The sequence below is a fragment of the Pinus tabuliformis genome, chromosome 9, assembly GCF_031772625.1.
Source record: "Pinus tabuliformis cultivar Carrire ecotype Pingquan chromosome 9, CPIR1, whole genome shotgun sequence".
NCBI lineage: Eukaryota > Viridiplantae > Streptophyta > Pinopsida > Pinales > Pinaceae > Pinus > Pinus tabuliformis.
The window spans coordinates 1,573,117,899-1,573,189,987 of record NC_142307.1 but is presented as its reverse complement, the minus strand read 5'-3'; the positions used below and the strand labels follow the sequence as shown (position 1 = coordinate 1,573,189,987).

At 34.4% G+C, this 72,089-nt stretch overlaps 2 protein-coding genes across 2 annotated transcripts; both read left to right on the top strand.

The window, feature by feature from the left end:
• Positions 1-15,566: 15,566 nt before the first annotated feature.
• Positions 15,567-19,177, top strand: LOC149154673 (benzyl alcohol O-benzoyltransferase-like). Its single transcript, XM_089441317.1, has 2 exons — positions 15,567-16,228; positions 18,010-19,177. Exons 1-2 carry the CDS (start codon positions 15,674-15,676, stop codon positions 18,913-18,915), a joined length of 1,461 nt encoding a protein of 486 aa, XP_089297443.1. The 5' UTR covers positions 15,567-15,673; the 3' UTR covers positions 18,916-19,177.
• A 12,201-nt stretch (positions 19,178-31,378) lies between these two features.
• Positions 31,379-36,260, top strand: LOC149154672 (benzyl alcohol O-benzoyltransferase-like). The gene is made up of 2 exons (XM_089441051.1): positions 31,379-31,993; positions 34,837-36,260. The coding sequence occupies exons 1-2, from the start codon at positions 31,436-31,438 to the stop codon at positions 35,737-35,739; spliced, it is 1,461 nt and encodes a 486-aa protein (XP_089297177.1). The 5' UTR covers positions 31,379-31,435; the 3' UTR covers positions 35,740-36,260.
• Positions 36,261-72,089: the final 35,829 nt, after the last annotated feature.

Genomic DNA, 72,089 nt, shown 5'->3' with positions numbered 1-72,089 from the left:
CCCATACCACATATATCATGTATTTGAGATATCAGTTGTACTTCTCCACGCAGGTTTTCTGGCGGCAGTGTTTTCGGTTGGACATGTTCTCATAAAGCATTTCACCCCTCTCTCTCTCTCGGGCCTCATGCTTTAGGGGGCATCTGTTACACAACAATTTGTCACCGTCCCTGCTACCCCTCTCCCGCACATTGGAAGACTTATTCCGGGACCTGTGAGAAGTGACATAACCTGAAAACACTTGCATTGTATCCCCTTGAGTATGTACTTCATATGCCCTGAAGAAACCTTCTACAAAATACCCATAAAAATAGCCCTTTTTCCATTGGCGTGGTTTCACTGTGTATCACTCGCGCCAATGGGGGAAATCCTCCAAAGAGGGTGTGCCAGCTGGCGCTCTATCTTAGAGTCGCACTCGCGCTAGCCCAGTTGGGTAAATTTTTTAACAAACAAACTTACGAAGGTTCTTCCTAACCTATTCATGAACTAATTCCATCTTGAGTTAGTTCAGCTTGGCTTCGAATCTCCATAGAAGGGAAGTAGTTCTCCACCTCTCATGGAAGCTTCTTACTGATAAAGCCAATCCCATGAATCTTGTGGATAATCCTAACTCCTTCTCCTCTATCTATAAAAGCTTGTCCTTTTGCCTTTGACAAGCTAGTTCCAAATTCTAGTTTTGAAGTCCCAAAGTCTGAGAATTGCTAAGTTCATGCTGCAAGAAGCCTTCTTCATTCCCATAAGGCTAAATCTTAAGTGAGGAGATTCTTGTCCAAGTAACCAAAGAGAGAGAGGCTTGTCCTTATTCCCGACAGGCTTTGCGAGACATGTGCTGCTAATCACCCAGCCAAAGGAGGATTTGACGTCAGAACTATGGTTGTATTCTTCTTTGTTTATCAATAATAGATGACTATCATTATGGTTCCACTCTTATTGTCTTTTGTAATGATGATTGAGTTATATCCTTTCTAACTGATATATAGTTGCATCTATTGGATTTTATGTTTGTGTTTGTGTCATTCTTTGCATGTGCAGGTGTCTATTCACAGAAATCATGAGGATTGTGATCTGCCGGAGCAAAGGAACAGGAGCACCACCTCTTCTACAAGCACTAGCGTTGGAATCCAGGTAGGCCTTCATCACTGGTCTATTAATTTGCAATTAGGAACCTGTGTGTTAGCGTTGTTTGATTGTTGCTAGACCCCATTTGGGCTAGTAGGGATCGCCTCTGTCCGCAGAGGGGATTTACCTCCACAACACTATGCATGACAAAATTGAGAGTTATAAGTAAAGGCCTATGATCAGAGTCAGGCTCGTGCTCATTTAAGATGTCAAAATTTATTATTTTGTTGTATAAAGGGAGATCAAAAATAAAATAGTCTACCACACTACTACTAAGCCCATGGCTGTAGGTCATCTCACTAGAATTGGGCCACTTTTTTAGACCATTTCAAATTATGAGATCTTGAGCACTACAAAGCTTGACTAGGTTTGACCCAAATCTCCCCAAGGTCTTCAGAGCTCCTTTTGTACTGGCTAGCCATAGTAAGGTCTTCGTCTAACCAAAGAGGATTAGGGTTGGAATGATTTCTTAGAACAATAGCTTGGTTTCTTGAAGTTCGAGCATTAAAGTCACCCATTAAAAGGACATTACCTTCATTCTTTAGGTTAGAAATATCATTCACTAAACCATTGTAAGGAATATTTTTATCTACATTATTTTTCTTATAGAAGTTAGAATTGATGTGGGGGGGGGGAATAATAGATTTCTATCTAAGTATTTTTATCATTAATGTCAGTAATCTCTATCCAACTATATTGGTTGTAAGGGTCATTTTTATAAATCCTAGCATGGGGGTAGATGTTCTTCTTAATGTAACAAACTATACCCCCAATGCCTCTACAAGAGGATCTCTTGTTCCAGGTAGACCATAGTGCAAAGCCATCTATGTTAGGGACCTTAGATTCTTCGTGCTCCCAAGTTTCAACAAGCAATATAATATCCATATCATTCGTGAACCAACTTAGCTTGGGGCCTTTGTTCCATGGAAAGCCCCGACAATTCCAAGAAAGAATCTGGAGCATGTTGAATTGCTATTTATTACTATCTTTTTGGTTTCTATCTCGAATAATGGCTTTTCTATTTCTGATTATTGCCCATTTTCCTTCCTTCCTAGCTTCTTTTACCTTTTGAACCTCCTTTCTTAATTTTGCTTGATCTTCTAGAATGAGATCTTCATTTATAAATATTCCTGTTCCTTTTAGACTTGAGGTTTTACTAAGTATGTCATACTTATGGTCAGTAGAGCTCACCTTTATTCAGATCAACCTTCCTTTATTCTCAGTTAATTTCCCCAACCTTGTTGCTTCTGTGAGACACATTGTTTCAATTTGTAATCTATTATGTAATTATGTCTGGGCTATGGCTAAAGTATCCTTGTCTACCTCCTCTTGCAAACTGAAGATTATAAGGTTCAAGGCCCTTTTGTTATGCTCATGGTCTAATTCTATCAATTTTTTCATTTCATCTTTAATTGGTTTGATATCTAATTTACCTGCCACACTATTTAGGGTGAGGTGGCTATTAACTTTTTCTTCTAGTTCTTTAATCATGTCCTTCATTTTAAGACTCTCTAAAGTATCAGCATCTCCTTGTTGGGATGTTTGGTTCGTATCTTGGTTTTGTTTTTCCATAACCTGCAACCTAGTCTCTATTCCCTCCATTTTATTCTCCAATAGTTCTATTTTATTTCTATTTTTTCTTGGATCTTGTCTTCAAGAGATGTGAATTTATTTTCTAGCATGGCTTCTAACTCTGTTTGTAGCTTGACTTCTCTTTCTTCTCTACGTTTCTCTAAAGACTCTATATACTCATAAAGGCTCTATAGAGTAACTGTGCTAGGTCTACCTTTGGTAATATTTGGTAGCTATGGTGAATTATTCATACTTGAAAATATATGAGTAGATATGTATTAGAAAAATATAAGGAATGTGTGCACTTGATATCGACAAACTGGACTGTGGACCGCACGTGCCCCAAACGAACCATAGCCCGTAGACCAGATTGGATCTGGAAAGATGAATGGATGAGACCACAAATATTAGAAAAATGTTTGGAAAAATCGCACCGCATACCTGATTCGCAGACCCGTCACAAGAATTTTTTATAAAACCAGTTTTTGAACCACAAAGATGATTGAACCATAGACCCGAATCGATAATATGAAGCTCTTTCGAACCTTTGAGATTGAGCGAAGTCCTCTGAAGTTTTTCACCGCTAACATCGAAGGCAGTCATTCAAATATATAGTCACAGCATTACCTTACCTATGTGCCCTCGTTGATTCATTTCTGCAGGTTCGCATATATATAGATCTCTAATTGAGTGAGGTTGATTCCTGAATTCGTGCCAAAAGCGAAGTGCAGAAAAAGAAGAACCTATGTATTGTTGAAGCTCTAGGTTTTTGTTGGTTCTCTGCGGCCTAAACTCGCTTTTCCATAAGTCCCATAATCTATACAAAGGCTTTATATACAAGTGTGCGACTACTCCAATTCTCTACGGCCTTGTTGATTCATTTCTGCGGCATACTGTAAATCTAACACACATTAAATATTTCAAGAGGTTATTATTAAATATATAAAAAGCTAATTAATATATTATTAGAAAAGAAAAATATTTATATATATATATATATAAATGTGAAATATATATAATTATTATAAATTAAAATAATGATTCATAATCACAACTATTATGTTTCATAAATTAATATTTAAATTTAATTAATAAACATATAAAAAAAAAATATTTACAGTAAACTCTTTTTCTAAAAATAGGGAATTGATACCATACATATTACATTAAAAAGTTAAATTAGAAAAAAAAAAACATGTGATATATATATATATATATATATATATATATATATTATAAAAGCAAATCTCATTTTGGAATGATCCGTTCATATATTTTTAAATTAGACTATATAAGAAAATAAAAAGGTATTGATTATAGGACTGAATAATGAAAATAAAGAAATTTCATTAAACTTTTTCTGGTCATAGAATTTAATATTTCTAATATTAATCTTAAATTAAGGTTAGTATTTATTTTAAAAGTAATTATGTTTTTTGAACTTTCAATTAAATAAAAAAAAAATCAAACATATACTATACATATTATATTAAAAATTAAATTAATTAATTATATATATATATATATATAGATAATATTTTTTTTAGATAAAGAGATTAATACTATACATCTTACATTAAAAAAGTTAAATTAGACAAAAAAAAGTTAAATTAGAAAAAATAAGCATGTTACATATAGAGATATATTTATTTTATATTTGGATTCGTCAATTAGTAAAAGGAATCAAATATTTGAAAGTGCATTCAAAAAGAGATTTGCATTTGGTACATTTAGAGCTAATATGTATCTATGCAAGTTTTCTATAAATATCATATAGAAAAATAAATATTTGAAAATAATTTATTTTTTATAATTAAAACATTTTATTGGTGTCATAGTGAAGAAAAATATATATATCATATATAAAAAATCACCAAATAAACTTGGAATTTCTCAAGTATTAAGAGACATCAAATCTTTTTAAAATTTTTTATTTAAAATATTCTTAGAAAATTAGCCTTTCTCAACACTTTATAAATTTCTAAATAAATCTATATACAATTATAAAATAAACTCATATTTACCTCCCAACTACATAAAAAATAAAAAATAAAAATTATCACCTATCTATCTGCCAAATAAACAGAATTAATAATTATAAAATCATATTTTCAAATTTTATTAACTTAAATTTTACCACTACAAGTAAATGATAAAATGTTATGAAATTATACCCAAAAAACTTTTCCTTACATATCCGTAGAAACGGCATCTTTGCCACTCTGAGAGAAATGATAAAAAATCAGATCCCTCGTACCTATGTACCTACCAAGTGCTCACCTTCTGAGGTTGGTATATATATATATATATCTCAAAAGTCAAGTGATCATATCGCCACTGTCGGGCTTGTAATGGACTGTACTGGCAGATTAAGAAATGCCCATAAAGGTAACGGCAAGCTTATCATTGACTGCACCGGTGAAGGGGTTCTTCTTGTAGAGGCCGAAGCAGATATTTCCTCGGAAGACTTGGGAGATCTCTGGCCACCCATTCCTCGTGCTCTTGAGTTTATAAATAACGTTCCATACTATCACAGTCGCTCCAATTCTTCTGTTTCAGGTTGTTCATCCTGGTTACGTTTGGTTTATTCTTGATGTTCATGCCCTTTTTAGAGAATAAATGTTACGTTCGGTGTTTATTTTGAATACGTTCGTTTACTAGGATTCACAAAATAAAAATGTTTGTGTATTTATTATTATTATTATTAATTTTTTTATTTCAGAGAAATACAATAACTAATTTGATTTGATATTTAGTTATTTTTAAATTTTTACTATTTATTGTTAGTCATTTTTCTATGAACTATAGTTATACTGAACAAAAATTTAATAAAAAAAATAAAAAAAATCGACACAACGAAAAAAACTTACAATATAAAATTCAATACAATATAAAATCTTTTTGTGACTATAATTTTTTAATGATATCATCTACATTATAAATGCTTGTCTACAATTTATAGCATATGCATCAATATATTCAACACCAAAATAATGATATCATCTGCAATATAAACACTTGTCTACACATTATAACATATGCATCAATATATTCAACACCAAAATAAATGCAAATAATTAATTTCCAGCATTTATATTTGTAGACATCTGTGATATCATCTTTGATTTCATATAACATATTTGGCTATGTCTAGCCAACATACTTGTCGTTAGCTTTTAGATTAAGGAGTCAGATGTGGTCACTATAATTATATCCATCTCATCAATAACAAGAAATACATGGTCTTTAGCATAATCACACATGTTTCCAAGTAAAACATGCTATGCAGATATTTGATTCATAGCATAATTCACATTGGTGTCCATGCACCAGCAACATGTATATATTTAATTAAGCATACATGTCAAAACATAATCATTTCAAATAATATTCTCATGTGTAACTCTTCATAGTTATAGATAAGTTCAAAATAATAGTCTTATCTATCTACATAAATAAATTAAGGATATACAAAATTAAGTTTTAAGTGCTTCAAAAAAATCAAAACAGACTATGATACTTCTGGCATATGGTGTCTGTGTCTTCCTAGGTAGCAGAGCTACTACTATACTTGTCCCATTTGACCTTAAATTGGTCCACCAGGTGGTTCCTGAGCTATTGAACCCTACGCTCCAATATATGTAATGGTTCCACTGTCTACATCATTGCATCTAAATGTGCTTCCATTGGGATCATACAATATGTTGTTGGGTATGGATTGGTTGTACATTCATAGCAAAAAAGTAGATTGCTATGATAAAGCTAGTTAGTGCTTGGATGATGAAGGAGAGAAGATAATCTTGCAGGGTAAGAAGAAGCATATATCAGTGAGAATGGTTACAACTATGCAAGAAAAGTCCAATAGAAGGAAAGTATGTGTATTATGTGCAGTTCATATTTCTAGTGACAAAGGGAAGGATGTTGAAGATGATGAAGTCTTGAAGAGGTATCCAGTTTTGCAGCAGTTTCAAGATATATTTGCAACAGAGATCTCAGAGTTACTTCCTCATAGGGAAGTCAAATTTTATATTGAGTTAATGTTGGGAGCAACACCAACATTGAAGGCGCCTTATAGGATGAGAACTCCAAAGTTGGTAGAATTGAAGTTGTAGCTTAAGGAAATGCTAAAGAAGGGATACATTAGGCCAAGTGTGTCACCTTGGGGTGCACCAATATTATTTGTGAATGAAAAGGATGTTACTCTTAGGTTGTGCATTGATTATAGGCAGTTGAACAAGGTGATGATCAACAATAGGTACCCATTGCCTCGGATTGATGACTTGTTTGATTGACTGAAGGGAGCAACAATGCTCTTGAATATTGGTTTGAGGATAGGGTATCGTCAGGTACACATCAAACAAGAGGATCAAATCTACAAGACTTCTTTCTAAACCAAGTATGGGCATTATGAGTTTGTTGTGGTTCCTTTTGGTTTGACTAATTCTCTAGCTACTTTCATGTGTTTGATGAATAGTGTGTTGCGTTCTTATATGGACAAGTTTGTGATAGTATTCATTGAGGATATGTTGATATATTCTTAGAATGAGGAAGAGAATGCAAAACAGTTAGCAACAGTGTTGATATTGCTAAGAGAGCATCAGTTGTATGCCAAGCTCAATAAATGCAGTTTCTTTCAGACAAAATTTCATTACTTGGAGCATGTGATTTTCAGAGAAGGTATAGTGGTGGACCTGGAAAAGATCAAAGTTATCATGGAGTGGGAAACTCCTAGGAATGTGGATGAGGTCACATCATTTATGGGATTAGTAGGTTATTACAAGAGGATCATCAAGAACTTCTCATAGATTTTCTATCCTATTACATCCTTGCGGAGAAAAGGAAATTAATTTAAATGGACAAAGGAATGTGCAACTACTTTTGAGAAGTTGAAGTATTTGGTTACAAATGCTCTGGTCTTGAAGATTGTAGATCTAGATAAATATTTTGTGGTGCGTATAGATGCTTGCAAGAGAGGACTTGGTGGAGCCCTAATGTAGGAAGGAAAAATGGTATGCTACGAGTCAAGGAAATAGAATGACCATGAGAAAAGCTACATGACTCATGACCTTGATTTGGCAACTATCATTCATGCATTGAAATTGTGGAGAAACTATCTACTTGTTAGGAGGATTTTTTTTTATGATAGATCATAGTGGGTTGAGATACTTTTTAACCATCCTAATCTGAATGTTAGACAAGCTGGGTGGTTGGCTACACTCTATGAGTTTGATTTTGAGATCAGGTACATTAAGGGTAAAGAGAATAGGGTTATAGATGCCCTTAGTAGGAGAGTGTGGGTAAATCACATTGAAACTGAGTTCATATGGGACAGACTTGCAGGAGCTGATCTTGCAGGAAGGAGAACAGGATGATAGGTACCAACCACTTAAGAAAAAGTTATAGCAGAAAGGTACAGGTGATCAAGATGTGGATTATCATCTCACAACCAATGGTTTGGTCAGATTTAGGGACAATATCTATGTGTCAGACAACAACAAGCTCAAGAAGCTAATCTTGAGGGAATTTCATGTCAAGTCATATTCAGGTCACCCAGGATATTAAAATACATTGACAATAGTAAATAAGTTCTATCACTAGATGAAATTGAAGAAACAAGTGGCTGAGTATGTTGCAAAATGTTTGGATTGTCAGTAGGTAAAAACATAGTGTAAGCATCCAGGTGGTTTATTGCAGCCAATTCTGATTCTAGAGTGGAAAATGAGAGGTCATTAACATGTACTTCATTACAAGTTTTTTGAGGACATCGAAACAACATGATTCTATCATGGTTGTGGTTGAGAATTTGACCAAGGTAGCTCATTTCTTTACAGTTAAGTCTATGAAATCAACTAGTGACATAACTCATATTTTCAGCAAGGAGATGTGGAGGTTGTATGGTATTCCTAAGAATATTGTGTTAGACAGAGATGCCAAGTTCACTTCCAGGTTTTGGAAAGAATTTTTTGCAAGTTTGTGGATAAAGTTGACTTTCATTACAACTTTTCATCCACAGACAGATGGACAAACAGACAGGGTCAACAAGATTCTTGAGGACATGTTGAGGATGTACGTCATGCATCAACAGAGGAACTGGGAAGAGTATCTTCCACTGGTAGAGTTTTCATATAATAATGGGTATCAGGAGTCCTTGATGATGAGCCCATTTAAGGAACTTTATGAGCAGAGCTGTAGTACTCCCAAAATTTGGAGTGATCCAGTGAATAGGGTATTGATTGGCTTGGATATGTTGGCAGAGATGGAACATGAAATGTAGGTTATCAAAAAGAATCTAAAGGAAACACATGATAGGAAGAAGAGTTACGCATATCAACATAGGGTATTGAACATGCGTGGGAATACTGCAAATCAATTCCAAACACCAAAACTCTAAAGATGAGAGTTGGTGATGGGATTTGCTTTCATATTGCTTGTATCCTCCTACACTATGGGCATATGTGTGTTTTGGGCTAGGGAGAATGTTTACTTGCACATCAAGCCCAAGAGGATCTCCTTGAGGATTAAATCATGTGCCAAGATGACACCTTTGTATTGTGGGCCTTTTGATATCATTGAGAGGATTGGACTACTGGCCTACAGATTTTCACTGCTGCTGATAGTGAAATTCCATGATGTTTTCCATGTTTCATTGCTTAAAAGACATGAGAAGGATGTTGATCATGTGATTGACTGGTTTCTATTATAGATGGAATGAGAAGGAGAATTTCAACCATAACATGACTAAATTTTGCAGCGAAATATGCTCTTTCTCTGGAATAGAGCAAAAGAGCAAGTTAAAGTGCAGTGGAAGCACTTTGGGCTCGATGTATCCTTCTTTATTCATTGGTTGAGTGGATGTACTATGATATATGTTTTGATGTTGTGTTTTTGTTATGTCTATATATATACATATATATGTAAATACCACATCAAGTTGTGTTATAAAAATCCAATAGGTGATATGGTGTCCATGGTATGATGGTCATGGTCTCAGTAGTATGATATGATGTAAATGTTGCATCAAGATGTGTTATAAAGCTCCATGTGAAGAATGTGTTTTTATGGTTTATAAGTGTCATTGAACACCTTGGACAGTGTTCCCCCAAGGGGAGGGGTTTGTAATAGCCCCTGGTTGATTTCCTATGTAAATAGAAAATAAGACCAAGGTAATGGGACACATATTCCAAGCTGAATGTCAGGAAAAACATGGTGATGGGTATCACTAGTGCTTAATAAATGGCTATGGAAATTGGCAAAGCCATTGGAAAAGGAAAATTTTCATTAATTTACATTTATTTATGAACATAAAGGAAAAATAGGAGAAAATGGAGATGAATGGTCACATATTTGCATGAGAGGGAAAATGAAGGAAAATGAAGAAAATAGATTCCTCAATGATAAAAAAGGCTTCCGAGGATCAGCTACTAGATTTGTGATAGCCTTTTGACAATTTTTGGGTTGATCTCTCTTCCATTCTCTCATACTCTTGCACACTTAGAGCATTCTTGGAGCAATCTAGTATTCACTTGGATTGGAGAAAGAAGGAAAAGGAAAGCAGGAAAGTGCGAAGGGAATAGTTGGATCAATAGCTATAGTCGGGTTTCTTTGCAGGTAATAGGTTGCATGTGTGTTTTCCTTGTTGATTTATGGATGCATGGTATATGCATGTGATTTTCTGGTTATGTGTTATTATAGGCATGGAGGATTGCCTCGAGTGATAGTGGTTTTAGTATTTCCTTGCCATTTCCTAGACAAACATGGTGCTGTGGGTTTTCCACTTGATTGTTTTCTGATTGGTGCTCATAATTTCCTATGGTTTTGGATTGGAATAAACACAGTAGAAGCCCTAGAACAACTTGAGTTAAGTTACTAGTCTTGGAGCCTGGGTTGGGACAAGGGATATGGAGCCCTTGGTGGGTTGAGTTACTAGTCCCTCGAGCTGGGTTGGACAAATTCTCTGGAGCCCTAGAAGGCTATGGGTTGAGTTACTAGTTCCTGGATCCTTGGACAACTTGGGTAGAGACCAATTTGGTTGGTTTTAGTGATGTCTAACCAAGGAGGTGGAATCACTATGGATGAGGGTTGAGGCAGCTTGGCCTCTAGAAGCACTGGTTTGATTTTGCTTTAGTTATCCAATGAGATCCCACATTCATGCTTGGAATATGGCGCAGGGGTGATTGGCTGAAATAGAGATTTGGTTCAACCCAATCTACGGTCAAGTGGTACGTGGAAGTCACTCACTTGGTTGGTATTTTCATATGTTAATATGAGACATTAACTTATTTATTTATTTATTTATGGGCATTTGTAGAGATTGTGTTGGAGATATTATGGCTAAGTTGCCATGGTTTCTATGTTGGTTATTTGTTGGTTATATGTTGGTTATGTGATGTATATTACTTATAGACCTTGACATGTTTTGATGAATGTATGAATGGTTGATGAATACATGGAATAACAAATGTTATTGTAGATATTATGACAGGTAATTAGACCTTTTTGGTGACTCTTGTATAATTTTTAAACTCCTATGATTAGATATGCATTCATGACCTGTAGCTTACATGTTTGCTGTATGTTTGACAAAATGACTATCATGGTTATGCCTGGTTAGGTCAGGTTCTTTTTCAAGTTTTTTACGTTTAGCATCGTCTTTATGTCATCTATCATTCTAAGAAGTCTTATGCAGTTTTGGGTAATGGTTTGGAGGCTACCCTGGATTGTGGCTCAGATCATGGTACCACACACTATGAACTAGGAAATTTGGGTCACAGTCGCACTTAGGAAGTGTTGTGAATGTGGTTGGAGGCCTTCAACCACACCTAGGCCTTGTCAAGCATGTGGTTGGGAGCCCAAGTTAGTGAAAAGGAGCCCCAACTTAGGGTTTTCTCATTTGGGGTGGTTCTTTGGCCCTTGAGTGTCCTGTAAGCCTTGAGGAATGTTTGTGAGTTGTCAGTTATCGACCTCACTTTCATAACTAAAGCTTGGAAGTTGGGTCATGTCCTAGTAACCCTTCGTCTCATGTTTACCCTGGAAGGCTTGTGAATTTGTTTAAATTTGGAAGGTGTGGCTAAATACTAGGTCAATACTTTCCTATCACACAACAATAGTTTGTCAATGATATAATGTTATTTGGAGAGCCATCTATACAAGAAACAACAATGATTAATCTACTTCTCTTGGAATTTCAAGAAGCTTCAAGTACATTGATAAATGGGGAAAATTCCACTATATTATTTTTCAATGCAAGACAAAGAGTGAAGGTGTATCTGGCTCAAAACATGGGATTCCAGGTGGGAAGCCTCCTAGCTAAATATCTGGGTATCTCACTGGTTACAAATTAAAAAAAGAAAAAGAAAAATCTTATTGGCAGGAGGTTATCAGTAAGATTACCAAACAATTGGATAATTGCGCTTTTCAAGCATTGAACCTGGTAGGCCAAGTCACTTTGTTAAAATTGGTCCTCCAAAGCCTCTCGGTTTATCAAATATCAATTTTACTAGCCCCAAAATCAGTTTATAGAGACATTGTCTTTAGATTCAAAATATTTTTATAGCAAGGCACCAAGTATGCTAGTAAGTGGGCTTTGGTGGCTTGGGACAAGGTGTTTCTTCCAAATTTGAACGACGGTTTAGGTTTGAGAGACCCTGAACTCTTAACAGAGCATTGGGGGGGGGAGATTGTGGCAGAGATGGATTTAAGGGGGCTTAGATATTTGGAAGTGAATATGGGATATAAAAATATAGACCTAATAGAATGTAGGTGGGGAAATTGCATTCTCATTCCTTCCCTTTAGGGTCATGCATTTGGAATTTGGCCCAGGAGAAAAAATCGGTAATTCATAATCACTTTTTTTGGGAAGTCGGGAATGGTAGGACAACTCAGTTTTGGGAGGAAGCCTAGCATTAACTTCCACACCTGGAATCCAACAAAGAGTTTATGAACCTCAAGATGTTTACTAACTCCCTGGGCACCTCCAAAGTGGAATATTTATGGAATGAATACAATCCTCACTCCTCTTGGCTTGAATGGAAAACCTCGAAAGACCGGCCTGATGATCTGGCAATGTAGGCATGGCTAATGCTAAATCTTTGTCTAATAGATAAGAAAATTTAGGTGATGCATGATCAAGATAAGCTTGTATGAGGGTATAAAAAGAAGATAATGTTTATTGTAAAGGAAGCTTATGGTATCGTGGATGGACACCTAGAGATTCATCGAGATCGCCTTTCAAGGAGAATTTGAATGGGAAAAATTTGGCCAAATTTTACCCACTTACTATGGATCATTGGGAGGAGAAAGCTACTGACATGGGACCATTTGCAGAAAAAGGGATTCATTGGTCCATCCTTCTATCCACTTTGTAAGGAGTAGGAGGAAACAATAGAGAAAATTTTGAAAACTTGCACTCTTGTGGAAGAATTATGGAATCAAGTGTTTTCCTTATTTGGTCAATTGAATCACTCCCCAAATAGCATGCCAAATAGCCTGTAGTAGACTATAGAGATGTGGAGAGTATCCCTCTTTAATAGTTTGGTGGTCAAAAGGGAATGGATTTTTATATTGAGCTTTCTACTCTAGAATGTTTCGAAGCAGAAAAACATGATTGTTTTCAAAGATATTCAAAGGAGGTTATGTGGAAAATCAATAAGAATAATTTGAAAGAGACTATCCTATCAAAATTGTGGGATGCAAAGGACTAGAAGATGGATTATTTAGAGGGGCACATATTGAGGGACTTTGAAATCTCACAATAAATGCTAGTCACTAGTGAGTCACGTCGTCTTAAGGAATCAAGGGTATCCTCTTTGAGCTATTCTCTTTTCCCCCCGGGCTTTGTAAAATTAAATTTTGATAGAGCCTATAAAGGAAACCTAGGACCAGCGGGATACGAGGGAATTTTTCATGATAAGATGGAAAATGCCTTATGAATCTATGCAAGTTATTGTGAGTATACCATTAATAATCCAACGAAATATCAAACCAGTAGAAAGAGGGTTGATTATAGAAATAGAGGAATGCTTTTCTAAGCTCTATATTGATGGGGACTCTCGAATCGCAATAGATACAATGCAAAAACTATTACATGTATCTCTAATGAAGAAAGTAGTTAAAAGTTGGAGGTTGGAATTTCTAGTCACTCGCATTTAGTTATTATTACTATCCTTCCCATATGTTATCACTTCTCACTCAAGAAGGACTGGTAATAAAGCAAAAAATATTTTAGCAAACTGGGGCAATTAGGAACAAGATCTCAAATATTCAACCCCTTGGTCGTTGATGATCATATACAACTGGTTTAACTAGATACATAATATGCTAGAGAACATTAAGTTTTCCTCGATGGGGGTGACAGATTAAAAAAATCCTTGAGAATGGTGTGGGTGCCTACCACTCCACCGACCCTCTTGACAACTAAAAGGGGTGGTGTGGCACTGTGCTACCGTGTAGTCTCATGCAACATTAAAATCTCTTATGTCGTGAGTTGATGTATTCAAGGGAAGGCACCACATTTGTGTTTATTGTGTTGGTGAAGCACTTAGGGAGTACTCGACATGAGCTTCATGGTTTTGAAGGTGGTATGGGATGCAAGGTCATTGGAGGCATGCATGTTTTCTCAAAGCAGAAGGCCAAGATCTGGAAGGAATTTTCTGATGGGATATTGGGAGCAGGGATGTGAGGAGTTAGCTTTGGCGCTTGGGGCGAAAAAAATTGAGGAACGTCGGTTTATTGGCTGCACATTTGGGACGCTAGAATCGTATGCTATAGTTCAACTTCATCTCACGAAGTTTGTGAGGAAGAACTGCATCTTGGGGCCTGGTGGATGTTGGAATGCCTGGTAGAATTGTCCCTGGATTTTCTAGCTTGCTGAGAGGTATGGGATTTTATTTTCTTATCCTAATTTCCTTACTTAGATCGAAGAGTTTTGGGGTGCTTCCTCTATATACGGGGGTGTTTGTTTTTAAAAGTTAATTCCAGTGACACTCTCTTTTCTTATGGGGATCGTCTTTGTGTCTTATGTTTACTTGCAATGTTTTGAGAAACTCATCTAGAGAAAGCTGGGAAATTCATTCCCTAGGCCATTCAAGCTAGATGTGGGACATCTCGAGTTAAAATTGTTGTGATTATTTGGGTGGGAGGGTTTCTTATACCGTTTTGGCAATTAACTATTTGTTTGGGATTTACCTAATGGCCAGTAAATCTAATAAGAATAAGGCCAATTTTTTTTAATAAAATATAATCACTATTGTTAACTTTTAGATTAATAAAAATATCTAAACTTACAAATAAAAAATACATTTATTTAAAAATAATCATTAAAAAATTAAAATTAAAAATGTTAACCTATGAGGTAAGAAACGGTCACCTAATTGACAATGATGTACACCTACTTGAAAGTGAATTGGTTGTTATGTGACTTATATTTAATCCGTATCTATCCCTATGTCCTTATGAAGTTGTTCAAATATCTGCAATTTTCAATAACTTTGAAAAAAACAGCTCTACCACCCCCTATATTCTTACCGGGTTGTTGGCCTTGCCACGTTCAAAAATATTTGTAATTATCACTAGCCCTGAACCGTTATTTTTGACATTATCCCTGCTAGCTTTTTAAGCGGCCATGTTCATAAACGCATAAAATCAATACTGCTCTGCCACCCGGAACCATAAAAAATCAACAGTGGCGTTAAAGCGTATATTGACCTTATGAAAGGCAGGAGGAGATTATATGTAATAGAAAAATACGCCAGAATATTCTTGGACCACCTAAATTTAGAAAAAATCGCCATTATAACGCGTTTCAACAACCAGACCACCGGTTCCACTAAACAGTCAATTGATTATAATTACAATGTGCAAAACAAGCACAGGAACATCTATAAATTTGGCTTCCCATGCATACCATAATACGAAGTTGTGCAGATAGCAATATTGCCCTCTTATCGTTTTAATTTGCAGGCAAATCTTCCAAGTCTGTGTTTAAATGGCGGTTCTTGCATTAGGATGGACAGTAGCGAGACAGGCACCAGCAACTCCAGTAGTGGCTCCTGTTCGACCCCCGCTGCCTCCTCCTCTACTATTTCCAAAGGAGTCTCCCCGCCAATTTACAGTCACTAAACGCCCACCTCTTCTTGTTTCCCCGAACCGCCCCACTCCCACCCAACCTCTTTATCTTACCAATATTGACGATCAATTGGGATTAAGGTTTCATGTCAACATACTTATGTTTTATGCACCCCCCTGCAATTCCTCCATGAATGGTCATGGGAGGAATGATCCAGTCCAAGTTATTGGAGAGGCTTTAGGAAAGCTTCTGGTAGATTACTATCCCTTTGCCGGAAGACTGAGAAATGCAGATGATAAAGGTAAGCTTATAATGGACTGTACTGGTCAAGGAGTTCTTCTTGTAGAGGCCGAGGCAGATATTTCCTTGGAAGACTTGGGCGATCTCTCTCCACCTATTCCTGGTGCTCTTGAGTTTATAAACAACGTTCCAGGATCGGACACCATTACAGACTCTCCAATTCTTCTGTTTCAGGTTGGTCATTGGCGTTTTCAATTTGTTTATTATAAATCGCATGCATAGTTGGATATTTAAATTTCAATGTGATGTTTTTAAATATTTATATGGAAATTCAGGATATTTAGATTTTTATATAATATTTTAAAAGTTTAGGAAGCAATGGAACATGTATATGTCAGAAATTTATCCTGTATTAACGATAAATTATAAGGTTAGTTCACAAAAAAATTTGATGATGTGATTTTTATTTAAGATTAGCTCATAAAATTTCAATGATGTGATTTTTACTTAAAAATTTTTTACAAAATTAATTTTTGCTTAAAATTTTCTTACTTTTCATAATATAAATCACATAAATCTAAATTCATTTTTTAATAAATTCTATTAATTCATTAAAAAAAAATTACATTAATAATCACATCATTTAAAACCTCCACTCTTCTCATTTATATAATACTTGTTAACCAAACAAAATATACAAATATATATACAAAACAAAAATACAAAAAACAAAACTAGTTCTACACACCAACCATTATAAATAAATAATAAAATTTTAATATAAATAAATAAAATAAACTCTTAATTCTTTCAAAAATAATATTCCTATAATAATATGTATGAATCTCACTTTCATCGGATCTTGTATGGACAATGTTTTGTCATAATTTCTCTTCCACCCCTCATTTTTGTTTAATTTGTTGATGACAATTTCAAGTAAATGTACAACTTGTGCTTAACTTTCAATAGTAAGTATAACATCACATGTGTCTTATATTTAATTTCTTTTTATTTAAAAATATAAATAAATTTTGTTTTTTAATAATTTTTTATTTAAAATTTTTAAATAATTTAATTTAAATAAATATAATATTTTATAAAATTAATATTATTTTCATAAAAATCTTATATTATTTCAGATACTCACAACTCCCAAAACATTATCTTTAGGATATTAAAAGGGTTGAAGAGAAAATATATATTCTCTTAAAGTGTTCTAAATATATTTAGATTAAAACTCAATTCCAATTCATTTTTTTTTATATTTTTTTTATAAAAATTTTTAAATATTGATAATTTCTATATATATATATATATATATATATATATATATATATATATATATATATATATAATTTATTATAATAATATCTTTTAAATTTAACAAGTATCAAATTTATAATAATAATATTTGAATAATAATATTTAAATTATTAATATATTAATTATTATTTTTTTTAATATATTAATAAATTAATATTATAATTTAATAACGGTTATTTGAAATTATGTTTTTATATTGCTCTTTATTTAAATTTTTTTCTATGGTCTATCTCTTCATCTCATCTTTATAATAAACCACAAACCATACTTTTTAGTTCCGAAAGCTTAAACCAAAAATTTCTATGATGTGATTTCTACTGAAAATTTTTTCTTAATTTATTATAAATCACAAAAATCTAAATTAAGAAAAAAAAATCTTAAACAACTTATTACATTTTAAACATAAACATAAAAATAAAATAAAATAATATATATATATATATATATATATATATATATATTTTAATTCAATAAGTTAACTCTAATTTCGATAAACTTTAATAATCATTATCATAAAATCAAGTCTCACCACTAAGAAAATATGGGATCAAACGCATGGTGTAATTTCTAACCGACTTTGACGCTTAGAGGCATTATTCTATTTACCAATTGCATTAAATAAAATATATCTCATAAAATTTTACAGAAATTTGACGCATGAGCTTTGTGAATTGAACTTGCTTTTTTTCCAGGTAACGCGGCTCCGATGCGGAGGCTTCGTAGTAGGGTTGCGTTTCAATCACCGCGTCAGTGACGGCGCTGGAATCTCACAATTTCTGAAGTCTCTTGGTGAAATAGCAAGAGGGGCACCAAGCTCTAAGGTTCCTCCAGTTTGGGATAGAGAAATCCTTCGACCCAGAGCCAAGCCTACTGCGGATTACCCGGGCCTCCGTGAATACTATGAGTTTGAAGATAAATATCAGGAAACATTGGTGCCAGGGGCTGCTGCAGTAGAGAAAATGGGGTTGAAATCGTTCTACTTTGGTTCAAAAGAAATTGCAGCTTTAAAAAGACAGGTAAATGGTCTCAAACTTTCCACCCCATTTGAAGTAATATCGGCTTGCTTGTGGCAATCGAGAACAGTGGCTCTCAATATACCTGCTGACCAGGAATTGGCATTCATGTTTCCATTAAATGCCCGGAATCGATTTCGACCGGCTCTTCCAGCTGGTTACTATGGCAACACACTTGCCTCCGCCAACGCTACGACAACAGCCCGGGATCTCACTCACCGCCCGTTGTCTTACGCTGTGAAATTGATTAAAGATGGCAATAGAAGAGTGAATGATGAATATATGCGATGTATGATTGATTTGGCGCAGGTCAATGGCCGCCCTCTCAGTCCCTCGGATGGCTCTTTCATCGTTTCAGACGTTTCCAAAGTTATGCTTGACATTGCAGAGTCGAATTTCGGGTGGGGAAAAGCTGTGTATGCGTGTCCTGTTTATCCGGCAATGCCACACTTCACATATTTAGCACCCGCCTCGAAGACAGACAGTAGAGGGATCATAGTTCCTGTTTGTTTGCCGCCAACTGCCATGGAAGCATTTGAAGAAATTATAAATAAAACAATCAATAATGGCCTGCAGCCCCAGTGATCTTGCCGCGCCTTTCAAAGTGATGTTTGACTTTTAAATAAATAAGTTGCTTCTACTATTGGAAGGCCGAATAAAAAGCTGCACTATGTCAGAGATTGGAACTGGACATTGGGAATCTTTTCTGCTGCATTTCCAATGCCAAATCCCCATACAGGGCCATAGGGGTTGTATAAACTTTATTTCAATATATACAAAATTAATGTTAATTAGTATAGATATTCAAATAATTTATTGTAATGAAATATTTATAAAAAAATATAAGAATTATGCTTAGTAAAATACAAGGTTTTTTTTTTATACTTTTAGTTACTTATCACTTTTTAAGAGTTAATACATATTTTTGGTACATCACATGGATATTCAAATATTTTATTTATGATTGTGAATGAAAATAAAATATTATTATAAATGGCCTTCACTTAAACATGTACCTTCATTTTTGTTTTTTATTATAGTCTACAATGTGTTTTTTATTTAAAGAATATTTTGTTTTTATTTTAAAAGGTACATGTGTCAACTCCATGTTGAATATGGACGAAATTTGATAATTGACAAGTAAAAATAATATTATTGATATTATATGTTGTGTAATTCATTTTATATATTCAATTTACATTTAATATTTAAAACAAAAATATATTCATAACAAAAAAGTAATGCCACCCATAAATAAAATATTTCAACATCCATATTAAATAACATAATTTTATATCAATTTTATGTAAAGAAACTTAAAGTAATTTAAATAAACAAAATTCTTGTATTCACTTTTTATTCTAAGATGGATATGTAATTTATTCCATTCTTAATATAAAATTGATATAAAATATTTTAAAAATATTAGTAACAAAAAAATATTAATATGACTCATAAATCAAATATTTCAATATGCATTTGAGTACACAAATATATATGTGTGTGTGTGTGGAGAAAGAGATGGTATCTTATCTATTTATGTTTTTTATTTCCAAACATGGTGTGTATGTATGAACATTTTAATGTGGAGAATGTGAATCATTAATAAAATATTTCAATGTCAACTATCTATATATTATATAAGAGAAGTGAAGATAAAATAAATTTATAGCTAAAATATTTTATTAGTGTTTTGCTCAAAATGAGTATAAATTCATCTTTAATATCTAGATCTATAAAGAGCCTAGAGGAATGAAATGTTTGGAGGTGGAAACCTTTTTTCAAGTTTTTCACTCAAAAAGAAGTTTGCATCTAAAGGTTTTTTATATTTTATGTGCTTGGTTAATCTATGATGGTTCTACATAAATATGTAAGATAACATCAACTAAAGGATTATTTTCATATAAGCTCATTGTCACTCCAACTTATTCATGTTCATCATATGCCAACATATTCATCTTTATCATTTAAGTCATTGAGATGTACGGTAAAATAATACTTATATTAACAAATTAAAAAATAGTGAAAACAAAAAATGAATGTCCTTAATAAATGAAATACTTCAATTTTTACATTAATTTTACATCAACTATATATATATATATATATATATATATATATATATATATATATATATATATATATATATGATCTATTTTTGCATGATTAGTTTTGTTGTGCTAATAACAATTACATATTTATAAACACATGCTTTCTTATTTCTTCTTGTCCTGAGGTTTTATTCGTTGTTTGCGCACACAATCAGGTAAATTTCCTTATGTTTAAAAAGTCATTCATCAGAAAAATAGCTTCATAAATAAATACTGAACAACAAATATTCAGAGTACTACAAATCATCAAAAAGACACATTAACATAGTGTTTTGATGAAGGAGTTCACCCCTCTTGGGCGACATCTCCCTGGTCCAGCTTCCATGGCTTGGGCCTTTGTATTAACTCAATGTGGAAAAAAACCTATTTACAAACCTCTAAGGCTTCTGATACCTGTACCAATGTGTTCAGAATGTCTAAATTAGCCAAGAACCCCTCTTTCTGAGCTCAATTTGGTTGAAAATTGACTTCTCTAGAGCTGAGTCAGCCTTTTCCTACATTTTCTCCTCTAATTCTGGAACATCTCCAGTCAACGCCACTAAATTTGGTGGCAGGCCCAAATTAAGGGGCACCGCCGAATTTACTGCCAGTTTAACTCATAGTTAATTAAGGCTTAACTGCACTTAATTGAATTCAAAACTAGATTAGCGTTAAACAACCTGTAACCTCCGACAGCTTAAATAGACCTAGTCACCTGTAATGGTTATGTCACATTGAATGTTACAGTGGAACCTTTGGAGTTAACTAATGGTTTGAGGTTGCGGTGTTCACGTGAGAGTTAATGTCATGGTTTTGGAGGAGTTTGTTACCTTGACCGTTGGGATTATGTATCGCTCACATGCTAACTGATGGAGTGTTGTATGGTTGGAGCTCGCCAGAGTTAATGTTACCATTTGCAGTTATATATATTGTGTTCACATGTGGGGGAGGGCTGGCCTGCGGGCTAGACCTCTCCTAACCTCCAACCTCCAAACGATTACAAATTAAATATATCTGGAGAATAGATAGGGTAAGAACTACCCTGTAGCATAGTTGGTAAGGCGTATGGTTTGCGTGCAGTAGGTCATGGGTTCGACCCCAACTATCGCCAATAAGTTTTACTCCATTGTTAGACCTCAAATCTAACCTTTGGGAGGTGCCATGTGGTGGCCTCGAGGCTTGCCACATGGGATTCTTCCATTGGTCCAAAAATGAACTAATAAAAGCATGCGAACAAACCACTGTACAATCCAACTAGATAATGCCACTTGTCGATCCCTGATTTTTCATTGGCCAATGTTGACCATGCCTAGTCACCTGCCACATTAGCAGTACGAACTACTAACTGTGCAGTGACTCGGCATTTTTTTTGCAATAAAAATTTGACCCTTTTATTAGGTGATTCTTGAGTGCAAGCATTACTTTGTTGAAAATGTTGCCTTGGGTTATTTCTTTGGTTCTTAAAATTATGATTCTTTTGAAATCCTCGATGATGTGAACCACCTGACTTATGTCTTACATATTGTCCTCCCATTCGAGGAGGTTTCCCATGGAATGATAGATTTGGGGTTTTATCCCCCCTTTGTTCCCCAATAATTCTTCCTCAGCTATAATTGCTTGTTGCACTACCTCATGCAACGTAGTAGGCCTCAAAATGTGCACCTTTTCCTTTATAATAGGATTCAATCCATACAAAAACTTGTTTACCTTGAGGGCTTCAGTATTTAGATGGGTAGCATATCTAAGCAACTCCATGAATCATGCTTCATATTCAAGGATTGTCTTAGTTCCTTGCTTAAGATCATGGAACTCATTCAATTTCCTCTCTAAGTATTCAGCAGAAAGGTACTTTGCTCGCAAATTCTGCTTCAAATCTTTCCCATGTCAAGGTAGACATGGAGTATCCCAATTGGGATTCTAAGTTCCTCCACCATAATAGTGCACTCTCCTTAAGTTGGTATATAGCCAACTTTTCCTTTTGGTTTCTAGAATAATTCTGCAACTCAAAACATAGGCGCATGTTTTCCAACCAAGCTTTTGCTACCTCCTCTTTTGTGGTACCCTTAAAGATAGGAAGCTTAACTTTTTCCAACTCTCTATGTACATCTCCATTAGATGGTATTTCTTGCCTCTCTAATTGAGATGAAGAATGAGGCACTGAAGGATTCCCCCCAACACTACTAATCAAGATTTCAGTCACCTTTTGGAAAGATAGCATCGTATCCCTTACTTCCTTGATGGATATTTTCTCAGATTCTTTATCTTGGGGAGGTGGAGATGAGACTTCCTTCCTCCTCATTGATGTTCTCTCCATGATTACTTAACCTGGCCGAGGAAAAATTTAGGTAAGTAAACAAATATTAGTAGGAAATCCCTAGGTCCTAGAGTTTTAACTTGGCTCTGATACCATATGTAAGGTCCCACCTTACATGTCATCAGTATTATACTAAGGCTGACTCAAAATGTGATTTAAGTTTTAAAAGTTAATGGAAGGTTATATATCTATATTTTTATTTTTTTGTTTTTATTGGTATTCTTTACAAATCATACTAATTTCTACTAACTAATTAACCCATGGTAATATTAAGCTTCTCATTAAGGCTATCGGGTCATGGTTCTTCAGGATCGAAAACTTACAACCATAAGTCTTAAAATCACATTTAAATGATAGACTCTCTAGCGGGATAAATAATATCAATATTTACGAACCACAATTTCCAATAAGCTAATTGTTCATTTTATTGAAATTAACAGTGTTTAAGAGTGACTAATTTGATTTTGTTCTAGATAATATGCCTATGAATTCTTTAGTAAAACAAGGAAAGAAAAAGAAGATAATTCAACTTCTAAAGGAGTGGTTTCCAATTATTATGAATTCATATGTGAGCTAACAATTACAACATTTCACCTAAACAATTTTCCTTCCATGGATTTTTAATTCAATGGAATCATCATGCTTATTCTTTAAGATATTTCCAGAAACACCTTGGTTGCAAATCCTAAATTTACTTAGTTATTTTTATAGACAATTCATAGATGTAATTAGCTACAACCATTGAAGCGTTATGTCAAACAGTTTGCAAGAATGAAATGTACAACCATTGAGGCATTTTGTCAAACACTTACAACCATAACCCTTAAGGCAATTTCACCAAAATTAACTAACATGAATCTAATATTACATAATTTCTTTTTCTTTGTCAGTAATGCCAAGAAGTGAACCTAATACATAAGTAGAACTGTCATCCATATAGATTGTTGCATATACAAAAATTAGGCACATAATGACTATAAATATTTAAGAATTTTTACAAATAGCTCACAACGATGTAGCTACAGGCCATTGGGAAATTTGAACAATGGTTAGCAATCACAAAACAAGCTGCTAGCTATTAAAATATCAAACAAGCAATCACAAGTTTATTAAACTATCAATGTATTAACGATTGATACTTTAAAATAATAATTCCAAGTTTATATAACAGACTAGTTTCATAAAAAGAGATTACCAGGTAAATCACAGTTACAAAAAAAAAACAGCAAGACAAACCACCAGGGAGTAGCAGCAAATCTGTAAAATATAGATGTTTACATAACTGGATTCTGAAACTCTGTTTATTGAAATCAAAATTGGGGTGACATGGCCAATGGGTACCAATACCCCCTGAAGTTGAAATAAATCGAAACAGAGACGCCCAGAAATACGATTATTTAAAACCACAACCAAAAACAAATTCATATTATCTCATTTATCCCTTTTGTCAAACATACACTCTGCAAACTTATCTACAGCTATAAAAAGAGAAGGAAAGACCAAATTTATGCTATTAACATGTTTTCATAAAAATCATGGCAGCCTGAATGCTTCAGCCATTAAGACATGATGTAAATCAACTTGCAATGAAACTGTACAAAAAAACTTACATAAAATAAACTACAATTATTGCAAAATTCCTTCAACATTTAGTGTGCAGCATTTGATATACATCTAAGTTTCAGTCAACAATCAAATAAGCAAAACCATGTAATGAACTACAAAAAGAAACACAATATAATGTTGTCAACATACCTGGCAGTGAATTTATACAACTCAAAAAAATGGGAGTATGCTCCAGCTCCAATGAGAGTATGCTCCAGCTCCAATATCCTTACCAACTCATTGTGAACCACCTGGTTTTCCTCCCAACCATATCCAGGAAGAACTTCTCCCCCTAGAACCCCCGAGCTGCAAAAGCTCACAAACAGTACCAAAAGACAGCAATAGAAATATTTTCAAGGCAAACTAAGGAAGCAAATTTTCACTTCCTCTCAATACCACTCATGGCCAACCTCAATAGCTAGAGATCTTAGGATTTTAACAATAATTTCATATTTATTATGGAAGCAAATGGCTACTCTCCGTCTCACTATTTTCCTCAAGACTCTTCCACTCGTGGCCTCCTCCTCCCCCAAGTGAGAATACATGAGACTCATGTATAGGAGGAGAAACCAATTCTTGTCATAAAGGAGGAGTAATGTGAATGCATTGGATTCCATTTAGAGGATTGTAACTTATGCCATTAAGGAGAGGTATGCATTAAGAAAGCGTAAGAGGAATATTTTATGACATATTTTTAATGAGTGGAAATCAATATGCCATTCTTCAATGAGTGCATAAAATAGAGTATAATGAATTATTTAAAAGAGAGAGAGAGAGAGTTACATAGAGCCATGAGAGTCATGAAGGAGATGTGTGAATTAATTGAGGAGATAAAATTGACTTGTAATTCCTTTTTAATAATAATATAATAATAATATTAATAATATCGAGGATTCAATCAAGATTGAACTATTAGGATTGATTAATGATAACTTAATTTGTTTTTCTTTAACTCCACTTGATTATCTATTTATGTAAAATGATTTACTATTTTTGGAAAGTCGTGCTTGAGATGGTGGACATGACTTTCTATTTTTAGAAAGTCATTCCAAAATTGTGAGAATGAAATTTTATTTAAGGAAATTCATCCATGAGTGGTATTTTCATTCTGGAGAATAGGGGTTCCGCACCCCTATTTCATGTGTCTCCCTGCCTTAGTAGATTGAGGACTCTGTGCCCTGATCTACTCCAAAGATCTAAGATTCCACAACTTGATATTTTTAAATATTCAGGACTCCGCACCCTAAATATACAAGACTCTACGTCTTTATCTTTCTTGGATTTAGGACTCCATGCCCTAATTTCCATGCCCTATTATCTATTGTGCTTTGAAACTTTGTGTTTCTCCTTATGGTACTGATTGTGAGCTTTTACCCATTTGATGGTTCCCTAGTAAGGCCTTGTTCAAAGACCTGCACACATTACAATCTCATAGATCAAAGGAATCAAATGAATTTCATAATGAAATTAACTTAATCACATTTTACCGAGAATGATGCATGACTTCCACAGTCATTTTGAAGAAATGACTTCCACAGTCATTCATAATTGAACATCCTTGTTGGAAAATGACCAGGTACTCTACCACATCCTGCTTAGTACAATATTAGACATATATAATCACACAAATCATGTATCATCCATAAATCATAATTAACCATCTATTCCGCATAACCATGAGAATCCATGGGTCTATGTGTCTCAATCTTGGATCACCATCCATGTCATACACTTGCTTCATAAATCAGATACAAACAGAAAAACATATGTATAACATTTTACTTAATCAAAACCATCTAATACAAATAATCAATGATGCCACATATAAGAGGAAATATAACTATATAAAACATTGTTCCCCAATCTAGTGATCAATATGTCATACATAAACATAAAAGGAAATATAACTATGTATGTAAAACATTATTCCTCAATCAAGTGATCAACCTATCATATATATATAACCCTTGATAGGAGTGACAAAACTATACTAGAAAAATAGGACACTACAGACACAAACCTACTCTACTGCTCTGCGGAAGTTAATTCACAATTTAGAATAAAAATTTCAGACATGCAATAATAAATAACACACATAGACACAATATTTTTCCTAGGGAAAGAAATCTACTAAAAACCCCAATGCTTGCTTGCATTAATATGATGAATAGAGATGTATTACAATTTTTTTCTCAACATAGCACAACCTAAAAATGAATAACCTATCTCTTTGCTCACTGAGAAGATTTGACCTAGACTTAGTTAATTTTTTCCTCTACTTGAGCCCATATTTCCTTGCACAATTCCTTGAGAAATTATTCCCCTATTATTTAGGAATTTTTCCAAAATGGATTGCGCAATTAATAAGGTTGATCATATGACTGCATGCAACACCTATACACTCAAGACTATTCTACAACTGATGATACACGACCTTAGAATCTCCACCACAACAAGGGAAATGAAATTCTTTACATGAACTAACTATTTTGGGTTAATTGATCAGTTAAATGGATGATCATTGAGTTTTACTGAAGTCCCATTGCACAACTAACCTTCCACTAGTTCCTCCAATAGTTAGAACTAGTTTAACTAAAAACAACTTGAGATAACTGACTTTGACTGTTACAAATTACCAATCACACATGCTTAACTGAACTCTAACTCCTCCAACTCAAATTTATTGTGTAAACTGGGTGACACAAGCCATATCATACAAGTTAATTGCATCCTTGTTGTCTATTGATGTGGAAATTCATTTTTTCTCAATTTAATCAAGGCAAAATCAAATTGGGAATTTTTTGCTGCATTTTTCAACAATCCTTCAGGTGAATCTAAATTATCCATGTTGTCGATGACAGTCGGGAGTTCCAGCATAACAATGTGCCAATAATGGCAACCAACGAATAAAATTAGCATCCAAAATAAATGAAATAGTTAAAAAAATACATTAAAACACAATCGATGGAGACCCCAAAAAGTATTCCAACTATGTTACTACTTATCCATGTTTAGCGAAAGTGCCTCCATTGAAGCACACCTCTATTGTCATCCTACATCATCCTAAATCCCATCAGTTGTTGTTAGCCTCCATCCCTCTGCTTCCTGAAGAACCCATCAACAGTGTAAAGACGAACCCATAATCCTATACCTTTGCCTTTTTTACTAGCACCTTGTATTGAAAATTTTAAGATTAAATATTGCTTTTATCTTAAAAATTGTCTTAAAGGGCCCCTTCATCTAGTAATGCCAAATGTAACGACAAACAAGTTGTCTCTAATTGTATTAGCAGAGATCCTAGGGAAAAAAGAGGAATTGACGTCCGAGAAATCTTGCCAAGAAAAAGTGTCGCGTTTTTCAGAGTCGGCTACCCCCACAAAATGAAGAGCCCAACAAATTGTTGTCTTTATATAAGATAACATGAATGGTAAGTGAAATAACAACCTTGGTATAGGTGAGACACAGTAGTAGCCTACAAGATGGTGGACTTATTCCGAGTCAATTTTATAGTCATTAGATAATATTGTCTTAAATTGATATGTTTTTGTCTTAATTGTTAATTGTCTTAAATGGGTTTTGTCTTAAGTGGTCATTGTCTTAAATATAAAGTTTTGTCTTAAAATATTTTTGTCTCAAACTGTTTTTGTCCTAAACATAAAGTTTTGTCTTAAAATATTTTTGTCTCAAACTGTTTTTGTCTTAAATTTAAAGTTTTGTCTTAAAATATTTTTGTCTTAAATTGTTTTTGTCTTAAATATAAAGTCTTGTCTTAAAATATTTTTGTCTCAAACTATTTTTGTCTTAAATTTTATATTTAAGACAATTAAATTGATATTAAATTTTAATGTAAATAACTAAAATAAAAAGTGACTTTTTAAGACAAAAGATTTCTTTTGTCTTAAAAAAGTGTCTTAAATGTTCCCTTGGTGTAGTAGTGTTGGTTAATAGAAAAACATGTATTGAGAAGTGGGAGAAGCAATATATGTGTTGATGTGTGACAATCCAAGTGCACTAAATAAAGATAAGTAAAAGTATTTTTTTAGTGAGTAATAGAGACATGTTACAAGGTCGGAATCATAGACTTTCTATCTTGAAATATTTTGAATTAAAAGTAAGAAAGGAAATAAACCTTAGGCAATAAATAAGCCCTCTAAACAGAGTTTGTCTACCATAATAGTCTTGTAAAACAAAAAATATAGAGGTTGTTCAAACAATATTAGAACTAGGAAGAGATCGAAGCATCAATTATCCACCTTGATAGGAGTTGGTGCTTTTGGACCTTATTTCCTCCTCCTAAACCCAATGCTATACCTACCTCAATATGAGAAAATTTTCCATCCATAGCCTTTACCTACCATTAAATGTGATCGAACATTAGTAATTTCTCATTCATAACATCATTAACTCTTGAGAAGAACTTTGTCGAGGAGAGATTTCATGTGCTAGGATGGATCTATGGTGTGTAAATATTGATTTTTATGATCATCTGTATGTTAGGAACTCAAACCACCACTTCTACAAATATCTCTGAATCTGAGAAATTGTCACACTCTTGAACCACCTTGCCTTCTGCATCTCTAAACTCTTACTATATCCCCTAAGAAGTTTGGCGATGAAATACCCATGGAGAGGACTCAACCCAAAAGCAAGCTAATGAACACCCTTGTAATCCTCTACCACCACTGCCTCTCCTAAACTAAGCTTTATGCCTAGTCATTTCTACAAGGTGAGAAGGAAGTGAAATAGGGATGAGTTGAGGAGGAGGCATAGTGACGAGGAGGACAAGGTTGAGGTAAAGATTGTAGACTATGAGGGGAAAGCCAAAAATGGATTAACCCAATGATTTTTTTTATGGTGAAGCCATGGTTAAGGAAAAACCAAATTCACTTGCAGTAGAATCCACGAGGAAAGACAAGGTTCCAAAATAAATGAAAATAGAGTTTGATTGCTGCCAAGGAGAAGAAATATCCCTAATGAATTGAGGTTGAAGTGAGTCGAGCACCGTCCAAGAGCAAGTGGGTGACGAAATGAAATTTATGATCATGGGCAGGGATGGGATTATCCGAGTTAATAGCTATCATAATTTAGTTTGTATATATTGTAACATGTTAATGTGCATATGCTAGATAATAAGAAGTACATCGACCTCATTCATTGTGAGAGGCTATAAGAACTTCTCTCATACAAAAAATTTTTATATAGAAATTATTTCTCTAGTTATATAAAGAAAATATTTCTCTAATTTTAAAATAAGATGAGTAAAATTTTTAAAAATTAAACGCATTCTACCATATATATGTAATATTCTTTTTCTATATTTTTGAAATTTTATTTTAATATTTAACAAATTTACTTTAATATTTTAATTTTATTTATAGTTATTGATACATGGATTGTGCACTGGAATGGTTAAACAATTCAAAAAAGTAGTTAGAGGTTTTACAGCTTATTATAAAAGATGTTAATATTTTTATGTAATATCATTTTATATTAAAATATTTAAAAAAATACATATATTTAAATTAATATTTTATATTATTAAAAAATGAAATTACATTGTTGTATCCACCAAGTGTGAGACTTTTATTGTGTCTCACTTGTATTATTATGGATTTAAAAGACCAATACTTTCTTACCAAAGTTCTTATTATTGGGTTATCCATAAAAAAAAAACAAAACATACATTAGACTCAAAAGATGACATGGTAGTGAGAGCTATTGCACTCCATTGTGGAGGTTCAACAATATTAGATTCACAATGTAAGTGTCCCATTACATGGACAAGCCTTGTATCTAATTTATCCAAAGTGAATGGTAGATTCCTCATCATTTTTTTTATTGTCTTCCAAAGAAGCAAAGACATTACCTTTGGACCTACTTGTCCTTCAGAACTAACTATTTAAAAAAATAAATTCAATAATTAAATATATGTGTAACAAAAAAATTAAAGCAACTTAAAACTATTTTTTATATGATTTTTTGGTTAATTTAATTGGAATAAATTAATTAAATATTAAGAAATGATATAACCTCAATTAGATTTCTGTAATATGATTTTTTTGGTTAATTTAATTTGAAAAAATTAATTAAATATTAAGAATTATATAACCTCAATTAATAAATTTAATCTAAATTTAAATTAATTTAATTATATGAAAAAAATATATACCATTATTGGACTTATTTATTTTTTATTTAAAGTTTAAATTTAGCATTTTTAAATTACATTTATATCATGTTATTTTATTATTTATTTGTAATATTTTATTCTATTATATATGGTAGTTAAAAATGCTAACTTTTTTGTCAATTAATTAATGTTCGATTCCTTGGACTACTTGTATGACATATCGATTGTTCTCGAAACTACCCATTTAAATAATTAATCTTAAAAACTAAAATTAAAAATGTTGACCTACATTCCTAAGGAGGTAAGAAATGGTAACCTAATTGAGAATGATGTACACCAACTTCAAAGTGAATTGGTTGTTATGTGACATATTTAATCGGTACCTATCCCTACGTTGTTATGAAGTTGTTCAAAAATGATGCATATGAGTACGAACAGTCATATCTGCAATTTTCAATCATTTTGAAAAAAACAACTCTACTGTCCCCTATATTCACACGGGATGGTAAAACTTGCCTGAATTGGTCTTGCCACGTACAAATATATTTGTAATTACCACTGTCGCTGAACCATTATATTGACATTATCCCTGACAGGTTGTTAACTGGCCATGTTCAGAAACATATAAAATCAATACTGCCCTGCCACCGGGAAACATAAAAAATCAACAATGGCGTTGAAGCGTTTATTGACCTCATCAAATGTAAAAGACAAATACGCCAAAAGATTCTTGGACTACCTTGACTTAAAAAGAATCGCCATTAGGATGCGTTTCAACAACCGGGCCACCGGTTCCACTAAACAGATAATTGATTATAATAATATAATTACATTGTGCAAGATAAGCAGTACAGGAAAATCTATAAATTTGGCTTCCCATGCACACCATAATACGAAGTTGTTCAGAGAGAAAATTTCTTCCTTATCATTTTAATTTGCTGGCAAATCTCCTGAGACTGTGTTTAAATGGCGGTTCTTGCATTAGGATGGACAGTAGCGAGACAAGCACCAGCAACTCCAGTAGTGGCTCCTGTTCGACCCCCGCTGCCTCCTCCTCCTCTACTATTTCCAAAGGAGTCTCCCGGCCAATTTACAGTCACTAAACGCCCACCTCTTCTCGTTTCCCCGAACCGCCCCACTCCCACCCAACCTCTTTATCTTACCAATATTGACGATCAATTTGGATTAAGGTTTCATGTCAACATACTTATGTTTTATCCACCCCCCTGCAATTCTTCCATGAATGGTCATGGGAGGAATGATCCAGTCCAAGTTATTGGAGAGGCTCTGGGCAAACTTCTGGTAGATTACTACCCCTTTGCCGGAAGACTGAGAAATGCAGATGATAAAGGTAAGCTTGTAATGGACTGTACTGGTGAAGGGGTTCTTCTGGTTGAGGCCGATGCAGATATTTCCTTGGAAGACTTGGGAGATCTGTCTACACCTATTCCTCGTGCTCTTGAGTTTATAAATAACGTTCCAGGATCGGATACCATCACAGACTCTCCAATTCTTCTGTTTCAGGTTGGTCATGGCCATTTTCCAATTCTTTTGGTTCAGGTTGGGTTGGTCATCCCCGTTTTCAGTTTTTTTTTCTTTAATGATAAACCGCATGCATAGTTGAACGTACGTATTCTGTTTATATATATATATATATATATATGAATTACGAAAACTATATTTTCTTTCAAAAATATTTTAAATTTCAAACTGATGTTAATCTAATATTTTTTAATCAATTGAAAATTTTAACAATCTATGTAATATATATTTCTATATTAATTATAATTTAAAAAAAATATTATTATTATAAAACACTTTTAAATTAATTAAGATTAATTTAATTTTTTTTTTTATATATGTCTTTTATATTAAATTATAAATTTCAATTATTTAAAATGCCTTTTTAAACAATATCGAGTTATTTTTTGAATTTAGACTTCTTACCATTGTTACAATTTTTCTTTTACATCTCTCATACTTATTAGTGACAATTTTAACCAATTAATTACTTAAGTTTTTATATTTTTTTTGTAATTTTGGTAGGACTACATCTTCATCATGTCCAACTTCTCACCCCAATTGGGGGGATAGCACAAAATTTGAACCCAAGACTTCTGGTTTGGTGAGACTTCATTTCCACAGCCATTGTCAATTAAACTACCCCAAACAAAATACTTAAATTTTTATATTAAATATATTATTATAGACTTATTTTTAATTATATATATATATATATATAAATAAAAGTTTAATTTAATTTAATATAAAAAATGATTTGATTTTTTTTATTTAAATAATATATAATCATTAAATGAAGCTCATTATCATAAAATCTTATTATTTGTACAAACCTTTATCATAATTTCTCTTCTATCCTTTTAAGTTTTTGCCATAATTTCTCTTTTATCCATTTTAATACTTGTTAATGAAAAGCTTTAAGAAATCTCATTTTCTATACGAGCATTTGTCATAATTTCCCCTTGTCATAATTTAAGCCTTTTTTTTTTTCATTTTGTGTACTAACTTTTATTACAATTTCTCTTTTACCTTTTTTAAACTTTTGCCATAATTTCTCTTTTGTCTTTTTTAATACTTGTTAATGAAAAACTTTCAGAGAATCTATGCCTTTGTCATAATTTCCCCTTGCCATAATTTCTCTTCCACCCCTTTTAAGCTTTTGCCATAATTTCTCGTTTATGCTTTTTAGTATTGGTTGATGAAAAACTTCAAAGAATCTCTTTCTGTACCAGCCTTTGTCATAATTTCTCTTTTACCTTTTTTTAACTTTTGTCATTTTCCTATAATTTCTTTGTTAATGAAAATTTCAACTAAAAATACAACTTATATTTAAATCTATATTAAATATATAAACAAAAGGGCTCAATTTTAAAATATTTTTTATATATAATTTATTTAAAAAATTAAATAATTTAATTTAATTTTGAAAACAATTTAAATTAAATTAAATTATATATATATATATATATATATATATATATATATATATATATAAATAAATAATTAAAATAAAAACATTATTTTACTTATAAATTATATTATAGTTTTCGTTCTAACTTTTTATTTACATTTCTTTCATAAATTTTTTTGGCATTGGCCTAGTCTTGAATACAAGATTTTGTATCTTAATGACATTGAGAAAGTTGAAGAGGAAATATAGTTAAAATATTTTTTGTAAATCTATAATATTAAAGCTCAATTTCAATATATTTAGTACATTATAATTTTTTAATTATTAAATCATCAAAATTATAATAATTTTGGAACATTTATCTTACAAAAATAAACCAATTATATTATTAATGAAATTTAATTTTTTTAATATTTAGATTTTTTAATTTATTCATCACTTAAGTATTATCTTAAAATAACAAATATCAAAAAATAATATTTATACAATATATGTAATAAATTGGAATATTTTGAATTTAAAATAAATTTTTGAGCTAATTTAAATAGATTTTATTTTTTAATTTATTTATCCCTTAATTATTATTTTAAAATAATAATTTTCATTTTTTTAATAATATAGGTAATAAATTGGAATATTTTGAATTTAAAATAAAATTTTGAAATTATTTAAATAGATTTTAGTTTTAGAAAAATTAATAAATTAATTATTATTTTAATAGTTTTAAAAATCATTATAATATCAAGTTTATAATAAGAAATATTTTTTGATATTTAAATTTATTTAATTTATTATCAATTCAACTATTATCTCAAAATAATATTTTATTTTATTTTAGTTTGATAAGCTGAGATTTGAACATTGAATATTATGGTTTACATCATACTTCGTAACATAGTCCTTACACTGACACCATAAGTATCTCAAAATAATATTTATAAACCAACCCAATTTCTTTATAATATATATGTAATAAATTGAAATATTCTTTTTAAAGATAATAACCCATTTCATAAGTTTGATTAAGACAATAGGTTTAGGATGAGCCTCATATAGAGAGTAGTTATACACTATGCTAGGAAAAGGAAATATGTGACAAAGAAAATCACAAACAATTTGATCAACCAAAAAAAATAACAATAACCCATTTCATCACAATTTTGAAGTAACTATGTCCTCTTTATTCCATTATTAAGAAATGAACGCAAACATAAACATATTGTTATGTTTGCATCTAATTACATGGAACATGGAATGTCGTTTGTAAGAAATGAACGCAAACATAAAAATATTGCTATGTTCGCATAATATGGTTGTTTGCATTTAACGTAGAACCTCATGCATTATTCTATTTGTGTTTTGGACATTATCCTGCATCGATTGACTTAAATAAAAATTATCTCATAGTTTTCTGAATTGAATTTTTTTGGCGCAGGTAACGAGGCTCCGATGCGGAGGCTTCGTAGTAGGGATGCGTTTCAACCACTGTGTCAGTGATGGCACCGGAATCACACAATTTCTGAATTCTCTGGGTGAAATAGCAAGAGGGGCAGCAAGCTCTAAGGTTCCTCCAGTTTCGAACAGAGAAATCCTTCGACCCAGAGCCAAGCCCACCGCAGATTACCCCGGCCTCCGTGAATACTATGAGTTTGAAGATAAATATCAGGAATCATTTGTGCCAGGGGCTGCTGCAGAAGAGAAAATGAGCTTGAAATCATTCTACTTCGGTTCAAGAGAAATTGCAGCTTTAAAAAGACAGATAAAAGGTCTCAAATTTTGCACCCCATTCGAAGTAATATCAGCTTGCTTGTGGCGGTCGAGAACAGAGGCTCTCAATATACCTGCTGACCAAGAATTGACATTCATGTTTCCATTAAACGCCCGGAATCGATTTCGACCGGCTCTGCCAGCTGGCTACTATGGCAACACACTTGCCTCCGCCAACGCTATGACAACAGCCCGGGATCTCACTCACCGGCCATTGTCTTACGCTGTGAAATTGATTAACGAAGGCAATAGAAGAGTGAATGATGAATACATGCGAAGTATGATTGATTTGGCGCAGTTGAATGGCCGCCCTCTCAGCCCCTCAGATGGTTCTTTCATCGTTTCAGACGTTTCCAAAGTTATGCTTGACATAGCAGAGTCGGATTTCGGGTGGGGAAAAGCTGTGTATGCGTGTCCTGTTTATCCGGCAATGCCACACTTCACATATTTAGCACCGGCGTCGAAGAGAGACAGTAAAGGGATCGTAGTTCCTGTTTGTTTGCCGTCGACTTCCATGGAAGCATTTGAAGAAATTATATATAAAACAATCAAGAATGGCCTGCAGCCCTAGCGATCTTGCAGTGCCTTTCATGTTGATGCTTGACATTCGAGTAAATAAGTTGTCAAGTTTTCTGTTATTGGCGGGCAGAATAAATAGCTGCATTATGTCACAAGTACAGAGGACGTTGGATCTGGACATTGGGAATCTCTTCTGCTGCACTTCCAATGCCAAATCTCCATAGACTGCCCCGCACTTTAGATTGTTTTCAATTTCCTGTTGTTTGTTTGAAATTATGAGTGTTGTTTGTTTGAAATTATGAGTTTTTTTTGTATAGGATTGTGTACAGGGATTTCTAATTTGGCTCTAGAATTTTAAATTAATTATAGTTTCTTCCACCTTATTCATTCGGCCTCAGATGTTATAAGAGATGGGTCTGATCCTCAGACCTATTAAGTCTTGGATCTTCTCAGCTAAAACCAGATGTTGATTTACTTCATACATTGTGTCTTTGATTTACTTCATGCATTGTATCTTTTATAGGAGACTTTTGGTTCTCCAGCTTTGTATATACATCAGTGTACTAAAACAGTGCCTTTGACCTACTTTGTAGTTATTAGTTGGACATAAATATAATTATCTTATCTTATCTTATCTTTGTAATCAGAGGCTCCATTATAATAGGAAATTTGAGCTTGGGTTTTTTAAGGTTTAAAGAATTTCACATATCTAGAATTACCAATTAAGATTACCAATTAAGCTGTCTGGAACTAATTATTTAATAAATAGTTAAAATCTAATTTAACAATATTATTAAATATTTATTTTAGAGTAGAGGTTTTATAATTTTGATATAATAATTCATAATTAATAAATAAATGGTAGGATTTAAACTAGGATATTTTTAATAGTAAATGTGGTAGAGTTTGGAGATTATTTTAAATATAGTTAGGTGTTTTTTATCTTTTATTTTGATTAAAAAAAATTATAAGATTAAATTAAAATACAATAAATGTGGTATTAATAAGTTATGGTATTGATCCATGGTATTATAACAAAGTCTATTTACATGTCTAGAATTAGAAAATGAGGGTGATGCTACATAGTTAAGAATATATATATATATATATATATATATATATATATATATATATATATATTCTTTTTTTAGGTTAAAGTTTTATATTTATGCAAAATGTTTACATCGTTGTCTTTTGATTTCCAAAATTCTTCTTAGCTTTCCAAAATTCTTCTTAGCTCAATTTTACTCCAAAAAAGATGCTAACATCGGGGAGTAATATTAGCTCATCCACCCCCATCTAATATTAGAGTGGAAGGGATCACTTCATGGGGGCTCAATCATGGAGCCTGACCCCAAGGATATTGAGAGCATTGAACCACTAAAGATGAACCCGTGACCTCTCAATAAAAAAGATTCTTTAATAATAGAAACTCAACCAATTGAGCTAACTCTCTGTTTTTTTTATAATCATTATTAATAATAATCATTATTTAAAATAAAGTTATATTTTAGTTATTTTTATGTTTTTTATTTAAATTTTATTTTATTCATAGCAATGTGAAAAGTGTCATAAAGTAAGAGTTTTAATGCTTATAGGATTTTACCAATTATTTAATTTATATGGTTGTTATTTCGGGATATAGCGTTGAGTAGTTGTGGCATTTTCTCTAAATTTACAATTATGTTCACTCCATTCATATTTATAGGACAACTCCATAAACTTTTGATTATCATTATCTTGGTTTTAATTGCTACTTAATAAACCATGACATTTCAAGTTTTTTTTTTAATGAGTAAAATCTATCCACTAATTTAGGATCAATGTACTGTCACTTTCTCCCAAATCGATCAAAACAGTAACAAGTTGATTTATAATCTTATTTTCAAGCGTAATCATGTGGTATTGATGTTTTTCTGATCAATCCTCTACGGTTACATATATTATTAGAATATTTGTTTCCATATCTTCAATGGTTATCCTCTTGAATGTTGTGAAACGTCCCTCTATTTTCATTTTTATGAGGGAATGATCTATAAAAATGGTTTCCTTTATATCCATGACACTTGACTAATGATCTCCCACTATTTCTGAAGGAATCTTCTACTTTGGATTCATCTTAAGCATGCTAATCTTTTTAATATCCTTCAAGACTATTTCTTTTGAAAGGTGGTTTGAAACCATTCCTTTTTTGGTTTAAATTTTCCTTCTTATATCGTTAAGATTTCTAAAAAGTCTTTTTACCCTTTTTCTCCTCATATAAATAGTTCCCTTTTCTAATTTTTTTCAGGAAAATCTTAGCCTCATCAAATTAAATCTAATCTTTATAGAATAATGGAAATCTACTTAAGAACATATTAATTTTTATTTTCTTCTCATTGAAAAAGCCCACATACCTCAATAGCTCCAAGAAATTTCTCTTATATTCCTCCATGGTCATGCTTCACAACTTGAGTACAACAAACTCTTGCATATTTTTTTTCATAATAGTGATTTGAAAGATATCATTGTTAGAAATATTTCTTGAATTGCTGCATGAAATTCCATTCTCATCAATGTGTTTGATTTGCTTCAATCCCACTACATAAAATCCATTTCTTACAAATAATATATAGCTAATCTAATCTCTAAATTGAAAAATAAATTTTACAATTAAAAATACTTTATAATCCCAAGAAACCAAGTTTCAATATCATCTTCCCTTCCAATTTCACCATCAAAAGTATGTGAGGCTAATCTTCTTAATCAAAATAGAAAATAAAAAATCCATCCATACAGCTTGAGTGGGCCTAATGGTTAAGAGCAAGTGTTTACTCCTAAGAGATCACGGGTTCAAAACTAGAAGGGGTAGAGTATGTATGCCTTCGTAGACTTAGCAAGAAAATCGCTGCGTGGAGTTGGGTACCTTGTCCCACAAACAATGGGGTCTCATACACCAATTTGGTGTCTCGCTTGGCGTGGAGTTCAAAAAAAAAGAAAAATGGAAAGAGGCATGAAGAAGGCCATTATACCTTACCTTGCTTGATTGTCATAGAACAAATTCTTGACTGTGACCTTAAAAATAGATATTATTATTATTATTATTAAAAAGAGTAAATAAGTAACTAGAAATAAAAGCTTACATAAACCCTATTACTCCACTACAATCTCAAAAAAAAATAAAATGGAAAGAGGCATGAAGAAAGCCATTATACCTTACCTTGCTTGATTGTCATAGAACAAATTTAAAATCAACATTAAAATCTCGTTTAAACACATACTTATTGTCAATGAGTCACTAATAAGAGATAATAATCTTCTATATATAATCTTGTATATATGGTTTCATCCTCTAACATCCCTAAGTCACTAGTAAGAGATAATAATCTTCTATATATAATCGTGTATATATGGTTTCATCCTCTAACATCCATAGACACCCCAAAAACAATTTTTTTTTAATAATGATTACTTTCACTATAACTTATTTACAATAAGCGCATCAAATTTATTTGACACACAATTATTCTATTGATCCTTGGTCGTAATTATTTGTTGGTACACCTTTATATACCTTGTAATTTGAGCAGGTTGTTGCATGTATATTGTCATGTTTAGCTATAATCTCACCTTAATTGTTTGATAACGCTAATTGAACTGAACCATGACTTATGCGATAGTTTTTTGGTTATGATTATGTATCATAAAGTTATGATGAGTAATGGCCTGCGTTAAGATGTAACTCGAAAGTTTCCTACTCTCTGGGTGTCACAGAGGAGGCTTGGATAACATATGTGACAGGGTTTAGGTGGCCTTCCTATCACCGTCTATCTGTGAAATTTTGATCCAACGGTTCTTGTTCTTTTCGAGCTAGTTGGTGTAACCACCGACCATACCCTCGCCGCTCAGTTTGGTCATTTTCTCTTTGATGGTTCAAAGGGGAGAGCTCTGCAACTCTCATAAACCCTAACTAAATTGATTCCTCCAGACCCATGCGACTTCTTTTCCTGCACAAGTATGGTTTTGTTGATGCTTTTTGCTTATTTATAATTTGATTCCTCTGCTAAGACAATTTTGAGTTCACAATGTAACCCGACGGCACTCATGTCTATAAGGGTTTTCAATGGAATGGTTAGCTCTTATGCAAGCGTCAGCTTGCAAGAACCCTTGTTCTTCAAGAATGAGGTATATACGTATATTTTTCTGCTTTTAATTACAAAGGGTTCTTTTGTGTCTGTTGGTTGTCATCACTGACAATTATTATTTGGTGCAGAGAGGAATTCATGACCACTTCGAGGGAGTGATGTCCTCAAGTCTTGATATTATTCTCTAGGTACGCCATTTGAGTAACCATATTCTAATTTTGGGTCTCAATCATTTCTATTGTAGGTAAGAGGTTCGGTGTCATGGTTAAGTTGGAGTTAGGACTCGGCTGCATTTGCATCCTTCCAAGTTTTTAACTCCTTACTTCCTTCCTACAGGTTCTCTGGTCGAACTTTTCCATGGCTAGTTGTAAGGCCAGGTTAGGCATGTGTGACACCATGTCGTTGATTTTTATCAAAGGGTTTCTCTATAATTTCGTCAAATGAGGCCAATTTAGCGATATTTAAGTTAGGTTGTAGATCTGGACTCCCTGGCAAGATTTCGCTCTGAACCCTAAGAACTTAACTATGCCATTTTACATGTAATTAAATTTTGAGTAAGAAATGTTAGTGTTGCAATTGTTATTGCACAAATCCTTGTTTTAGGGCCTTAACTTATAAACACCTTACCTTGGTGTTTTCCTTCAAGTATTTCTGTTTATGTAGTGAAATATATATATATATATATATATATTTGTACATATCCATGACCTGTTATGATTCTTCGATGTTTTATGATTACGTCGTTTTGTGAAAGAGAATGTGGTTGTGTACTTCTTACTCTTACAAGACTTTTAGTCTAGAAATAAATATATTTTCGCAGAGCTTGTGTTATGTTCTTTTGATTAGTTGATTAGTGTATATGATATGGAACGAACTTCGCGGGTCCAGTTGTATAATTTTAATATAATTAACAGTTCTAGAATGGTTCTCAGCGGCTGGCTTCGAATTAAACTAATCGTGAGCTCTTCTAGCACAAAAATGTTTATTCGACCTATTATTCTTCTGATTTATACACAGGGTCCTTTAAATAAATTTCAATGTTTCCTTCGTTGGAATTCACATTACCACAATGGAAACACGTGCACTAGTGGTTATAGTTTCTAATCGTATTGCATTAATGGTATGTGTGCTTAGTTTATTTATTACTCTTTTATGGCTTTTCTTCAGAAAGAATGGCTTACAATCTCATTTTAAATTTTGTAATCACTCTCTTTCCACATTTACCCAAGCTAACGGGTCCACTAGGTTAAACATGTGACGAAGAGTTACTATGATATGATTAAACTCCCTATGTACAGTTAAGGAAGTGGAATCAATACACCAAAAACCAAATTGACCTTTCTCAGGAACTACAAGACCCCTAGGGACTAACCAACCACTCCAGGTGCACAATTGTTGAGTTAGCTTGGGTTTTGCTAATATAGACCCCCAGTCGCTCCCATGACAAGCCCTCCAAATGACTCAATCTCTCCAGTTTCTCTCACAGTAAGGAATCTTTATGACTACAACCTTTTAAACGCAGTTTTGTGCCAACGACCCCGAATTTTGAGTCGCTTTTTCAGGGCTAGGACTCAACCCTCTGCCTAGAACTTGATGAAATTCCTAGAAATGATGACTAAGAAAAAGACAAGGCCTCTAATGTGAAAATTAAACAAGGACCTAACCAAACTCATCCTAACCATGACAGGCCTTTTGTCAAACACATCATAAATATGTAATATACAGGTCATATAAACATATGAACATAGGGACCTCATACTTATCCGCGATACATCAAGAAGGTCTGATGCCCTCTCATAATAGTTGCATTATGATCTATTAGTTCATACATTCATTAAAATTTCATTTATTAATAAAAACATGATGAGATCCATAACCAAAGTCTGTCATAAACCATGCTCACAACCATCATATAACCAACAAAATAACCATGATAGCACAACCATTAAAGCCACATAATAACAAGTACATTTACACATGGAGCATAAGAGGAAAATATATTTTATTAACACATGAAAAATGCAACCAGGTCAGGGACTTCCACTTAATACTCGACTATAGATTGGGATGAACCAAATCTTTTTTTAGCCAATCAACCCCATGCCATATTCCAAGCATGAATGTGGGACTCACAAAACAACCAATCAAGACTTCCATAGGCTTTATCGTGTATCCCGCTAAGGGATTCTTAGGCCCAAACAATAAACATACACTACAAGATTTACCGCAATCCTACCATGTACGAGTCAAGAGATCACTAGGCCCTAAACAAGCATGGATGCCTCCAGATCTCTCCACCTAAACCATGAGGAATTTTTTTGTCCCCACCCTCTAATATTTACTGTGTATCCTGCCATTACCGATCAAGGGATTCCTAGGCCTAACGAGGGTATTCACCTCTAGGCTTTACCGTGTACCCCACCATTACCAGTCAAGGATTCCTAGGCCCAACGAGGGTATTCACCTCTAGGTTTTACCATGTACCCTTCCATTACCGATCAAGGATTCCTAGGCCCAACGAGGGTATTCACAACCAAACTTTACCATGTATCATGCTATTACTAGTCAAGGGATTCCTAAGCCTTGTGATTTTCCTAGACCACCCCACTTAGTTTCAAAACCATCCAACAATCCATATCAACCAATTAAAATAACCCAATCACAACATGGTTATCCAAAAATGGAAAGGCAAGGATGAAAACCACTGCTAAACCTATAAAAAACCATGCCAACGACGACAAGAGAACCAAATACACACACGAATTCAAAAACTAAAAAAGAAATCATACATGCAACTTGATACCTATAAATAATCCCACTATAGCTACTTGATCCAACTCTTCCTTGCTTGATTTTTGCTTCCTTTTGCTTTCTTGTCCTTTCTTTGCCTTCCATCCTCCCATGCTAGAGTGCTCCAAGAATACTCTAAGTATGCAAGAGTATGAGAGAGAGAAAATAGAGAGAGAGCTCCAAAACTGAACTAACAAAAGGTAACACTGACCAAAATACTCAACTAACAAAAGCCATGAATTGATCGTCAAAAGCATTTTTATCATTGAGTCTTTTATTTTCTTCATTTTCCTCTATTTTTCCTTCAATTTCCCCCTCATGCAAAACTATGACCTTTCATCTCCCTTTTCTCCTAATTTCCTTTATTTCCATAAATAAAATGCCAATTAATGCCCCTTTTCCTTTGCCAATGCCTTTGGCATTTCCTTAGCCATAATAAACCGAAAGTGACACCCACTAGGATGTTTTTCCCAACATTCAACTTGTAAAACATGTCCCATGACCTTGGTCTGATTTTTCCTTTATTGACTTTATTATATGTATTTTTAACCCGCGGATGTTACAAACCCATCCCCCTTAGGGGAACACCATCCTCATTGTTCAATGATACCTAAAACCAATATGACCATTAAAAACTAAAACATACTGCCCATGGAGCTTTATAACACAACTCATTATGGTATTTTGCAATAAGAACCACATTTTCCTCATCCAACAAATAACCATTATTGTGTATGGAGCTTTATAAATCCAAATTGATATAATATTTACAATAATATATTCATATGCACATATACACATTTTCTTAACCTGCAAATAAAAGGATACGATGCCTACATCTACAACAAGGGGATCTAGAGGCTCACACCTCCACCCTCAAAGTAATACCAAGATTCACCTCCTTCCTAGGAAGTCCAGAATCCACTTGAAAAGTCAATCCTGCATCTAATATACAGCACTATGATCCTTGCATTACTTGTTCCCTTAGTGAGGAATTACCGACTCATTGTTCCAGGTCACAATCCCAATGTGCATCTAATTCCATCTAGCAATGCTAATGACCAAAAAATATCCATCCTTGGCTTTCCCTTCTCTGCTACACAGTCCCACGAGAAACTTGGTTACCCCCCTTCCATGTAATCACTCACCTTCCAAGTTCTTTGACATCCCTTTTCTCGGGTGATCCATCTCTTGGAATGGTTTCCTCGCATCAGAAAGTCCAAAAGCCAAGGCATATCCCTGCCTCAAAACCATCATACTGGTCATAACATGTTAATGGAAATCAATGGATATTATTGGGTACTGGTGTCCCACAATGTCCCTGCTCATGGAGTGCTTTACCAACATACTTCTCCCTATTCCAATTCTTTTTTCCGCTGCTGCTAATTCTTGCAGTCAATTTCAACCACCCAACTAGGCATCTTGCATGCTTTCCTGTATCAAGCACATAATTTCTATTAGAATCAAAATGAATTGAAATAAATTCAAATCATACCTCATTGGTGGCCCATCAATAAGGCACACTTGCAATTCTATGTTGCCATTGTAGTATTGGCATTGATGGTCAACATGGTCATGGTTCCAGCTAATTATTTGAGTTGACATTGGGATGATTGTGTTAGCATTGATGTTAACAAGATGATGTCACTCATGTTGGCTTGTTTTAGCATTGATGATGACGACACACTTGATGACTAGTTGCAATGCGATAGCCTCATGATGATGATGCTACATGTTGATAATATAGTTCTACATGTGATAGAGATGGTTCAAGGCACACTAGTTTAGTTTTCAACTAGGCCTTTATTAGGTCTTCATGTCCATGCTCATGAACATGAGTTGTTGGTGTGATGTGATGGCTTAATGATGGTGCTATAGAGGTGTTGCAGCTTGTTTACATGTTTGATGGAGAGTGGAGGACTTGTTGGCACTCTTGCCAACCTTGTTTTGCAACTTTCGAGGCCAATTTGGTTGTGACACTTGGGGGACATGTTTGATCCACTTGTAGATGTGTCAAAGGTTGTGTCAGAGGTTTGGAGGCTTGTTCAGGAGCTGGAAAATATGATCCAATAGGTGGCAGAGGTTCAAAGCTGAGAGTTTATGGTTTTCACCTATACTCTACCCTAGTTGCTCCCTTATAGGCTCATGAGAGTGACTAAAAAGTTCCAGTCACACTGAGGCAGGCCTGCGAGACGAACTAAATATTTTGGTCAATTTAAGCTAGTGTCAAGCATGTGACTGAGGCATTTCATGGGATTTTCTCCACATTTCTCGCATTGTTCGGAAGGAAATTAACTTGGAAATTCCTAGAGGCTTCCAGAGTTGTTTAAAAAGGTCATAAATTGTTTGAAAAGGTCCTATCACTATTACACCAAGGGCACTTTTAAGACATGTTTTTAAGACAAAAGAAATCTTTTGTCTTAAAAAATCATTTTTTATTTTAGTTATTTTACATTAAAATTTAATATCAATTGATTTGTCTTAAATATAAACTTTAAGACAAAAATAGGTTGAGACAAAAATATTTTAAGACAAAACTTTATATTTAATACAATGACCACTTTAGATCAAACCTATGTTTAATACAATTAACAATTAAAACACAAACATATCAATTTAAGATGATATTATCTAATTACAAGTAAAAAAATGGCTGTGACAGTGCGCCCTAAGTCAGCCAGCTTGTAGACAACTATTGTCTTGTGCCTATACCAAGGTTGTTATTTTACTTACCATTCACGTTATCTTATATAAAGAAAATGATTTGTTGGGCTCTTTATTTTGAGGGGGTAGTCGACTAAGAAGAACACAACAAATTTTATTGACAAGATTTCTCAGACATCAATTCCTCTTCTGTCCCTTTCATATATGCTGATATGATTAGAGACAACTTGTATATTGTTGCATTTGGCACTACTACACGGATGGGGACTTTAAGACAATTTTTTAAGAGAAAATAAATATTTTGTCTTCAAACTTTCAATATGAGGCAATAGTAAAAAAGGTAAAGGTAAAGGATTAGGGGTCTGTCTACTAGCATTCACTGAGTGGTTGGTTTACCATGGTTGTTAAGTGATATTCAACAAAGGAAAAGCATTCTTGAGACACATAGCCACGGGGTAGGTGAAGCATATCGGGGTTCATGTGAAGAACCTGTATAAGCTATATGTGGAAGAATGTGCTACATTAAGCACTAAGGCGGAGAAAGTGAAGGTCGCGATGTCGATGAATTTTGACACAAAATACTTGGTCATTTGTATCATGGTACCTCGAATATTATAGAACAAATAACCACTCACCTCTCTAAAGGAGCACTTAAGCAATAGGATATATGCAAAGGATGTACATTACAAAAGTACATAAAATCCACATTCCATGATTAGGACAACAAAGCACATGCAGTCCTAGAAAGGATCTACTATGATGTTTATGGACCTTTCTCGACAACCTACACTGTCAGACACAAATATTTTGTCACTTTTATTGATGACTTCTCATGGAAGTGTTGGATCTTCTTCACATGGAATAAAGATGAGACATTCTCTGAGTTCGTGGAATTCAAGACACTAGTTGAAAATGAAGCTAGCAAGAAGGTGAAGGCCCTGTTGTAGAGGCTGCAACACCCTCCAAAATTTCGGTCTGCACTTAAATTTCAGAGCCTACTGTGGATATTGTGATCAATCGTTCCTTAGTCACTTATTGGTAAGTTGATGATCTCAAGCTCCCATTTTCGATCTTAAGAGTCATTCATGCTTTTATCTTTACATAGAATGTGTCATCCTTGCGCATGGGGGTAATCGCTTGTCATGCAAAGGGAGGTTTGTTTTGATTCAAGGGGAAATATTTATGAGAATTAGTTGTCCTCACCACATAGACATGTTTAACACTCATTTCACCCACTCTTACACAAGTGTCACCTTTATCCTCCCAAAGTCTATAATCAAAGCCGCACTTGCCATAAGCTGCCACAAAGGTTGTTGCATTAAGTGAAGTATGTGTTATATGTTCTGGACGGTCTATGTTGTATCAATAAGTTTTCAAGTGTGTGATCGTAGAGAAGTTTTATCACTATTCACATAAGTTCCACTGATCCCACACTTAGCTAAATTTCGGAGTTTCCTTTGCAACCTTGCTTCATCCAACTTTCCTGAACTACATTCTTCACATATGTAACCCTCAAGCTTTTCCATTGCTTGTTCAAAACATGCAATGCATAGAAATCCCAACCTCCCTTACCATTCAAAAATGCGCAGTGGTTTCCTCCAGTGTCCTTCCCTCAGCCGGAACCCACTATCTCCCAAATCTATGCAATTTTGTCCCTTAACTACCCAGTCTGCCTTGCATCTTGAAATTGCATAGATGTGTCCTCCCAGGGCCTCATCCCATAGTAGTGCCTTACATCCTAAAACTGTGTAAATGTGTCCTCCCAAGGCCTCATCCCACAACAATCACTACCTGTTGAAACTACACAATTATGTCTCTCACGGGCCACGAAGAAAGATGACATGATAGATGACTCTCAAGGAGATGAGGAGAAAAATAAGTAAACCAAGAAACCCAAGGTATGATAGAATATTAGGACCGCATGAAGACTCCATCTGATGCATAACCCTTTGGAGGCTAGGTATGGAAAACAAAGCACGCCTTTTGAAATACACCTCTTAATGTAGCTTAAAAGTTTGCTTATCATTGTCGTATCATTCCATCTTCAATGACATTCATGGTTGGAAGAACTGAAAGTCATTCCATGTGTTTGCTCTACGTGTCTTGCTCTCTTTCACTTGTTTATTACATAGCTTAGAAGATGAAGAGTATTACCACTTGTTTATTTAAGCTACTGAGGTTGTGACCAACATGATCTTATGACTAACCAAGCACGATCCAAGGCATCCTAAGTGGGATGAAAGATGTTTGATGATATGTGTGTAGTCAGTACACTCGTCTGCATTAATCCTTGCTTTGTATCTTGCATGTACCCTCACCGCTTGTCAGATTTGGCTACTTACTGCCAATAGTCTCTTAGCTCTTTCTTGACAAAGTAGGTGAAAGAATTTCCTTCAACTTGATTTCTTCAAGGCTCTTCATAGAAATTATAGAGCTAAGAGAAGGAGATGTGGAATCTCACTATCAAACTCTTGAAAATACTTTGCATGTTTGAATATATCCAAACAATTAAGCTACCACTCAACAATAATGTCAATCTTGGAAGACTCAAGAAAGATCACATCTCTAGATATTATAAACTTCTTATTCACTTCATCATAGATATGGTATGGTTTGGAGGTATGAGTACCCAAAGAGGATACATTTGTGACTCCTTGCAATGAGTTTTTTAATCTGTTCCTTAGGTATGAAGGCATAATATGAGGAACCAAAAACCCTGAGATGCCTCATCGAAGGAATGTGGCCATACCACATTTCATAGTGAGTCTTGTTTCTAATAGCAAGAGTTGGACACCTATTATCTATGTACACAACACATAGAACCACATCAATCGAAAACCTTATGAACTTAACATGGGAACTATGCCAAGTTCATAGTGAAAGTAATACATTCCAATGAACTATGTGTTGAAAAATGTAGCAAGAAATTCTCAATTTGATTTTTCCTTGATTAAATTGAAAAAATTCAAATTTCCACATCAACAGACAACTTGGATGATGTTAACTTGTGTGACATGGCTTGTGTCACCTAGTTTACTCAATAAATTCAAGTTGGAGGAGTTAGAGTTCAGTTCTGCATATGCGATTGCTAACTTGTAGTAATAAAGGTCAATTATCTCAGGTTGTTGTCAGTTAAACTAGTTCTAACTTTTGGAGGAACTGGTGGAAGGCCATTTAAGTAGTGGGACTTCAATCAAACTCGGTGATCATCTAGTTAACTGATCAATTAACCCAAAATAGTTGGGGCATGAAGAGAAGTCAAGTTCCCTAAGATTGGTGGAGATTCGAAGGTAGTTTTAATTTCTTGTAGCTCACACAGTTGCAAGAACTTGCTATAACCATAGTGGAGGAGGTAGCTTGATTAGGAGCTTCTTGTGAAATTAGAGAGCGAACGATTGTTGGTAGCATTAATAACCTACTAGAAATTTGTTTTGCACCACACTTCAATGTTTTGGGCATGGTTTTTGAGGGTGGATAATTTTTTTTATGCTTTTTGGTCATGCACGTCCTCACTAAGTATCTTGGGAGGTCTATAATAGTTCCTTGCATGCACATCCTCACTAAATATCTTTTGGGATGTTTGTACTAGGTCCTTGTAAATTTCTGTTTGCCAAGGCTTAACTACTTATGATCTTAGGTGCTCACAACAATTCGACAGTTTATGGCACTTTCCAAATCACCATTCCTGAAAGGATCCAACAAAACGACTTTAGAGGAAGATGATAAGGGAAAACTCCTATTGGAACTAGCCTAGAACTAGTGGAATTGGTTGGTCCCAATGGTTTTAGTGTTGTACTAGTCTAGTTTGGTGGTTCAGATTGGCTAAGGTTGGTCTTGTATTGAACTGACCTTAAAACACCAAATTCACTAGTTCTCTAATAAACTGACCAATTCTGAAGAATGTAGTGCAACATAGGTAATGACCACCAAATAATAATTTTTTAATAAAAAATACTGAAAAGGAAAAAAAATTATCAACTCAAGGGCCCCACAAAATCTAACCCTAGTAATTAATGATAATATTTAATTTTTAAAGTTAAAGTAAAAGTTGACACTCTCCTTATCTTTCCTTTTTGAAAAGTAAAGATAAGGATAATGTCATCTTTTACTTAAATTTTTAATATTAACATTAATTGTTTCGAGTTGTTTTAGAGTGGCTCCAACTTGATTCAATTTTGAGAAAGTCAAATTTTAGATCCCATTCAAAACTTAGTGGTTATTGTTTAACTGCTTCTTTATAATGAGTCCTAGACTTTGACTTCCAATTTTTCAGTTGCAGTTATTGCATAATCATATTCCCGTGAGACTTCGCAGCAGAAGTTGATATTTAATCCATTGAAAGCACTTAACCTAGGTTAGGGAACCATCAGCTACCCCTCCCAAGTTGCTCCTCAACATTGAAATTTTCTTTTTCAGTAGACATTCATTTTATCCATTAGATCATTTCTTCCATTGTGATAGTCCAACAACACCCTTGCTAGCATATGCTTGATAATCCATCTCATCTTTACTGCTACCTTATAAATACTCTTAAATCTTGTGTCTCCAATATAGAAGAGGAAGAACCAGAAAGGGCCTTCTTGGCCCTCTTCACAACCCACAATATGTTTAGCTTCTCTCTTGTGCTTACACTCTAGTCTTCTCACAGCTTCAGAATGGTGAATCTAAAACACAGTCTCATGATGTCCATTCAGGGAAGCATAATTCACCCTTTCTTTGAATCACATTACCCCCCTAGCATTCCCTTTACCTTTACATCCAAGCATATATTTTCCTTCTGGATAACTGTTAAGCTTCCCATCTCTATTTCGCCTCCCTCTCCTACCCTCTTGAACCTAATACGCTGAATTTAACCAATCTCAATGTATCTAAGATAAACAATCCATCCAACTGGGTAGATTGAGTTGAGAACCTTTTAGAAACTAAATCCATCCCTCCACAATGATATATCCCTCCCCAACAACATCATCATGCTGTGTTCGAGATCTATCATTCCCATGATCACTATAAATTTTCGAGTCCTTCACTTACCTATTTGGTAAAATCATCATTCCGATCACTTATACTTTGTTGTGTTGTTTCTTGTGTTATGATTTCCTTTAATGGAAATATCTCCCTAGTAGGCACGAGTAACTAAATTCAAGTTCTTATTAAACTCTTGCGTTAACATACTTAATTTTCATTTTGACCTATTTAGTTTCAAATTCTTGTGTGGTTGGTTTACTGGTTGACTACTAGCATTCACCAAGTTGTTATTGATGATCATAGTTAGTTCAGATATATATCAATCTATGAATGCCTCTACACTCCACCAACTATGCATCAATAAAATTTTTGGTTTCCCCACTGTCCTCCAAGATGGATACATGTTGTCCCTGCATTGCGCCTTTGATTGCGAAGTGGCTAATAATCATAATTTATCGTGGATGATTGTCATTGTACATAACATCCATGGTCCAATTCATTTGTTTGGTGCCCAATGTTGGTGAATCAGTGTATTGCATCATGGTAGCATATATTGCCTTTTTTAAAGCAAAAATATATTGAAAATAAATTAAGTTATGTCTCATGCAAATGTTCAATATTGTAGTGTTGTGAGTGCTTTGCATATTATATGTATCATATATCTTTAATCACTTATTTCAAGCCTACTTTTAAAAAATAAAGGAAGAGGTGCAAGCCCTTGCCATAAGGACTCTCACCAACTCCTCTTCTCGTAGAAAATTTTCGAACGTTAGCCCATAAATCAAACACATGCCCTTGTTTCTCTAGTTTGGAAACCCTTGGATGTTTCTGACAATGAACTCCTCCCAACCACTAATTTAACCATCTATTGAATGCCTTTGATTGGTATGTGTAAATTATTTTGATTGATTCCTAGAGAGGTGTGAAATCTAATTTTGCATGACATGATACAAACACCAAATTTAACATGTGGTAGCCAAAATTTTAGCCTTACAACTCTCTCATCCAATATTATATACTTCAATAATTATTCAATGGGTAATCTACTTAACAATATATTAAATATTAGAAGCATTCATATTACTAGAAAAAATAAGAATAATATTTAATATTAAGTTATAATGCAGGTAACTGCCAAGTTGACATATTCTCTGCCTTGGAAAGTGAATAGTCATCTTGACTTAATGTCCGATGTTAGTTTTAAAACAATTAAGATAAAATTGTTTAATAGAACTCACATAGATCTATAAGTGCTGAGATGATAAATATGATGCAAAAAGTTACTCAAAAGTTCACATTGTAAAAGAGGTTTTCACTTATAGTAATATGACCCCATTCCTCCCTCGATAGATCCAAGGTTAGTATATTTGTCCCAATATAATAAATGTGTTTCTCTTTTATATTCTTAAATTAGGTTGCTTCAATAATCATGTAGTTATTGTTAAGGGGAGATTGTCTTAAAGTAAGTGTTGTCATAAGTAGTGTCATAGAAGTAATAATGGGAAACTATATCTATATATTTTTTTATACATGTGAAAAAGTAATCCCTAATTTATCTATGTCCATGGTAGTGAAAATCTATTTGTTATAGTGGTAGCTCAATTATTTGTCATGTTAGTATGAGTAGTGGTACCTTGTGGTCATTGTATTATGTTTAGTGGATATAGTAATAAATGGTGTAATTTAAAAATTTTAATTTAGACTACATTTACATCACAATGTGATACTCTATAATTGTACCAAAACTTAACAGTGAAAACATGACAAGTAACTAGATGTATTCAACAAAATTTTAATGCTTATCATTGTGTCTTTGAATAATATTTATAGTGCTAGCTAAATTGGGTAGTATTGACTTACTTTTATGATTCACATAGATATCATCATAACTCGTTGGTTTTGATACTTGATTATTTGAAAATAAATGCTAGTTAAATTAGGTAGTATTGACTTAGTTTTCCAATATATATACATAAAAACATTACTCATTGGTTTGATACCTTAATTACTTTGGTTTTGCCAATTTGTATTCATAAGTATATACAGGAACATAGAGGGTTTCAAGGAACAGAGAGGGTTTCTGCAAGGAAAAGAGGAACGAAAAAGATTGAGAAATGTTTGCAGATTCACGAAGATGGTGACACTGCCACACTAATGTCACTTTGTTTCTGTTGTGCTAAGAGATGGCTAGAGAATCACCTCAATTTTTTTACAGAGGGATTCTCCAGATGACACGAGAAATTGGGCTTTTGGGAGGAATTGATGGAATGGAATCTAGTGGTGGGCCTGGGAGAACTACTCCATTCTCTGCCTGATTCCTACCACGACTTTCCATTACGAATCCACTGGAAAATGGTGCTGCATCGTCATCAACCAAGCCTTCGTCCACACTGCAATGAACCAACACCTTTACTTCTAGAACCAAACCCTCCTCCTCATCATCAACCAAACCTTCCTCCTCATTTTCCCCATTGCAATGGAGGGTTTGTCGAGAAAATGGAGAGACAAACGCCAATGCTTGAGAGCCACGAGACTAGGGTTTCTATGATGGGCATTAAGGGAATGAGGCCCAATGGCAACAGAACACATACTCGTTTATTTGTGGGTGGTGGGAGATAGATATTAAGACCCTCATTCTGAGGAAAAGTTGGAGACATGGGCGCCGACTGAGTGGGAAACAACAGGAAACACCGGGCTAGGCCATCTTAAAATGCAAACAGGCTGGTTTAAAATGGAAACAAGACAGCTAAAACCACTGAAACTTTTTTGGTGTAGAGGCCAAAAATCTTTTTTGTGCCAAATTGTTTTAGTTTTTATATGCTGGGGCTTTCATTGTTATTTTACAAAGGAACTCGAAGCTGAGCTAGAAGTTTCAAGGAAGACAGCAAAGGGTTTATTTTCCATAGGTATTTTCCTTTCAACTTGATGTATTTTCTTTGCAAAGATGTTGACATTAGTATTATTTTCCTTGCGTAGTTATATTCATTGGTATAGCTGTAGGAATTGGGATTATTTTCATGGTATAGATGTAGGCATTGGGATTATTTTCATGGTATATTTGGGTTTGTGAGTATAATTTAACGTGTTTTCCAACTAGGGAAAGTACTTTTGAATTATACTAGTGCATGAACATGGAACCCCAACCTAATTTGAATTAATTGGTCTCTAGTAGAGTCTATATATTGCGTTCATGTTCATCAATAACATATTATTAGATTTTATTAGAAATTTGAATTGTCTCTCTCGTTCATTAGTTAATTTCTTAGTGGTTTTATTCTCTCTTGTTTCTTGTTTTGCAAGTAACTATCTAGTATTTTTTGAGACTTATATCTTTCTATTATAGTTTTATCTTGGCTAAGAAACTCATATTGGTACCATTTCCTAAAGTCTTGCATTATTTTGATTTGAATCTATTCTCCTTCAAGGAAGTTTTGTTCAAGAATTCTTATTTTTATTTTTCTTATGTAATTCACTATTGGAGCCATTTCCAAGAAGCTCATATGAATTGACTATCCCAACCTTATACGAATCAAATAATGATTTGTTACTAGATGTATCTATCCTTTTAGCATGGTGTATTTTTATGGAGGTGATTTTCCTCATTTTATTTGTAGATAATATGTGTTTTTTAACCTCTCAACGAATCTTTATCTTTGAAATTAATCATTGGTTTCATTAGGTCTTTGTTGCAATTTCTTCTGAATTTCAGATAGATTTTCTAGCAACAATGCATTCAATTCTAACTGTATTTCTCTCTCTTGGATTATCCTTTCATTATCTATCATGTAGCTTTAGAGTATTTCTTTTAGGATCCTCACTATTTCTGCAAGATTTAGGAGTGTTTCTACTTTAGGATCCTCACCATTTCTGCAAGATTTAGGGGTTTTTCTACATTCATCCTCTCTTGATATTCCTCACATTTGACATGGGTGGTTTCTTCAAGAGGACATCGTACCATATTGGGTTTTTCTTGTGATGTTGGTTCCACTTTTCTCACTCAATTATATTTTCCTTTTAGTGTTGTAATGCAAAATATTCAATAATTAGTTGTAAATTAGCATCACAATTTAAATTAATAATGGAGTATAACATTTTATATGCAATTGTGTCTTATAACATGATAGTGTTGCACCCTAACCCAACATACAACATTGTAACAATTCTAGTTCCTTTGGGTGTGTTTTGAGAAATGAGGTCATTCTTTTATGAAAATGCGCTCCCCATTGGCTCATTGCTATATAATTCAACTTCTGTGCAATAAATGGCCACATTGTGTCACTTGATATCTACCATTCTAGGAGATGCACTGGAATGATCTTTTGCTTGGATATGTGATCATGTGTTTGGCACTAGACTCTAATTCTATAGCATGAAATAGGTCCATATCACACACAACTTGCTTTTACCAGCAAGATAAAATCACATAGGAAGTTTTCTTTATCAACAATATAGGGAATGGTCCTTGTAAGTCCAATTGCAAATTTTGTAATCTATTGCTCAATCTACAAGTTTGGTTCTTCTTGAATCCCCTTTACTAGGAACATTCGTATCATCCAAAATAGTATAACCCTCAGCTACTTCTCCAGATTCTACAGGATTTTATGTGAGAGAACACTTTCAGAATGATCTGTCCCATCCAAAAATATAGCATCCTTCTCCATAACACACACATGGTCTCCAAGTGGGACATGCAGTGACAAATATTCAGTCTTTGATGTCACATCAATTTCTATAAACTCAAGATTTTTCACTATGGTATCATATTTTGGTCCCTCAGCATGTTCAAGCCTCTTCAATGGATTATCCAAGGAAAGTTTCAGATTGCACACATCCTTGTCTTCTAGAAGAGATCCATTCATACTTAAACAAGGGGATATATTGTAACTTTTTCTAAGTTCCTAAACTTTTGGATGGAATACTGGAGTCTAGGCCAAATCAGGTGCTTAAACAAGGAGATATATTATATCCCTCCATACCTCAGGGATCCTCAATGGATGATGGACTCAGTACTTACTTGAACCTTTGAAGTGGACGCTTAAGGCAAACTTCCTCACATCAACCTGAGATATGCGCGGACTAACGCGACCCTTTCGCTTCTCCAACGCGCCTTACAATCTCACTCCTTAAGATGATCTTGGAACAAAACAGTCCTCAGACTGGCGGCCCAGCAGGCTTCAATATTAATTCAAGCAAAATAGTACATACCAAGTTAAGCCTCAAGATTAGAGCTTGCTAGTCTCTGGTCTTTGAGAGCTCAGAATACAAACACACACTCACACTCAAACACACGATGCCTAAACTATCTACAACACACCTATTTATAAGACTTATGAGAATAATTGAGGGTCCTTGTCTGACATTACTTAGTCATGACGGTGTCTGCTCAATATTCTCTTAGTACAATAATTCAAGATGCATAATAAAAAGAAGACGCACTAACAAAATCTGCTTGCACTTTAGTCACTATCAAAATCTGCTTCAAAATCCGAATCTGGTGGAGTCCTTTGTCGTTCCCATGAGGATGTTAGCTTTGACAGCATTTCTTCTGGCTTTTCCCATGAAGATGTAAGCCACGATAGATATTCCTTCTCCCAAGTGGGGTCATTCTGTACTTGAGCATCTTGATACACATCAACAAATACTGTTTCCTTTTCGTCCCATACTTTTGCTTTTCCTTTAGAGTCAGATATCACTATTGAAGATTCTTCTTTCTGAGGTGCATGTGAACTTTGTCCGGTGTCGAATATTGCTTTTGAGGATTGTCCCATATGAAACTTTATAGAGTCAGATGATTTTCTTAAACTTTTTTGAGGGAAGAGATAATCATCCTTATTCCACCTGTTCACATAAGCGAATGGATCAATTTCGATGCCAAGAAAAGAATCTTTCTTGCTTTTTCTAAAGTCGGGCAAGGACTGAACTGCCAACTCAACACCATCCAATAATTCCCACTTGAATATTTGAAACATGCTGACACCTTGCTCTATAGCAGCTTGTACCCATAATTTACATTGATGACTGATGTTTCCTTTTTCTTGCCATCCTAATTCGAACATCATGGATGAGCATACCCTGTTTGATAACAACAGATTTATAAGGCATACTACATCTTCTGTCCAACATCCTGCAGATATACTAATTGTGATTAGTGCCTTTTGATTGATTATCAGTCTCATTACCCCACATCTTCCTTGCATTGGCTCTAGTGTTTTGATTAATGACACTTTTTCTGGTAACTTCAAGGCATGAAATTCTTGAAGCCAACTTGAAACCTTTTTAATCTCTTCTGGATTTTCTGCCAGTGTAGATTCTATTATACTATTTGTTCCATACACCTGTGAAAAAGGATTAGGAACTATGGGGTTTCTAAAATCCATGCTCTGATAATCCCATGGTTCTGAGAAAGTTCTGAGATACTGAAGTGTTCTTTCAATACACTGAGAAGCTCGAACTTGAACTTTCTTCTGACATCTGCCATTTTTTATTTCCCAGTCAGCAAACGGTTGGAACAGTTCATATTGTGGGAAAGAGTCAGTAGCTACAAAATTTTCATCCACTTGTTGTAGGAAGGCGGCATCTAATTCTTCAAACAAATCAGGAATCCTGAGTGATTTCAAAAAACGTTCAACCAATTCATTCATATTGATTTCCTCAAGATCTAGCATTTTTGCAGAGACATAAATAGCAACAGAGAAATCAATTCCACCAATCATTTGATAATAATTCAAAGTCTTTAAAACTTTGATCATTTCTTCTGTGTAGTGACTACTCCATGTGTCATCAAGCAGTTTGAAATAAACTTTCACTTTCAAGTTTGGCAGAGGATAAACCTTTACCAATTCTTCATCAAGATTTAGAAAAACACCAACATTCTTATGTTGCCAAGCTTGGCATCTTTGAATCCATTGGTTTCTTCTCAATCGTAAGCCAACCAGCTTTTTAATTTCTTGAGTAACATCTTCTAACAAAAATTCCAAAATTCGGAACCTTTGAACAAACGTTTCCAAATTGTCATCAGCAGGGGTTTTGCCTGAAAGGTTGAATATTTCATTCCTATGCACATGAACCTTGTTCATTTCCCTGGTCAAAGCATCTGCTAGAAAATTAGAATTTCCTGGAATCCATTCAACATCAAACTCATACATTTGGAACCACGTTTTCCATGCTAAAAATCTTCCACGAGCTAACTGTTTTGAGATCTTTGCATTTAGAAAATATTTAAAGTTCATGGAATCTGTTCTAATTAAGAATTATTTTCGTGCTGGCAAGAGTTTCCTTTTCAGCAGGAAAATAATTCTTTTGATGTTTTAAAAATTCTCCCGAAGCATAAGCACAAAGAACTTCTTTTGTTTTTTCTCCTTCTCCCTTTCGTTCAAAAAGTGCTACTGCCCAAAAATTGTCTGAAGCATCTGTCTGCAAAATTAAAAAACCATTACCTGGCGGTTTCAGGGCTGGGAGATGCTGACATTCTACCTTTAAGAGCTGGACTGCTTTAGTTGCTTCAGGTGACCATCCGGAATGTAGATGCTGACGAACAGGAGCAGTTTTTTCAGAAAGATTAGGAATATATTTATGTACATAATTTAAAATTCCTAAAAATCTTTGGATCATCTTTACATCTGTCAACTGATCAGGAAATTCAGATAGTTTTGTTAAAACATGTGGCTGCATCTGAATTTTTCCTTGACTAACATGAATTCCAAGAAAATCAATACTGTCTTGAAAGAGAAGCATTTTCTTCTCTGATAACACGAGACCATGGGTCTTTGCTTCATCAAGAAACACTTGTAAATGTTTCATGTGTGTTTCCAGATCTAGGCTATGTACAAGAATGTCATCAATATATACAACAATAAAATCATATTTACTGAAAATATGATCCATTCTTCTTTGAAAGAAAGCAGGAGCATTCTTTAATCCGAATGGAACAACTTTCCATTGAAAGAATCCGGCAGGACATGTGAAAGAAGTTTTATGGCGATCCTCTTCTTTAATCTGAACCTGATAATATCCAGATTTCATATCAAATTTGCTAAAGATCTTACTTCCTTGAATTTTCTGCATTATAGTCTCTTGCCTGGGCATAGGATAATTAAAACTTTTAGTGATAGCATTCAATGGTTTATAGTTAATAACCATCCTATCTTTCCCTCGGACTATTTCTGAATGATTTCGAACAAGGAATGCAGAACAGGAATAATGAGATCCACTTCGTTCAATAAGTTGAAGATCTAGCAATTCTTCAATCTGCTTTCTCATTTCTTTTTCTTCAGCAGGGGTGCAGGGTATCAATTTACCAGTTACCCCATTATCATGCAATGTAATAATTTCTTGCTGAGGGCTTTCAACTTGCCAGAAAGCTTGAGGATTGTTAGAACAACATTTTAGCAATTCCTCATATATTCTGACTTGTTCTGGTGACCAATCAGGATTTCTATTGGCTTTCTGAGTAGGTTGAGATTTAGCCTCATAAATTTGTAAAACTTCTTTCCAATCATGAGACTCATTCTTTGATTTCTTTATACCTACTTTCTTTTGACTCTGCTCTCTTCTTGCTTCAGAGTTTGCCAAAGTTAGCCTAGGAACTGCAACTGCCTTCTTTTTTATATTGCAAATAATTTTATCTTCACTGATAGTAACAGGAAATACTGAATTAATAAATGGCATTCCTAAAAACAAACTGGCAGAAGCATCATAATGCTGTATGGCAGAGATTTTGATAATACTCCCCCCAAGTTTTAAAGAAATATTATCTACATAGTGGGTGAGATTTACTGATCCGCCAATAGTTTCTGAGACAAGAATATGCTGTAGGGGTTTCCATAATCCTTTAAAGAGAGATGGTCGTGCAAGATTATTGGAGCCACCTGTGTCAATAAAAGCATCAACAACTATCCATTCACCTTTCACTTGAACTTCAACGGGGATATACAACAGGTTATTGGATTTGACAATCTTTTTGAGAAAAGCATTTTCATCAGCAAGAGCAGTAGTATTTATAGGAAGTGATGAGGAGGATGACGCAACTGTTTTTGGATATGGACAAAAAGAATTCACCATGGGTTGTGGAGACAGGGAATCTAAAACGGGGGTGACATTCTTAGAGTCTGTGGTGATAACAGTATCAACTGAAGAGTCATCTGAGTATTCTTCTGTAGAATCTTCTGACTCATATTCATCACTGTAATGAAGCTCTTGTTCACTGGGTTCACTTTCCCATTCACCATAACATATATTCATTTTCTGACTAACATCAGGAATATCTTCACTATCTGACAAAGAAGCGTCTGTCAAAATATATACATCGGACACTTCATCTTGAGAATCGACAACTGACCAATTATCTACAAACTCTTCAAACTCTATACAGGCTTTTAATTTATTAGAAGAACTCTTTGGACACTTGCGAGCAAAATGTCCTTCTTGCTTACAGATGAAGCAAGCATTATCTCTTTTGGGCTGTTTTCTCTTTTTGATATACTTGAATTTTCTGAATGGTCGTCTTGGATTTGCAACACGTTTTGGTCTGTACTTACCATATTTTTTAGATCTTCTTTTCCTAAAGGGAGTCCATGGTAATACAGAACGACAGACATTCAGATTTGGTGAAACATTATGAACCTGTTTTTGCCAACACAAATATTTTACTTTTTCCTGACACCTGAATAAAAGATCTATCCAGTAGATTTGATCTATCTTTTTGCCCTGGACTTCTAGATCTTTCATTATCATATCTCCTAGATTTCCTGGCAGCTTAGACAAAAAGGAAATCTTCTGAGTAACATCATTGGTCAGATTAGCTTTGTATATTATTGACATATAATCATAACCAAATTTATCTAAATCCTTTAAGTCTTTTAATTCCATTCTTGTTAAATCTGTAATAAGCTGCTTCTTCTCATCTCCAGGTTCAGGGACAAATTGTGTAAGCAAAAGGACTTCTAGAGTAGCTAACCCTGAGGCTGCAACATTTACTCTTTCTTCAGCTGTTCCACCCATCCACCAATCATACACAATACCAGCCATTCGTTTTTCTGCTAACAAGAAGATTGAATAGTTGTCTAATTTGGAGACAACTTGCATCTGGTATAAAGCACCAATCCAGATTCTGATGGATTCAGCTGGATTCTTTGATTTATCCAGGTCTAAAACATACCCAGATGAATTAGTGGGAAACAAATCTTCTTCTACTCTTGGGTATTTGGCTTCGGTAAACACATTTGCTTTTTGGAGTGATGGCATTATAAAGGATGGAAACAAAGTAGCAGCATTCTCTAAAGTAGCCAATTCACTTTTATTTTTGTGGACAATGACTGGTTTTGGCCTTTCTATTTTATGTCCAACTTGACTACTTGATTCAGCTACATCTTCTTCTTGAGATTCACTAGTAGCCCAATTTTGAGGAACTTCCATGGTTTTGGAAAATTTTGGAGGCTGAGATTCTCTCTTCTTCTTTTCTCTTCTTCTTCTCTCTTTGTCCTCCCTCTTCTGTCTATCTGCTGTTTGTTCATCATGTAATAATTTAAGATTGGCAAGAATTAATTCACTCTGGCAACCTAGATCATCAAGTACTTCTTCGGCATGTGCACACCAGGTGGTCAGATAATTACCGATCTGGTAAGTCTGATCCAATTCATTTGTATTTTGTGCATTATGCTCTATTAGGGGAGCACAGTCAGCATGAGTGGCTGGTTGTCTGGATGATGAAGAAGTTGTACAGAACTTTGTACGAGGAGGCCACTTGCCACCTTTGACAAACCGATGATTGGTATATTGCCATTCTTCAACAGCAGGAAAATGGCCTATACGATGCATTTTATTTACAATAGGAAGAAAAGGTTTTGACTCAAGTATATACAATTCAGTAGATGACAATTGAGGTTCAGACTGACGAACTTCTTCGACTGTAGACAAATCATTACTACTAGATGGAACTTCACTTGGAGCAATAGGAAAGACATATCTTTTTGGCCTGGTTACTGGTCGAGGCGCTTTTGGTCTTGGAGGAATCAACTTTACTTGGCCATTATCTATAGCGACTCTTTTTAATTTTGACTTAGGCTTCTTTTCATCAGCGATGGATTTGTATTGGAAATACCAATTGCTGGGTAATTCAGCAGGGTCATATAAAACACCTTCAACTTGGGCATTAGATAAACCAACGGTGACACAGTCTTTTAACACAGGTTGTTTCAGCTTTGGATGGGTAGTGTTTGTCAGTTGAAATGAAGCTTGTCCTATTACAGAAAGATATTCGCTTTCTTCTGCCATGGTTAGACCTTGAACCCCAGTCAACAGTTTCCAACAATATTTTAAATGAGCATCATTTAAACTAATAGAATAATCAGGATATATCGTCCCATATTGACATCTTGTGGACAGATTTCCCATTATGGTTCCAATCCTAGCATTATCATAGGATTGATGATGAGTGTCGAACAGTTCAGCAATGCAAGGGGTATTTATACCATGACAAAACAATGGTGCTAGACCTATCCTTATACCTCCAAAATGAAGATAGAAATATTTTCCCTCTTTGGCATACTGAAGGAACTTTTTAATTTCATCATCAGAAAACAGATTTAAAGCAAGGATTTGAACAGATGGTCCTGAAATTTTTATTGTAATGTCTACCTCTTTCAAGAAATTCTTTCGTTTCAACACAAAAGTCATAGGCAATTTATAAATATCAGTAGCATGCAAAGCAGGAGGAGTCCAATTTGCAGGATTCTCAACTATCTCATGACTTTCATTTTCAGCGATTTCAGACTCATTAGACCTTGATGAGACTTCAGTGATAACCTTGCGATCAATGGAAGAGAATGAGCATAAAAGATTTTCCATTTTTTATAAACTAAACCAGAGGCCGACTAAAGAAGCTTTTATCTACTCAGCACAATGTAAAACAAAGATGCTTTTCGAAGGCTGCCTGGCTTTCTTTAGGCTCTGTCTGTAGTTTACAAACTCAGGACTAGAACGGGGCTCTGATACCAATAAATAGATGATGGAGTCAGTACTTACTTGAACCTTTGAAGTGGACACTTAAGGAAAACTTCCTCACATCAACCTGAGATTGTAAGGCGCGTTGGAGAAGCGAAAGGGTCGCGTTAGTCCGAGTATCAGATTGGGAAGGTTCCTGCTTTCTCACCACAATCTATATATTTCCTCCAACTTTGAAATTTTGGGTCTCTCCAGCTTCCTGGCTATTGTTTCCCTCAATTTTGGCAGGGTCAATGAATCACTCATGTTTTTCATTGTTGTCCATATCAAACAATTGTTCTCTAATTGGACTTGCATCAGTTATGCCATCAAAAGTAAAAATGCTTTCCTTGCATGCTCCATATTCAACTTCATTCTTTTCCACAACTATATTATATCCCTCTGTAACCTCAGGGGTCTTCAAAGGATTATCCAATTGGTAAAGTTCCTACTTGCATGTAGCTTCTATAACAATCTCTGAGATATTTTCTGTAAGAGAATCAGCTATACCTTAACAAAATAATGCATCATTAATCTCCATAATCTTGGGCATATCTAATGGATCACTAATGTCCAATCCAAACAAAGAATTCAAGCAAGGAAATATATCAAGGCCTTTTGTAAGCATAGGCATCTTCAATGGAGTATCCATGTTAGAAGGTTCCTGGTTGTTGGCCACTGTGTCTACTTTCACAAGTTGTATATTTTGTCCAACTTTGAATTCTTATGTCTCTTCAGCTCCGTTCTATATAGATTTTTCATCCTGCTCATCCTCTTTTCCCTCAATTTTGTTAGGGGCAATGAATCCCTCATGTTTTCCATGGTTGTCCATATCAAACAATTTTTCTTTAATTTGACTTGCATCAGTTATGCCATCAACAATACTAATGCTTTCCTTATATGCTTCATCTTCAACTTCATTTTTTTCCATAGCTACATTGTAAGATCCATGTTCCACTTGATCACCATCTGTTAAGGGAATGTCAACATTCTTGGTGATCTACTCAACTACATCTTCCTCCTTTTAAGGAGTTGAACCATACAACTCATTGAGGTTATAAAACTCATTTCCATTTTCTGAAAAGTTGCCTTGATGCACTTCATCCTCTGAAGCTTGAATGTTCTCATATGTTACTTGAAGTTCATTGGACATATCTACCTATTCAGGATTTTTCACTTTCATCCAAATTGCATCAGGAGAGCCATCATTTTGCTTGTGAAATATGGTTTCTTCAACATCCTGAGTTTCAGCCATTGAAGCAAGTTCATAATTCTCCTCTCTTTGATATATAGAGTCATGATATCCTTCTTTAGTTTTGGGATCACTCAATTTATCTTCTTGAGCTTCACCATTAACCAGTGAGATGTGACTTTTCTGAACATCATTTAGAACTAAAAGCTCCTCTTCACTGCATTCCCCAATCTCTTGACCTTCACTATATGATTCCAGCTATGACAGATTTTCTATAGACAAAGCCTTTGGTAGGAGTTCAAATTGGTGAGCACCATTCAAATTGTTTGCATCAAATTGAAGCTTATTTTTTAATTCCGGAGTGTTGCCACAATCCATTGGTTCACCTTCATAAGCTTCATTCTCATAAATCTGTTGTTTTCCATCTTCCTCCTTTGGAGGACCATTGAACTCATCAAGTCCAAAACACACTTTGCTTTTGTTTGAAAAATAAGACTTGATTTCATGAGCTTCATCCTTCACAGCCTCTCGAGCATCCTCATTGTAGTTCATAGGAGATACAGTTTCTTGAGCATTCTGAGTTTCACTCTTGGAAAACTGTTCAATTTGCCCTTTGTTTTCAACTACAGAGACCTGAGACCCTTCAGTGGTTTTTGAATCATTCAATTCATCCTCTAAACCTTCATCATTAACAAGTGATATGGGATTTTCCTGAAGATACTCTTTACTGCATTCTTCATCAGCTTGAGCTTCACAAAATCATACATACCTTGATGAGGGAACACATTGTTATAGTCTACAAAATTGATTGAAATGTTTCTTCTGTTTCAAGAATAGAATCAATTTTACTTGAACAAGGGAACATATCATTATTATCTAGAAGCTTGGCTCGTTTAATTTGTTCTAGAATTATTGCAACAGATCATTAGTGGCTGGGTTGTGTTTCACGGAGTAAAAACACTTATAAATGTGGAGAAAACACATCATTACTATAAATACAGAGGAAACCCATATTTTTTCTTGAAGAATAATACCTGAACAAGGGAACAAATCAGTACTGCCTTAAGAATTGATTTTATTTTGAACAATCTCCTCAGTCGTGATTGCTTTTTCAAGAAAAGATTCATCCATAACTGAAAAAGAAACACATCATTACTGTCGGTAAGGTTGGGCTTGTTTAATGGAGTATTGAAATCATTATAGCAAAGGGAACACATCATTAATATTAATACTAGGGGAACTAGAATAGAGTGAAGGCATTCCTGAACTAGCGAACACATCAGTACTGCCTTCAAAACTGTTTGAAGAATCAACAATTTCCTGAGCTGTGTCTGGTTCTGTTTCTTTATAATTACATGAACAACTAAATTTCTGCTTTGAAGTATCGCTCTCTATTTGTGTGTAGACATGAATCCAATCATCCTTGTAATGAGATGACTCACTTGCATGCTAGGAAACACTAGACATTGGCTCACACATACTACAGACACTGTCCACTTTTGAACCATACAATTCATCAAGGCCATAAAACTGCTTGTCACTGTCTGGACTCTGAATAATGAAATTTGTCTTCATGAACTTCATCCTCAATAGCTAACTTATGAGGTTGCAGACCAACATATCAAACTCGAATATTCTCATAAGCTTCTTGAGGTTCATCGTATGATGAATGAATCAGTTGATGATCTCCAAATTTCAAAGAAACTGCATTAGACAACATGGGACAACCATCATTTTGGCTACTGTTATAACTCTTATGTGATTTTCGTTCTTCATCATCGTGAGTTTCACTTTTGTAAACCTGTTCAATTTGCTCTTCTTTTTCAACTACATGATCTTGATATCTTTCAATTGCATCTGAATTCTTAAATCCATACTCGTGAGTTTCATTATTAACAAGTGAGATGGGATTTTCCTGAATAGAAGTAGCTGAAATGTACTGTATGGTGCATTCTTCACCATCTCGAACTTCATTGGATGATGCCTCCTTTCTAAATAACAATTCTTTCTTGTCAATGAAAAACTGTCTCCTTTCTAATTAAGACAAGAAAATGAATTTTATTTATGTATCCCATGGAGTATAACCTTTTATATGCAATTGTGTCTTATAACATGATAGTGTTGCACCCTAACCCAACATACAACATTGAAACAATCCTAGTTTCTTTGGGTCTGTTTTGAGAAATAAGGTCATCCTTTTATGAAAATGCATGCCCCATTGGCTCATTTTTATATATTTCAACTTCTGTGCAATAAATGGCCACATTCAGTCACTTGATATCTACCATTCTAGGAGATGCATTGGGATGATATTTTGCTTGGATATGTGATCATGTGTTTGGCACTATACTCTAATTCATTTGGATGAAATAGGTTCTAGAGGGGTGTTATGGAAATATGATTGATTCTCCTCTGAACATCTCAAATCTCCACAGATCTGCGCATAGGTATAATACCAAGCCATGATATTTGTAGCTTGGGTATTTGAGAAGTATGAGGCATGAAATTGGCATTATTTGGTCTAATCCCACACCAACATTTACTCATGAATTGATGAAACCAGAGCTCATCGGCATCCACTGCATTGGCATTCATTTGAATTCACTTATTCCATGTGTGGTTAACTATATTGGAGGGTTAAACATAATTCTGGGTTTTTATACCCATTCTGCCACCAGTACTCTACATTATTTTATGTCTTTTCATTTTCCAAGAATATTTCAGGGTTCTTTATTGCATATTGGTGCTCTTCTAAGGTAGCACACCTTTATGTATATGGAGACATAAAGGTAGTGGGTCGTCATGTGGTCTTAAGTGGAGATTACCCATACTCTAACAATTAATCAATGTTCAAGCACATATTTAGTGGCTGGGTTGTGTTTCATGGAGTAAAAACACTTATAAATGTGGAGAAAAAACATCATTACTATAAATATAGAGGAAACCCATATTTTTTCTTGAAGAATAATTCCTGAACAAGGGAACAAATCAGTACTGTCTTAAGAATTGATTTTATTTTGAACAGTCTCCTCAGCCGTGACTGCTTTTTCAAGAACAGATTCATCCATACCTGAACAAGGAACACATCATTACTGTCGGTAAGGTTGGGCTTTTTTAATGGAGTATTGAAATCATTATAGCAAAGGCAACACATCATTAATATTAATACTAGGGGAACTAGAACAAAGTCAAGGCATTCCCGAACTAGCGAACACATCAATATTGCCTTCAAAAGTGTTTGAAGAATCAACAATTTCCTGAGCCGTGTCTGGTTCTGTTTCTTTATAATTACATGAACAACTTAATTTCTACTTTGAAGTGAATTTGTTTTAAAAAGTCCATGAATAGCATGAAGATGGTGAAGAATTTAGTTTCTACATTTTTAGCAGAATTCTCAAATGTAGAACTTCAAAATTTTGTATTGAGGTGGAAGTAAAATCTAGGTAAAAATAAAATATGTTATTTTAAGTTTAAAAAGACTATTGGAGTGACAACATTCAATTACTTTATCATTGAGAATCATTAATGTTTATGCCACAATGTTTGAGTGATTTAATGTCATCTATTGTGATTCATTGTGCATGAAAAATATATTGCTGCAATATTAATACTAAGATATTTCTTTTATTTTCTCTCTCCACCTTTTGTGGATCCTATTTTCCTACAATTTGAAGAGCATGCCAACTAGAATCAATTTTTGATTCATCCGTGAAGTCATAATTATGATTTAGGGAAGGCAAGGGGAGAAAAGAAAGTAATAATAAGTTGCAAAGGATATCCTGCAGGATAAGGATGTCTAAAGCGTTTATTGACATTGTAAATTAAAATATGTTTCCTTAGGCTATATTTGCAATCCACGCGTCAATGATATCAAGAAGACTAGTCCTGTGGTAAAGCTTGTTCATGCAAATCCATAAGTTGATATTCTTAACTTGATAAGAATACATGGAATTTTTATTAAATTTCCACATGATTTGGATCATTTGTGTATGTTGTTGAGGCCCTCGATATATAAACACGGTGAAACACTTCATTTTCAATGAATTGTCTTTCATGACAATCAGAGGATATTTCTTTGTCTATGTAAAGATTGTCGAGGTTACTTGCTACTTTGTTTTCCTATCCAACCCATAGGTGTTTGGTCTTATGAGATTGATCATCTCAAATCTATGACATTGATCACCACCTTTTCCAAATTATCTTAGCAATTGGGGTGTCGAGTTATCAATAAACACATACAATGGTAGATCTATGATGCAATATTTGCTCAAATAGGTGACCATAAAGACACCTCCACTTACTAGTGCAAGGCCCCATTGGCAAGGGATTTCCACCATTCAAAGTCCCCGGCTTAGTTCACCTCAACATCTCACATCAACAGCTCTAATTATTCCTTAAGAGAACCATTGATTGTGCCAAAAATTTGAAGTTATGGAAGAATTATTTGGGCAATTTCAATGGTTGCATTTGCCTCAAGAAAGGCCTCACTGTCACACATTTACAGTCATGACCAAATTAGATTTTTTTTAGAGATTATCTCGAGGCAAGAGGCAAGAGTTTCACAACTTTGTGGGGCCTCTAGTGACCTTGTTACCTTCTTGGAGGCATCCATTTAGTTAGATGTGTGACCTGTGCAAAAACAAGGAGCAAAACCATGATTCCAAGGGGATATTTTAGTGAATATTGGAAGCCAAGCACCTTGCTATTTGTATCACTACTGCTGATTGTGTATGCCATCATTTCATGGATTGAAGCTACATTCTAGGCAGCGTATTCATTCCTATAGGTTGTAGGAACTATCTCAAAGGCGGATTGATATTTACACAGGGAAGTGACAGAAGGTTGAAGGAATTCTTCCACTTTTCACACGGGTTCGTATAAAGAACAAGATTGCTTGCTGCCTTGTAATTTTGCCGTGTATTTTAGGTTCCCTTTATCTCATTTATTGTGTCTATATCGCTGAGTTAAATGAAAACTCTGTTTGTACTCAAATCTGATATCAGTCTATAATGCAGCTCCAAATCAATATACATCAAATTAGCATGTTGATATTCTTTATTTCTGATTTATGCATGGTTATAAAGTGAAATGCAAGCTCTATTTTTACTCAAATATGATATCAGTGTATAATTCAACTCCAGATCAATACACATCAGATTAGCATGTTGAAATTCTTTATTTCCCATTTATGCATGGTATTGGTTTGTTTGACAATGAATTACTAAAGAAACACCTACAACAAATTTGGGGTGTTGTGTTGGTTCATAGACTCACCACTGTGTAAAATGCTTAATTTGCATGGAATGGTAACTATTGAATGTGTACTCATTGTTGAAGTTTAAATCTGAAGCTTATCTTGCTATTTAGTAGAGTGTGGGAGTGCCTTGCGAGTGGTCTAGTAATGCATTTTAAATTATTAACGAAACTCATTAAAGACAAACATAGTGAACCACAGCAAATCCAGGGGCAGAGAATTGTTTTTTCCAAAAGGGAAATATTACGTTGTTGTACCCTGAGATAACAGATGCCAAAATTCCTCATTAGATGTGTTTTCTTTTTTCTTCACCTTATGAGACTACTGCACAATATTGCAGTCCACTCACCTCAATCCCTGAATTCTAGATGCAAAAATTCAGCTCTCTATACAACGCAAAATCTTTAGTTTTGTAGTAATCTAAATTATCTCAAAAGATCTGTATAGTGCCCAATCTTCTAGAAATTGCAGTGTAAGGCCTCAAAACCTCAAACCCCAACCTTATACCCTTTTCACACACACCAAAAACAAACAAAAACACCCTCATCTTCCAATGCCAGCCCTAGAGAGAACCAGAATGACCACCAAAAAGGTATCTGAAAGCAATTAAAAGCTAATTTGGCTGAGTCCTAGACCCCACTCACTCCATTAATCCATCATTAATTTACCTTTCGAACAAAAAACTGATAGACACATTTGTTGAGAATGATCTGTGATTGGCTTCATCCTGAGAGCGACCATAGAATATTATAATTGGATGAATTCAAATATCCAATAGAATGTTCTCTATCTCATTCATGCCTATTAAATTTTGACGATTTGATATGATCGTTTTAAAAGGCCTAGTTTAAAGGATTTATGAATTAGTCCTTTTATAATCGACTACTTATCCAAATCATTACATGTTTTGGTGAGAAGAACCTACTCTTCCAAATTGTGTAACTGTTTCTGTGTGTAGTTCATCCAAACGATGCCAACCAGACAACATCTCAAGCATCAACTCAAAGATTGATATAAGTGCAGTATGTTTAGTAGATGCACACGTTAATGTCACCGCCACCATCTTCCCTCTATTTCAATTGTTTTCAAAAATAGCAGGCTCATTTTTTTTGAAGCATTGCTATGGTCTATCATTGGCCCTCCCTCCTCTATTTCAGTGTTTTCAAGAGCTACGGGCCCACTCATTTTGATGCATTGTTCTAGTCCAAAAATTTTCAAGAGCTATGTGCCCATCATTCTTGTGTTTGGATTGGGCCTAGCCAAGTTGGAGAGGTAGATTATGTGCATGTGTTGAGGTGTAATTTCTCTGTGAACAGGCCGAAATATCTTATGTGTATTGCAACACAACCCCGGAACAGCTCTAATATAAAGGCCGAGTTGTAGCACAGGAGTAGAGAGCTTCTAGAGGAGGATTTGCATAGGTGTTTGAGGACTGTTAGGTTGAGTTGGTGCAGCATTGTAGCTTTTACAAGAAGCCCTAGGTAGGGTCAAAAACCTTAGAATATATTATGCACGGGTCCAAGTATTTGAGGGCAGATGATTACATCCTAGAGAGGTATGTTGTAGGTCTTTCATGTTGATGTTTTTCTAGGGATTGTAGGTCTATTTTTGGAAAGTTTTGAAGCAGCCTAAGTACAGTGCTTAGAGGACTATTAGTGGTTGTTTGGGTAACCTTAAGTGTTGTGGACAAGTGGCAAATTTTTCACAACAAGAGGGTTATAGAATGTATGCCCTAAGAATTGACTTTTGGAGAAGGGTAGTCAAGATGGCTAGTTATTGGGCCCTAGTTCTGTGATTAATAGTGGGCCAAATCAGAGATAAGAGGATAGCTCCAAGCCCTAAGTCTGTTCATCTTTGGAGCAGTAGAGAGGAAAGAAGTAGTCAGTGGTTAAAACTCTAAGAGTTGGCACTCTTGGAGGAGGATTTGCATAGGTCTTTGAGGATTGTTAGACCAAGTTGGGGCAACACTGTAGCTATTATAGAACGCTCTAGACAGGGCCAAGAACCTTAGAAGATATTGTGCACTCGGCCAAGTATTTGAGGGTAGATGATGGCATCCTAGAGAGGTATGTTGTATGTCTTTCATGTTGATGTTTTGCTTGGGCTTGTAGGTTTGTTTTTGGAAAGCTCTGAAGCAGACTAAGTATAGTGGTTGGACTATTAGTGGCTATTTGGGTGGCCCTAAGTGTTATGGAAAAGTGGTAGATTTGTCATAACAAGAGGGTTTTACATTTGATGCCATAAAAATTGACTTTTGGAGGAGTAAAAGGGTAGTCAAGAGGGCTAGTTCTTGGGCCCTAGTTCTGTGATTTGACAGTGGGCCAAATCAGAGATAAAAGGGCAGCTCCAAGCCCCAAGTGTGGTTTTCTTTTCATGGTTTCTTTGTGCCTGCATATCAAGGATCATGTTTATCGAGAAACCAAACCCATTTATCACAAAAACAAGCACCCAAAAACAGATACAACGTTTCTTATAGGTTTCTTGTAAGTAGAATATATTTCACGCAAATTTGATGCCTCGGAATTAGATCAGCAATGACCTCACTGTGAACCAAAGAATAACCACATGAGTGTGTCTCTAAACTCTGTAGGCAGCCTATTTGACTCTGAAATTGCTATTCCATATCTATATTAGTCCCTCGATATACAATTCAAGCATCCGAAAGATTAAAAGATCGGCAAGTTGGTGCTAGAACTATTGACTAGAATATTAAGAAACCTACCCATGAAAACTTTCAAGAAGTAACCAGTAAGAAATACCTTTTCCTCTGAATATGATTTCTTCCCACAGAATTAGTTGCCACAATGGTCTTTCCTTGGTCTTCTCACTGGGTGCCAAGAGAATGGTTACAGTATTACGAGAGAAACATCTCCATCCCAGCTTTAGTAAGCTGGAAAGGATTAAAAAGGTTATGGAGGCATAAACCTCTGGCTGGTTAAAAAAATTTGGGATGCTACTTTAGGTATTTTTTCTATTAGCATCAATTTTTTCCATTTTAATTTAATGGGCTTACGGACCGAACAGACATTAACATCATTTAATACAATTAATCTACAGAGCTTTGTGCAAATTATAAAAGGAAACATAAATCCCAAATACTAATCTCAATTCAAGACCAGTATACCAACATTGTAGATAAGGACACTGTTCCACACTTACAGCAACACACATCCTTGAATCTCAGATTCTCCCCTGTTGGCAGAACACTGGTATTTTTGAATCTCTAGCCATTTTCATGTTTTCAGAATCCACAGTTGTTGTAGCTCTAGAGAATTGCTGCGAGTATAGAAGAAAGATACTTCCTTGTGGCATTATTTCTCAGAGATAAATAGGGTGCAGAATATTTAGAAGAAAGATACTTCTTTGTGGGATTATTTCTTAGAGATAAATAGGGTGCAGAATTTTTCTACATTCAGAGCTACGATTTCTTGAGT

What these genes read in the sequence shown, in the direction of transcription:
- LOC149154673 (XM_089441317.1), top strand. Translation starts at nt 15,674, where the DNA reads ATGGCGGTTCTTGCATTAGGATGGACAGTAGCGAGACAGGCACCAGCA. An exon ending in CTCCAATTCTTCTGTTTCAG is followed by an intron (nt 16,229 to 18,009) that starts GTTGGTCATTGG and finishes CTTTTTTTCCAG; the next exon opens with GTAACGCGGCTCCGATGCGG.
- LOC149154672 (XM_089441051.1), top strand. Translation starts at nt 31,436, where the DNA reads ATGGCGGTTCTTGCATTAGGATGGACAGTAGCGAGACAAGCACCAGCA. An exon ending in CTCCAATTCTTCTGTTTCAG is followed by an intron (nt 31,994 to 34,836) that starts GTTGGTCATGGC and finishes TTTTTGGCGCAG; the next exon opens with GTAACGAGGCTCCGATGCGG.